General features: G+C 52.1%; 14 protein-coding genes across 14 annotated transcripts; 5 read left to right on the top strand and 9 right to left on the bottom strand.

Moving 5' to 3' along the window:
• Window positions 1-2247: 2247 nt before the first annotated feature.
• On the bottom strand, window positions 2248-7132 carry BCR38DRAFT_481117 (uncharacterized protein; the record flags this gene model as incomplete). Its single annotated transcript, XM_040863347.1, has 3 exons — window positions 2248-2359; window positions 2415-6460; window positions 6524-7132. The coding sequence occupies 3 exons, from the start codon at window positions 7130-7132 to the stop codon at window positions 2248-2250; spliced, it is 4767 nt and encodes a 1588-aa protein (XP_040719911.1).
• Window positions 7133-11767: 4635 nt separating this feature from the next.
• Window positions 11768-16183, bottom strand: BCR38DRAFT_481116 (uncharacterized protein; the record flags this gene model as incomplete). Its single annotated transcript, XM_040863346.1, has 2 exons — window positions 11768-12264; window positions 12328-16183. 2 exons carry the CDS (start codon window positions 16181-16183, stop codon window positions 11768-11770), a joined length of 4353 nt encoding a protein of 1450 aa, XP_040719910.1.
• Window positions 16184-16805: 622 nt separating this feature from the next.
• On the top strand, window positions 16806-20229 carry BCR38DRAFT_420559 (THO complex subunit 1 transcription elongation factor-domain-containing protein). The gene is made up of 3 exons (XM_040859388.1): window positions 16806-18704; window positions 18760-19186; window positions 19440-20229. Exons 1-3 carry the CDS (start codon window positions 16981-16983, stop codon window positions 19803-19805), a joined length of 2517 nt encoding a protein of 838 aa, XP_040719909.1. The 5' UTR covers window positions 16806-16980; the 3' UTR covers window positions 19806-20229.
• Window positions 20230-21339: 1110 nt separating this feature from the next.
• On the top strand, window positions 21340-23547 carry BCR38DRAFT_96370 (uncharacterized protein). Its single transcript, XM_040865808.1, has 2 exons — window positions 21340-21712; window positions 21769-23547. Exons 1-2 carry the CDS (start codon window positions 21458-21460, stop codon window positions 23470-23472), a joined length of 1959 nt encoding a protein of 652 aa, XP_040719908.1. The 5' UTR covers window positions 21340-21457; the 3' UTR covers window positions 23473-23547.
• A 611-nt stretch (window positions 23548-24158) lies between these two features.
• BCR38DRAFT_96363 (dihydropyrimidinase) lies at window positions 24159-25981 on the bottom strand. Its single transcript, XM_040865807.1, has 2 exons — window positions 25624-25981; window positions 24159-25559 (listed from the first exon to the last, which is right to left on the bottom strand). The coding sequence occupies exons 1-2, from the start codon at window positions 25795-25797 to the stop codon at window positions 24237-24239; spliced, it is 1497 nt and encodes a 498-aa protein (XP_040719907.1). The 5' UTR covers window positions 25798-25981; the 3' UTR covers window positions 24159-24236.
• A 1244-nt stretch (window positions 25982-27225) lies between these two features.
• On the bottom strand, window positions 27226-31920 carry BCR38DRAFT_502967 (uncharacterized protein; the record flags this gene model as incomplete). Its single annotated transcript, XM_040864868.1, has 3 exons — window positions 31003-31920; window positions 28477-30948; window positions 27226-28423 (listed from the first exon to the last, which is right to left on the bottom strand). The coding sequence occupies exons 1-3, from the start codon at window positions 31737-31739 to the stop codon at window positions 27226-27228; spliced, it is 4407 nt and encodes a 1468-aa protein (XP_040719906.1). The 5' UTR covers window positions 31740-31920.
• A 164-nt stretch (window positions 31921-32084) lies between these two features.
• Window positions 32085-34306, bottom strand: BCR38DRAFT_420554 (S-adenosyl-L-methionine-dependent methyltransferase). The gene is made up of 4 exons (XM_040859387.1): window positions 34053-34306; window positions 33482-33968; window positions 32674-33425; window positions 32085-32615 (listed from the first exon to the last, which is right to left on the bottom strand). The coding sequence occupies exons 1-4, from the start codon at window positions 34167-34169 to the stop codon at window positions 32391-32393; spliced, it is 1581 nt and encodes a 526-aa protein (XP_040719905.1). The 5' UTR covers window positions 34170-34306; the 3' UTR covers window positions 32085-32390.
• An 859-nt stretch (window positions 34307-35165) lies between these two features.
• BCR38DRAFT_471354 (uncharacterized protein) lies at window positions 35166-36050 on the bottom strand (the record flags this gene model as incomplete). The annotated part of the gene is made up of 2 exons (XM_040862859.1): window positions 35166-35756; window positions 35805-36050. The coding sequence occupies 2 exons, from the start codon at window positions 36048-36050 to the stop codon at window positions 35166-35168; spliced, it is 837 nt and encodes a 278-aa protein (XP_040719904.1).
• A 1653-nt stretch (window positions 36051-37703) lies between these two features.
• Window positions 37704-38723, bottom strand: BCR38DRAFT_96318 (uncharacterized protein). Its single transcript, XM_040865805.1, has one exon. It carries the CDS (start codon window positions 38391-38393, stop codon window positions 37848-37850), a length of 546 nt encoding a protein of 181 aa, XP_040719903.1. The 5' UTR covers window positions 38394-38723; the 3' UTR covers window positions 37704-37847.
• A 428-nt stretch (window positions 38724-39151) lies between these two features.
• Window positions 39152-41007, top strand: BCR38DRAFT_333310 (general substrate transporter; the record flags this gene model as incomplete). Its single annotated transcript, XM_040855214.1, has 4 exons — window positions 39152-39358; window positions 39419-40438; window positions 40512-40641; window positions 40697-41007. 4 exons carry the CDS (start codon window positions 39152-39154, stop codon window positions 41005-41007), a joined length of 1668 nt encoding a protein of 555 aa, XP_040719902.1.
• Window positions 41008-41157: 150 nt separating this feature from the next.
• BCR38DRAFT_96335 (DExH-box splicing factor binding site-domain-containing protein) lies at window positions 41158-42610 on the bottom strand. The gene is made up of 2 exons (XM_040865806.1): window positions 41265-42610; window positions 41158-41206 (listed from the first exon to the last, which is right to left on the bottom strand). Exon 1 carries the CDS (start codon window positions 42453-42455, stop codon window positions 41367-41369), a length of 1089 nt encoding a protein of 362 aa, XP_040719901.1. The 5' UTR covers window positions 42456-42610; the 3' UTR covers window positions 41158-41206; window positions 41265-41366.
• Window positions 42611-43980: 1370 nt separating this feature from the next.
• BCR38DRAFT_481107 (uncharacterized protein) lies at window positions 43981-48559 on the top strand (the record flags this gene model as incomplete). Its single annotated transcript, XM_040863345.1, has 3 exons — window positions 43981-44033; window positions 44111-44263; window positions 44338-48559. The coding sequence occupies 3 exons, from the start codon at window positions 43981-43983 to the stop codon at window positions 48557-48559; spliced, it is 4428 nt and encodes a 1475-aa protein (XP_040719900.1).
• Window positions 48560-49183: 624 nt separating this feature from the next.
• BCR38DRAFT_481106 (insulin-induced protein-domain-containing protein) lies at window positions 49184-53276 on the top strand (the record flags this gene model as incomplete). The annotated part of the gene is made up of 3 exons (XM_040863344.1): window positions 49184-50604; window positions 51931-52789; window positions 52857-53276. The coding sequence occupies 3 exons, from the start codon at window positions 49184-49186 to the stop codon at window positions 53274-53276; spliced, it is 2700 nt and encodes an 899-aa protein (XP_040719899.1).
• A 1622-nt stretch (window positions 53277-54898) lies between these two features.
• On the bottom strand, window positions 54899-56632 carry BCR38DRAFT_332472 (ATP-dependent protease La domain-containing protein; the record flags this gene model as incomplete). The annotated part of the gene is made up of 1 exon (XM_040855150.1): window positions 54899-56632. One exon carries the CDS (start codon window positions 56630-56632, stop codon window positions 54899-54901), a length of 1734 nt encoding a protein of 577 aa, XP_040719898.1.
• Window positions 56633-58333: the final 1701 nt, after the last annotated feature.

Below are 58333 nucleotides of genomic sequence, written 5' to 3'. Positions count from 1 at the left end.
ATTTCTGGTAATTCAAGGGAACTATCACCTTGCTAATTGGTATACTGAGGGGGACCTACCAGCCGATTGGGTAGTCAAACCGACCGAAAACGGGTGGACGAACAATGAGACTGGTCTAGACTGGATCAAACATTTCAACAAGCACACTATCTCGACCAAAAGAGGCGTGTATCGGCTGTTAGTATTGGATGGGCATGAGAGTCATACATCGGCCGATTTCGAGTCTTATTGCAAGTCTAACGGCATTATTACTATCAGTCTGCCCCCGCACTCGTCTCATCTAACCCAGCCACTTGATGTCGGGTGCTTTGGGGTCTTGAAACGTATATACGGTCGAGAGATTGATATATTTATCAAGTCCCATATTAACCACATTACTAAGGTCGAGTTCTTTATCGCCTTTAAGGAGGCTTATTTAAAGACAATAACCGACAAAATCAAGGCAGGGTTTCGAGGGGCCGGCCTAGTCCCCCACGACCCTGAAGCCGTTATCTCGAAGCTGGATGTTAGGATTCGGTCGCCTACACCCGTTAGCCCCTCTCTTCTAGATGCTGACCCTTGGGTTTCGCAAACGCCAAATAACCCGACAGAGGCTCTCTCGCAGTCCGATTTTGTCAATCGCCGAATCGCCAGACATCAGGGAAGCTCTCCGACCCCAATTTTTGATGCTGTTGGCCACCTTGCGAAGGGTATAACTCGATTAGCCCATGAGAATACCCTCTTGAAGGCTGAGTGCTCCACCCTTCGCAAGGCAAATGAGGCACTAAGCAAGCGTCGGAGGGCAAAAAATCGCGTGTCCGGCAAGGAGGTGCACTTACTGTCGAGGATGCCCTGGACATTTTGGCCCGGAAGGACGCGGAGGCCCAGGTAAAGGAGGACAAGCGCTCTAGGGGGGTAAAGAAAAGGCTGGTCCGTCGACTGTACGACGATGTAGTAAGTGTAAGAAGACCGGACATAATGTAAAGACTTGTCAGATCGAACTATAATTGTCAGATGTATATAGCTCTGAATAAATTTCAATAAACTTTAGTCTGTTGTGGCTTTTTGATTGAACTTGAAATTATAGTGTGGTAAAAAGTGCGCGACTCGGTGTTAAACCATGTTAGCGTTAAAGTGTTTCAGTAATAACCCATCGGTAGATACTGAAATCCGACGCGACGGTATGTTAACTTTGTTCTAGCTTTAACCTAGTAATTAGGGCTGTATGCTGAGCTGGAGTGAGCTTAGTGCTCTTTTAATAGCCTGCCATCAACTCTCTAACAAATTCGGTTCACGTCCATTTTGATATATTTGTGCGAGGATGAAGTGATGTGGTGATTGTACGCTGTTCCGCGAATTTTCGTGTTGGCGTAAAGTGGTCCCCACGCTTATGGAGCCTGTCTGTACGTATGGGGTATTGAGAACATCTCGAGTTTGCTATTTGTCACTCCCTCTCACAACGTCAGAGCAAAATACAAGCCAGGTAAGTCATATATCGTTCAGTGTATCAATTCATGCTGCTGCTACTGGCTGGCGGAAGTCTAAATATTATGATGGTGTACGTGTACAGGCCGCATGAATTCGCTTCCCAATCCATTACCTCATTCATCCCCCCGTATTCCCCTGCCGTGTCCACATGCCATTTCCACCAACCTGTCAGTTGCTGTTGTCCCAACCGACTGGCTATGTGAGCTGCAATACCTTGATATTTAGTGAAAAATAGCGCCAGCAAAACCAGCCAGCAGCAAGCAGACTCAAAATGCAATCGAAATTTACACAACCATTCCTTTGGTTGGCTTTTCCGCTTGCATCATCTTTCACATCAACGCATTGTGTCATGTAACATATCGCGTTATGCAACCTCTCATTCATGCTCTTCCTCTATAGAGCACCCTTGATTGGCCATTTGCACTTCTCCTTGATCTTTGCCGATGATGTCAAGAAGTGCCACAAGCCACAAGCCATGAACGGTTCAGGCACGAAAAGGAAATGACATCCTTTACACATGACCTTTGACCGATGTCGTAAGAAAATGTAGTGAAACACAGTTTGGTGAAGTGAAGAACGTGTCAGGGTAAACATGGCCGTGAAGAGGCAGGTCGTGGGAGTGTGTAACTCTATCGGAAATGTGAGGTATCATAAAGCAGCCTGTAACTTTTGAGACACATTTTGAGAACCCCGTAAATGCAGTACAGTCCCAAGTCTATGCACAGATATGCTGCAACCGCAAAATGCAAGACACGTCTATGACGGAAAGCGAACACTCAACTACTCTCCTTTCCCAGCCGCAGCCGCAGTGTCCGGTGCGACCTTGGACAACGCTGGTGAAGCTGCAGTGGATGGAGGAGAAGCTGGGTTGTCTTCCATGTTAGCCAGGAGACTAGTTGCAGTTAGTAACACATTTTCCAACACTGTCAAACGGGGGTTGTGCAAACCTGAAAGCATTGGTGCTCTGTGGTTCCCTTGTGGGAGGTGTCCCAGTTCTCGATGATGCTCCGGAGTCTTCGGGACCGCGGCTGAGTGAACCACCAGGGCCAAGACGCCTGCCACTGTTACTTCTCGAGGAGAACATGGACGTGGGGCCCAGGCCCAAGGAGAGGTTTTGACTGGACATCCGGTTGGCGCCACCTTTGAGACGACGCAAGTCGTCCATGCCAACTTGATTTTGCGCAGCCTGAGGGAACCCAGATGAAAACTGTCTCGCATCACCACGGCCCATCTGTGCTCGTGCACCTCCACCACGTTGATTGCCTCTGGCATTCTCTGCCGCCTTCTGAGCTGCCGCCGCCTCGGCTTCGACGCGAACTTCTTCCAAGGTCTTGGGACCCTTGTTTGCTTCCTTTGAAGCCCAGTTAACCCTTCGCAGGTCAATAACATCCATGAGCATGAACTTGAGACGGCTGTTGATCTCAGGATGGTCGGTCATGCCCCGTATGCGCGTGAAGTAGGCATCCATCATAAGTTTACCCTTCTCGGTAGCATCCAGATTACCACCAATCGTTCGCAGTAATTTCGAAAGCGACTCAACCTCTGCTTCGTCGGGCGCACCTTGGTAATCCACAAGCTTCCTAACGCATTCGTGCATGATTCTCTCGGTCAACATGCCCAGCTTGTAGAGTTCACCAATGAACTGAACGAGACCCAGTCCACGTCGCTTGGCCGCAGCAGCGATGTAGTATTCATCAGATAGCATCACAGCTTCCATAGACTTCTTGTCACCATCTTTGGCCTCGGGCAGTTGGGTCTTCCAGCCACGTTCAAACTCCTCTTGACATCGGTTCAAGAGGTACTTCCTGAACAGAGCACCACCACTGACAACCTGGCCGTTCTTGTCCAAAATGTTTTCATCACGGATTTCTGGACTCATAGTCGTCAGCATCCGCTGGCAGAACTTGGCATACATGGATGCCCAGTGAGCCTCATCAGTGGCCTTCTCGAATGTCAGTTGGATTACTTGTCGGAGCGTCCTTCCATCTGATTCATCCTTGGACTGGCCGGCAATGTCCAGAATGGACTGGGAGATTCTGTCAAAGTTCTCTGGCGTCATCTTGTTCAGAGCTGCCTTGACCTTTCTCTGTACCATGGCAGGATCCATGAGGCCGTTTGGCGCAGTTGCAGCCGCACTTGGTCTTTGCCCAATGCTTGTCGGCTTCCAGCCAGAGGAAGATACACTGAGCGTCTCTATCTTCATGCCGGCGGTAAGAGGCATGGTCTTAGCTGCCTGTCCTTCCGACTTGCCGAAGGTATCGCGCTTGCTGGTGTTGCGTGTAGAGCGGCTGCTCTGTCTCGGGGAGTTGGGACCCATATTGGAGCTGGACGGGTTTCTCGACATGGAGCTGCCACCGAAGGAAGGACCTCCAGGCCGTGCGAAGCTTGCCATTGGATTTCCAATCGGAGGGCGAGATATGGCACCCTCAGACATTTTGAAGCGGTCAGCGGAAGTAGTGCCCGGAGGCAGTGTCCTTGTTGCACCAGGAGGCGCGCCAAAGTTACCCATGGCAAAGGCGCCGGGGGCACCGGTTCTAGAGTTCTGGCGGCCGGAACCTGGGCCTGGAGTTCTAGCAGATGCAGACCGACCTCCGTCGTTATCGCCAATCAAGGTCTTGACTTGCTGGTGGAATTCCATTGAAGGCTGCTCGGTGAAAACAGTTTTGAATTGCAGCAAGAAGTTCGGGTCGTATTTGAAAGAAGTACCCTTCTTTGAGACGGCAGCATTCAACGCGGGGTTAGGTGAGCTCATGCCATTGATGCCAGCAGGGTACGAAAGACTGAGCAATTGTTCCGGTCTGAGCAATCTAGCCGTCTTCAAGGACTGGAGGGCAGCACTGGGCTGGGGTGGCTCGACGGCTTTCGTGTTGAGGTTTAGAGGAGGCGGTTTGGTACCACGCTTCTCCCCGGGACTGACCTTTGAACCGGCAACAGCACTCAACTTGTCGTTGATGGTCAAATTAGCAGGTTTGCTAACAGTCTCGGTGGGCGTTGACATGGTGCTCTCTTTGCCGGCGCGGATTTCGGCCATAGCCTGGGCAACGGTCTTCGGCTTGGCTTCACTTTCTTGGCGGCGACGCTCCTTCTCTTCCTCAAGACGCTCTGCCTCTGCCTCGGCTTCGCGCATCTTGCGGTCGTTCTCGGCGATGCTAATCTTCTTTGCTTCTTCATCAACCTTCTTCTTGGCTTCACGTTCAATCGCCTTCTTCTTCTCATACTCTTCCTGCTCCTTCTCACGTTGGGCCTCAAGCTCTTCCATCTCGCGAATGGCGCGCTCCATCTCGTCTTCCTCATCAACGACAGGCTCATCTTTCTTCTCGGATTCCTTGACAGCTGCGGCTGCGGCCGCGGCCTCGGCTTCAGCTTCAGCGTCGGCCTTTGCCTTCGCATCCGCTTCTTCCTTCGCTTTGGCTTCCGCGGCAGCCTTGGCTTCCTCTGCCGCCTCCTGCTCTGCCTTGAGTTTGTCCTCGATAGCTTTCCGTTCAGCAGCAGCCTTGGCCATCTCCTCGGCGACTCTGGCTTCCTCAGCCGCCTTGTCGGAAGCGGCCTTGGCAACAATGGCGGCAGCTTCATCTTCCTTGGACTTGCCGCCGTCGGCGATTTGTTTGGCAATCTTCTCCCTCAACTCATTTTGGACTTCTTCGCGGGTCTTGGTGGCGGTTGCGCTATCAGTACGAGTATGCGCGGGCGCAACTATTTTCGGAGTAGAGGGCTTGGGTGGGGGTGTGGGAGTGGAAGCAATGACTGGGGGCGTTTTGGACTGTACGCTGGGCGCCGGCGATGCAGGTGCTTTGAGTTTTTGCAGATCCACCACAGCACCGTCAGATGGATTCTTGATAGTGATTGCAGCACTAACCCTCTTGTTAGGGCGTGTGAACTGTGGTGAAGAGACAACAGCGGGCTTGACTTGAGCTAAATGAGGTTGCGGTGTACCCTGGGGCGGTTGATTTTGACCAGTGCTGGATGCCGGTCGCTGTTCGGAAACCTGTGATGAGTTACGTGACATGGGCTGTCCGCCCTGAGGATTGTACTGCCCAGGTGCGGGATACGGGGCCTGGAAGCCGGGCGAAGGGGAATGAGGCTGGCCATGCACCATGGGGCCGTACATGTTGTAATTGGGCATGGGGCCGCGCATAGGGTCGAACTGTGGGTTGTACGGATACTGCTGTACTTTGGTCAGCAACCTTTCAAAGTTACCAGTCTCTGGCCGCAGGTCGAGACGCGGCCCTGAAGGCGGGTATAGGATAGGAGGAGGCGCAAGAGGCAACGCCGGAGGATGTTGTGGAAGCGGTGCCATGTCTTTCCGCTCCTCCCGCTCGAGGGGAGCAAGAAAGCCTTGGGTTCCACAGCATCTCGAATCCGCCCGCTCGTGAAAGCTACGCGGTTCCATTCGCTTGCTATTGCGTCTGGCCCTTTGTGAGCGTTCCTGCGAGCCAGCATTGAACGAGGCCGAGCGTTGGTGATTCTGAGGAAACTTCTCCCCTTCACGACTTCGCTGGCCTTTTCTCTTGCCTTGCTTGAATGTATTGTGATCAAAGAAAGATGGCTGGGGGTTGGGGGTAGGTACTTGTGGCATTGGTTGGCCCATGTTCGGGGGCGGGTAGTAGTATTGCGGCGCGTTATGACCGGTCATGCCCGGAGTCATTGGCATAGCCGACTGTAGAGCAGGGCTGGCGCGGCTTTGCGGAGGCGTGCCTTGGTATTGTGCACGCGGCGTGAAGTTCGGAGCCATGCCGCCACGGCCGTGAGGGGGACCGTTGCGGAACTGGTTGTTATTGTTGGGCGGGTAGCCTCCTATCTGCTGTGTGTGGCCACCGAAATTTCCACCGTATCCTCCACGACCGCCACGGTTTGCTTGGTAGCCGCCACGTCCAGGTCCTCCAACTTGCGGAGGTCCACCTTGGTTGCTCGGGTCGCTAACCATGGACTGGGAAGACTCGTTGCGGATGTGGACGGGCGGGTTCTGAGAATTAGAAGGCCGTCGCATGTGGCTCTGCACAGAGAGATCAGTTATCAGCACGTCTATGTTTCCATGGTCAGGCGTGATATATCTTACATCGCCACCAAAACTGCCGAATGTCACGGTGCTGCCTGGCTGAGCATTAGAGGGGGGTCGACCACCACCGCTGGCCGAGGGCTGCGGAATGGGCGACGGCGAATGCTGAGGCGAAGTGACGCGCGGGTTGCCACCGGGAATAGGGATGGGTGCTGAGATGCCCTGAGGGGTGCTGTGAGAGACAGCTGGCGAGCTTTGATATCCGAATTGGATGTTGCCTTTGGCGCCGCCGACAGTGCTGCCGTTGGCGGAGTAGCTGTTGAGGCCGTTCGGGTTCATAGTGACGGAAGGCTTTCGGCTGTGTGAATCACTGGCGCCATTTGTGCTGGACGTGCCATGCACGACTGCCGGAGCAACCACAGTGGGAACAGCAGGCATGATGGGCGGGTTGGACCGGCCGTTTACTGGCGACACCGAGTTCGACTTAGCATGTTGTGCCGCCGGCACCGATGATCCAGCCGCAACAAGAGGCGAGTTGGAGCTTCCCGTCGCAACCAGCGTCGAAGCCTTCTTCGCTGCGCCGGCTGCAGAAGCGTAGGACGTAGCGGAAGCGTTGGCAGAAGCGTTCGGCGCGGGAATCGGGGCTTGTTGACTTGCGGGAGAAGTCATAAGGGGAGAGTGTTGGGTTTCTTCTTAACGTTGTCGTGAGCTGATTGTGACGATGGTTGTGTGTACCTTGGGGGGTCTTTCTCAGAGAAGTGTCGCTCTAAGAAAAGAATGTCGACCAAGGAGTCTTGCTGCAAATACTAAAGACGAAGACGACGAATGTCAAATTCGTGTCTTGCTTGAAAAGTATTCGTAGGTAGAAGTGAATGTCAAATCTCTTTTCGGAGATGGGTCGTCAATTAAATTAGCGTTTTCGCCTTCCACGGGCGGGCAACAAGGCGATTTGATCGTGGGATGCGATCAAAAAGCTCGACCTTGATGCAAAGACGATGGAGGGGAAAATGGGGTATCAGTCGCAGGTAAGAAAAAAGAGTGGTGTCGCTACAAGTGAATGCGCAAGAAGTGGGCGATCTGATTTCGGATGCCTTGAGAGATATCGTCGTCTCTAGCTTACGGACGGGAGTCCTGAGGTGAGAGATGCGCGTTGGGCTGCTTCTGCGTCTCGACGTGCGAGGTGGGCAAGAAGACAGTGACCGGGAGCGGAGAGGTGGTTCTCTGTGAAAAGATACAGAGAGACCTGATGGATTCCTTCCTCGATTCAAATGGAGGAAGAGGAAAAAAGTGACCTTGAGAGGGGATGCTGTTCCTCAGGTCAAGTCACTCAGAGTGATGTCGTGGTGAGAAAGAGGGAACTTTTTTTTGCCAGACAGAATTTTTGCTCGAAGGGGTGGAGGGCAGCGACTGGTTGCTGCGCTCTGTGTGTCGTCTGGCGTGGTCGCCGTGGTGTGTGGTGTGTGGTCCGCTCGCAGCTGGGGCCAGTCAGTTTAGTCGGGGTTTGGTAAAGTTGCAAGGGTGGGTTCCAAGGTTGGCACAAGGCGAAATAAATCAAAAAAGTACCGTGGACGCGCAAATTCACTGCAAATTCTATTGTCGAGGTACTTTGCCATTCACTTATCTCCCAATCTCCCTGCAACCACTATCGCCCTGTAGTATCGCCCTCAACCCTTGCCCCAAAATTATTGCCCGGATCACATTATTCACGGTTACTCAGGACAAGGCCCGGTTTTCTTTTTGATGTTGGGCACCTACGATTACCTATGGTCACATCACCAGAGTTTTTGATTTCTTGTGTCTATTTTTTCACTGGTGTGGCTCATCGTCAACGACGATCACCACCCGGAGTGCTCTGCAATCATCTACACTGCAAGGTGGTCAGGTACTACCTACACAATGAGCAGACTCTTTACATTCAGGACAAGCCGTTCCAACATGGCTTGTCATCATCTTGTTTTATTCTGTCAATCCGTCAATCCGGGCTGACCACACGAGCCTTGATGGTCAATTCTGCCCGGACTTGGCTGCTAATCTCCGGGTTGCCTTCTGAACCATTATGTGCATTGCATAACCGTGTCTCTCAAATACTACTGCGCTTGCACATTAAGGTAGGAGAAGGAGGGGGCGGAAAGTCGCAAATCGAGTGAGCCATTTCCTTTTTTTTCTTCCAATATATTTTTTTCTTCTAGTATTTTTTTTTCTTCCAGTCTTTTTTTCTTTCTTTTTTTTGTATCTTGCTAGACTTGGTAGGGTTGACACACATCATCTCTTTTTGAACGCTAGAGCAGCAACATTAATATTCAAGTGCATAAGTATGTTGGGCACTTGAGTCTATGGTATTGCCAACTTCACCTGAGCTATTCAACTAAAGCCTGGTCTGTCTGCTAAAAGCTATCGCACCCTGATGAGGCAGAGTTTCTCCATCCTGAGTACACATGCCTGCGAGAGACTTAACACATGCAAAGTATAAGTTGCTCAAGGTCTAAGTTCACCACCTCCTTCCGCCATACCTAATCCAAGGCACAGAAGCCGAATTGCCGATTTCGAGAATAATTAACGAGACCTCCTGATCCTTAGGTGACCAGCACAGAATAATAAGTCCGCGAATCCTGCAAATTTGGACAATTTCGTCGGATCTCAGGGTAGTGCAATGTCTCAAAACACTCTCTGTGGTTGCAAGAAGCGTGCTTCGTACTTCAGTTCAGTAAAGTTCAATATCTGGTTGGAAATACGAAAACAATACACGTATCCTTGTGCAGCTCAGACACAGCACCCTCGGAAGTCTCGTCCGAACTTCCATCCATCCATGACCATCCGCCCCAAATTTCAGCACCGTGACGCATTATAACAATGACAATCTACGTAGATAACTGACTTGCTCGGCCTTGCTGATAGCAATCATCGATGCCACCTTGCTTGGGGACAACTTGCTGTTTCAAATATCCCAACTTATGGCGCGGCGTCCGAGTCAAGAATGTGCATCAAGTTGGGTGAGATGCTAACCTTGAGAGCTCAGACCTCCTTATCCGTCGCACCTGCGTTTTCTCCAACGACTTGATGCAGCAGGGACAGACAGGCAGGAGTGCCCACGGAGAGTATAGCCCAGTGACGATGATTCCCACTCGACACCTCTCTATGTCAGCTGCCAAAGACGGGAATGCTACTTAAGACCCACGGAATTCAAAGTTGGGACCTCGAACAAGGTTTCCATGATTTCTGCAGTTTAAGGCTGTGTAACATTTGCCAACAATCTGCATCTGGTCCGGTAGTGCTACTACCGATGCCTCCTTTTTGAACTCCTTTGGGATTCCCCAACATCGCCTCTTCGAAAATTACTTTGGGAGAATCTAGATTGACCACGAATATGCAACTTGTTTTTCCTTCCCCATTTTCTCGAATGTATGCGGTTAAATATCGACCGGCCCCTAGTGGATGGAGATGAGGTCCAAGATGGCTGCAAGGTTTTATGTACACTTTTCTGTCAAGCTGTGCAAGACTTTTCTCATTTCATTGGGCCCCCAAAGCCCCAAGGCAACCAACCTTAAGTACCTTACATGCCATTCGTCCTGGGCATCCTTTCAAGGACCAACATAGATATTATTATCGCAGAACAGCTGGATTGGCGGTTGTATTATGGGCTGGACAACGCAGCGGAGCTACCGGTCACAGCAGCGCTTCGTCACTCGACGGCAAACTGCTGACTCCTTGAACTCCCCTTTCACGATGCATCATACTACTGTGGTAATTTGACTCATTCAAACTCGCCCGTCGCCGTACAGCTCGTAATGCTACTTCCGTCTACCGCAACTAGGTCGGAGTTTGGCTTACAAACGACGGTTACAGCCGGATTCAAGGACGCTAGTTGTGCTTCAAATCATCAACCCGATTCCCAAGTGCTCATGGTAGTCTATACCCGAAAAGGCAACCTGGCAGATCTACTCAGCTTCAATTTGACCAAGCGCTGTTGTGTTGCAGAGCCGCTCACAGGCGCCAGTCATTATCGATTGGAGACCACCGAACTATGCATGCAGAATGACCTCAGCATCATTCGTCTAATGTAGTTCGAACTTCTCACATGCAGAAAGGCTCGATACCATGCCTCGGTATCCACGGCCATAACAAGCGACAGAGACCGCAGTGACCGAGTGGGACGGACTACAAGGAGCAGGTCTCGCTACTAGCGTTGATACATATATCGACAGCACGCACTAGGCAACAACTACCGCTGGCTGTATCTTAGTTCGTTCAGGAACATTTGGGCGAAACGTGGCCAGCATATGTCAGCACAGCACGTAAAATATCCCGCGGTGTTCGCACTGCAGAATTGCGGCGGTGCACTGCTGCTATCGAGGGGGGGAGGGGGAAGGGGGCTTGCATATACATCTGGAATGCCGTCGCGTCGACTCACTTGACGGGAGACGGTTATCTGTGGTCCGGTGTGCGAGTTTGTAGCCAATTTGACTGCGGCCGATTGCTTTCAATTTTAGTATACTAGAGCATGATGACTCTATAGGCAACTCGTGATAAAGTGGCAAACGGCATATGCAGAATGAAGCTGCGTGCTCATAACGGGATGAAGGATGCGTTCGTATTCCTTCCTTCTCCGAGCCCCGGTAAGCTGCAAGGTAGGCATTTAAATGGCGTAATGCTCTCCTAGTGTAGTGCTGATATTACTTTAGAGGTATAGCGGATGGGAATTCACAACATAGTATGTACGGGATATTTCCCTGCTTACGCATATGCAACTTGATAATGTCAGCTGTTCTTCCTGCCTATAATTGGGACATACACTATAGAATCCTTCTAATCATTTACCGAGAATTTACAAGTAGCTAGTCATCTAACTACGTTACGGTATGCGCATAGGGAAGAAAGCCACAATACACAGGATAATACACTGCTCCCTCAGCATTCAGTTAATCAAAGGCCATAGAAATACTCATCTCACATAATGATTAGTATTGCTTACTTCTACCGGAAACCTAAGGTTTAGGAAGAATGCAGGAAAGACTGTATTAGAAAAATTACTGATTTTATTAGGAGGTAGGGTAGTAATGTGAGATCCTAGGATAACCAACGCTCACCTTGTGAACACGAAAGGATTGGAAGCAAATCGCAAGCACAAGTATCGTGAAGTGTATGGTTCAATGCTTAATTGATCTTGCGGTTGTGTATCGGCCATAGCCCTTTGCTCTGGAAGCCAACCCCAGCCCATCTCAGTATACTGTTCCCCTTGGCAATCTACAATAATCCTGATATACATTTATCGCCAGTGCCATTTTGGTATCTAAACAGGGCGACGCGTTATGCATCTCCAGCCTCTAAGCTCTCGACTTTTGTGTCCTCGGGTACCTCCGCATCCGCCTCGCCATCCTCTTCCTCGCCATTCTCCTCGTAAACATCTGCATCGTCCTCATTGACGGGTTCGAGCACTTCTACCACTTCTGTCTCAGGCAGACCCCGCTCAGCTCTCAATTGCTTGACCTTGGCATTCGTCATCTCAAAGACATACTGTCCCAAGTGCTCTACACCTTCCATGACGGCCTCGCCGGCCACGGTGCTGCCTTGCTCCTCTGTCTGCAGTCGCTCCGAAGGCCACAGCTCACCAGTAGCTAGAGCCAACTTGTCCGGCCGCTGAAGCAGTAGTTCGAATGCCGGCTTGAGTTCGTAGCACGCCTCAAACACGGAGCGGCGTCCAAGAATATACAGGCCAAGGCGAGCGCGGGACAACGCCACGGTCAACCGGCGGATGTCCCGGAGGTAGCCAACCCGCGATGTACGCGTTAGAGAGAGGATGATGTCTACACGTGTATTAGATCCAAGTTTTAGCGAGCGAGGGGTGGTCACAATGGAGTATCACTTACAGTCGTTCTGTTCGCCTTGGTATTTGTCGACTGTTGTGACAATCTTAGGCAAACCGAAGATGGGGTTCTTGGCGCATCGGTGGTTGAGGACGTCCCTGATGAGCGCGCGTTGACCTGCATACATAGCGAGTATGCTGATCTTGGCTGCTGGGTAGCCCAGTAAACGCATGTACTGGTAGATGGCTACCGCGTACTCGGCTTCACCTAGGTTCTGGATAAAATGGGGAGTTGGCTCCACCTCACCGTGGCCCTTGTAATCAGGCACATCAATGAACTGGTAATCGTATTTGAAGCCGGCGTTGGCCGTTTGGAACTCCTTAAGTGCCTCTACGTGTGGCAAGTTACCCAAATTCGGATACCGCCATTGGTAGAGCGTAGCGATGGAGGGACGGGCACGACCTTGCTGATCGAGGTGGATCACTGGGCTCCCCAGGCGGACTAGGCGGGAGAAGAGGGATTGCTCTAGGTTCGCGTAGTGCCTGAAAGCGAGGTTCTGGATGACTGGGGAATTCTGGTAATGATCACCGACCAGGACCACTCTCTGCAATGCCATCTGCCCGCCTTTGGGCTTCTGCATGGCTAGCGGTATGAAGTTTTCGACTTCGGTAATCTGCGCAGCTTCCTCCATTATTACATTGTCGTAGTGGAAACCAAGTTTTGCGATCTCGCTTCGGCGCATGGCGGCATGGGTGGATGTCATGGCAATAATCCGAGCCTCGTTGGTCAGCAGATAATTGGCCTTGTCTCGATCCCGCCGCAGAATCTCGAACGGCAGGACATCGTCGAGTTCGGAAAAAATCTTGGAAATGTGGAAATAGCAACCATTGGCGATGTCCAAAACAGCAGCGCGGTCTGCCTCAACTGGGAAAAGTGGCTGAGGTGCATCAGAGAAGTAATAGTGAAAGGGGAACGCTTGGACAATATCTGTCGTGGAAACATCTTCTGACTGAGATATCTCCTTGAACTTAGCCCATGCGGGTTGAATGTAGACTGAGTTGAAGTATCCCGCAGTCTCAGCAGAATTGCCATGAGCACCAGGGGCACCAACGCTTGTGGCCAAACGGTTCACCTCCTGCAGGTATCGATCACGGTTTTTGAGGAACGACTCCACCCGACCAAGTTTGCTGAAGTTACCTTCCGTATCCAGCTCTTCCTCGCCGTGGCCAAGACGAAGTAGATGGCGTTCGTCGATGTCCAGAGCCACAATCTTCGCAAACAGCTGATTCAACGCCTGGTTGGAGTGTGCAATGAGAAGTGTGCGCTGCTCAGGAAAATTATGGTAGATGTTGTTGATAATTTGGGTGGCCACATCAGTTTTCCCAGTGCCGGGAGGCCCGACAATAACTGTCAACCCAGGCTGGGTGCCAGATACGATCGCATCGATCTGAGCCGGAGTAAATCGTACCATGTTCAGTTTCGGCGCGTCCATAGGATATGGCCCAGTGTTTGGTGGTTTGTATGTAGACACCTTATAGGTCTCTACTTCAGCAAGTAGTGCAGGTTCTGCATCTCTCCTTCTTTTCTTAGAAAGTTTCGTCTTGGGTTCTTCTGCTGCCTTGACCCCTAATTCAAGCACATAAGGCGGTCCAAAGCTGCTGGAAACATCATCACCCGGTTCGATGGTCTTTCCTGGCATGCTCTCGACCAGGTGTTGCCAGTCCAGAAATGTGTCTCTGAAGTCTACTTTGCCCGCTCTGTTGGGCAGATTCTTATACGTAGCGCCAGCTGGATCTCCATAACCTAGAAACACCTCATGTAGCCATGATGCCAGCGGCACCTCAGAGAGTGTTAAGCTGCGAATCGACTCCAACACCGGCTTGAAGTTGTTTTCCTTGCCACTTCTTCGAACGACCAAGTTGATTTGCTCATAGGGGTCTGGGCTACCCTTTAATACCCGGTCAGTGTCCCGCTTATAGGTCTCCGCATCCAGTCTCAGTTGCACTCTGCGTGTGGAAGAACGACCACCTCCATTCAAGTACTCTCCTGGATCCCTGATTGAACGACCCTTATCGTCCATAATTTGAATAATCTCAGCAGCCCGCACTGAGACAACACCCAACTTCTGTGCTTCGGATATGGGAGCTGTTCCGTCTGCGAGGGGTGGCGGCGCAGCTGCGTCGACCGCGACCAAAAACACCACATCGTCCGGTCGCAGTGAGTCCCAGTCACGGCGAATGGTGTCTGCCAAGCGACGAAAATCGAGTGTTATTTCAGCTCGGACGGCCGATGGTTTGTCTTCGCCAACTAGTGGTGGCACAACCTCCAAGATGGAAGGTCTCGAAATGGGCAACGCCATTCTGGAGAATCCTGCGAAGCCAGTATCGCCAGACTTCCTCGTGTCAGGGCGTAAACGTTTCACGGCATCCTCGATATCTTTTCTGATCCCGTAGAATGTTTCAGACCGATAGAGCGTCAACGCTCTCCAAAGGAAATCACCTACAGAGAGGTATTGGAGATTGAGCTTCGGAATGGCCAACGGATGAGAACCATCGTAGCCGTCTGTCCTTACTAGGTCCTGGTCGAACAATTCTAGTTCTGTCGGGGCAATACTAGGCAGATTCTCCTGAAAGGTGGGTCGCCGTTCAAATGTGTTGACAAGCATCTCCATCAAGAAGTTGCGGTCAATAGATACTACCTTGGACAACGCTGGAAATTCAGTCCGCAACTCCAAGTGGCGAGCCAACTGTACGAGCTCATCTTCAGTCAGTGGTTCAAGAAGGCTCATAAGCTCATTTCTCTTGTCGATTGACCCATAGTTGGACAAGGCCAGAACTGTCAGCTTTTCTTTGAAATGACGCAATGCCACACGCTGTAATTTTGCCAGTGCTTGACAGTGGTGGTCATATGCCTCGTTCCGGCTGAGCTGGGCACCCGTCTGGTCGTTGATATTGAAGTAGGTATAATGGCATAACAGCTTCCACTGTTTCCTTAGCAAACCATTATCCTCATCAATAAACATGGGAGACATGGAGATTGCCGTCACCAGATGCAGGTCTTGAAGTAATGTGTTGACATATCGCCGCGTGGGTAGTTGGCTCTGCAAATCAGTGATAAACTCGACAAAGCGCTCGACGTAGATGGTGTGTTCGGAATTCCTCTGGGGCTCATAGATCATGCCAAGGAACTCGAGCGTCAGCGTGTAAAGCCATGCTCTGTCGAACCGTAAGCGAGCCTTAGTGTCTTCGTCTGCCGAGTCGTATCGCTTTGACGCGGCTCTCCATGTTTTCCGTAGGTGTGGCGTGCTCTCGAGCTTGGTGTCGCGTTTCAACTCGGTTGATAAGTTGTGCCAAATAGAAATGGAGACGAGCGGGGCGCATTCTTTCCTGACGATTCCGCAGTCCAGACTCTGGAAGGCGTAGATCATGAAGGAGAGGAGATGGGTGCGTATCGGTAACGATAGAGTCAGGTCCAGCGTCATGGACAGTATGCGACGGAACAAGGCTGAGAAGTCGGCAGGGCGGTCCTCAAATATAGACCATGTCTCCAGGCGTTCGCGGGCCTTGATGTTGGTGATGAGGGCCACCAGTAATACGTGGAGGTTGGATGAATCTTCTGAGTAGCCAGGCCACAGATAGCTCTCCAAGATCTGGAGCCCTTCAAGCACCAACAGCGACTTGTATTGGAAGCCCTCCTTCTCCAAAGCGTTCCATATCTCGCGCTTCAAAACATCGTTCTTGACCTTAACTTTAGCAGTCCGTTTGGTGGTCGTCTTCAGCCAATGCTGCTTTGCAAGCTGTGCGAACTCGCTTTGCCCCTCAATCTCAGCAGCTGTGGGTCGGGCGGTTTCCGTTTTCTTCAACGACTTGGACTCGCTGCCGCCCTTTCCGCCCTTCTTGAGTCGCTTGGCTGTCGGCATTGTCGTCTGGATGCCGTTCTGGCAGTGGGAGTTGGAATGGTGGCGAGGCGCCGAGGATGCTACCCGACCCGAAATCCAAAGGTTCGCAGCTCCAGTTCGCCTATTTGGATAGCTCTGCCCGTTGCACTTCAATATGACTTGGAAGCTCGAGATTTTAGCTTGGATGTGCCGCAGGCTGCCAAAATGTACGGAGACATCAAGTCGACCTTCCCCAGCCTTGTCGCGCGTCGCAAACTACCTGCGTCAATGCAGCTTTTATTAGCGCGCTTTCTGTTGATTTACTTGGCGCTGCTACTTGCACTGGGGGTAGAGGACTACTTGCAAATGACATTAGCATTCTGAAAACAGTTGCAACTCTGCCACGTATATTTGCCTCTATCAACTTATTAGAGCCATATTAGACCCATGAAATCATTAAAAAGCGTTAATATGAAAGGAATGACAAATAACTGCTGAAATCACTGTTTTTACATTACTATTAGTCCTCAGAAGTCGTAGCCCAGTTGTACTGATTGCCTGCCAGGATCCCCAAAGTGGCTGGCGGTAAGAGAGGGCAGAATTGAATCAAAAGCGAATTGGTGGCCGCCCAAGCCGTCGAGAGCCTTGCTTTCATTCGTGACTTACCCACCCTTCCTCCATGCTGCGTGCTTTCAACACCACTAGGTTTGACCCAAGAACAAAGAAGGATTTCCCGGCTCAACCGTCGTGTCAACTGCTCAATTTTGAATAATGATAGCGCAGATGTTCGCGAAAGCATACTCGGTGTCACCTTGACTTGCGCATCTCGGGGAGCCAACATGGACTTCCAAGTTCCCCAGGTCGCTGCATTCTCCGACGCCCTCAAGGGAGCTCTTGAACATGCTCAGACTGTCAAGCCCGCTTCAATCGAGCCAGAACTGACCAAAGCCGACTTTGAGCAGCTCTTTTCTGAGGTACACAGCATTTTCCCGACTTCGCAATTGTCTCCCCAGCCAGACAATGCGCAGGCTGCCGACGAGAAAACGACAGAGGAGCAGAAAGGCCGTCAAAATGGTGTCATTGAAACCGTCGCGCGCGATCTTTTTAGCAGTCTGATCGCCACCACATCCATTGAGTCGCCCGAGTTCGTCCAGGTTTGGAACCTCTTCGATATCCTGGCAGCTTTGTCCGACAACGAGCAATGCGAACCAGCCCTATTATTCTGGCTCATCGAGGAACTACTCGACAGTCAGACCATCAGTGGTTGCAGCACAACCTTCGATTTTCTCGAGTCGCGACGCGAGCGCATAACCGCAAAACATTGGAAGCAGAAGCAGCTGGTCATTCTGAGAACGTGCAACGAGCTTCTCAGGCGTCTCTCCAGAGCTGAGGATACCGGTTTCTGTGGACGCGTCTTCATTTTCATGTTCCAGAGTTTCCCGCTGGGCGACAAGAGTTCCGTTAATCTTCGGGGCGAGTACCACACCGAGAATGTCACTGCTTTTAAGGAGACACCGATCAAACCCGAAGATGCGGCTGATAAGATGGACGTGGACGGTGTGACCAGTACGCCTAAAGAAGAAAAGGACTCGAACTCAAAGTCGGTCGGCGCGAAAGCTGTTTCATTTGACTCCAAGGACAAGTCGGCATCAGAAAAGTCGCTCGATACGGATGCACTGTATCCGGTTTTCTGGTCACTGCAGCAGTACTTCAGTCAGCCAACGAAGCTGTTTGAGCCCCAGACCCTGAACAAGTTCAAATATTCTCTGGATGCTACTCTAGCAGCGTTTGAAACGGTTGCCCAAAGTCAGAGAAGCTCCAAATCTTCCGACGATACTAAGGATTCATCGAAGAAAAGAAAGGCCCTCGAGGTCGACGCCTCAGATGACAACTTCAACCCGAAGTATCTTACTAGCAGAGATCTCTTCGAATTGGAGATCAGCGATCTGTTCTTCAGGCGGCATATTCTCATCCAAGCCGCCATCATTCTGGACTTCCTGCGATCCCTGACGGACACCGCCAAGGTCAGGCACCGCAATATCAAGCAGCCAAATCGATCAGTCATGTACAGCGATCAATTCCTGGGAGAGGACGATGACAAATGGGCCGAATCTATGCGAGAAAGGATCAATCACTACATTTTAGCCGGACCGGATGGGCCGCATGTCAACCGGATCATAGCAGCTGTTACTTCGCGAGATAAAGGCTGGGCGCGTTGGAAAATGGAAAGCTGTCCCCAGTTCGAGCGACCATCCATTTCCCCCGCCGAGTTCAATACGGCCAGAGCATCAGCTAAACGACTGGCTACAAGCAAGAGACTAAGACCAACTCCGATGGGTTCACTGAACCTTGATTTTCTGAAGGACGAAGATGAAGAGATTGCCATGGAGAAGTTTAAGGATCCGGCCAGATACAGGCTTCCAGACCTGGCAACCTTCAAGGACAAGATCGCTGAAGATGACCTCGAGCTCGATTTCGCGAAGACGGATACGGACCGGGCGCAAATTGTTGAGGCCAAGGCCAGCAAGACCTGGAGAGCTCTAAGAATCGCCAGCAGGATAAGGTATTACCCGATGGACTAAATCTTCTAGATGGAGAGATGATTAACTTTCCAACAGACTGGCTGCGTTTGACAGAATCGACGATTGGCAGAACATTGAGGCCGTGTTTCAAGAACCCAAACATGCCGACGACGAACCTCAAGAAGAGGAGGGAGAAGCCGGACGCCACCCTGACGACAAACGGCCAATCATCGTCTCAGGCCCCAGCGGCGTCGGAAAGTCGGCTTTGGTCGACTTGCTCTTAGAACGACAGCCGGGGGTATTCAGCAAGCTGATTCAGCATACGACCCGGAAGCCGAAAGCGGGTGAAGTCGACGGTCAGGACTACCACTTTGTCGACTCGGCGGCATTCAACGTAATGCTAGATGGCGACCAACTTCTGGAGTTCACCACTAGAGATGGTTTCGATTATGGTTCCAGCAGAAAGATGGCTGATCTTGCCATTGAATCCGGCAAGATCCCCTTGATGCAACTGGATCGTGAAGTAAGTCAAGATCGCACTTGGGTTTACCAACCATGAGCCGAGTATACGAAAGAGCTGGGCTCTCGCCCTTCCCCACAGCTAGTTCTCAATGTGGCACTGCACATAATGGTTCACTTCAGTGCTGTGCAGTGGGATATGGAGATTTAGCTGTGGGCAGGTGATGACTTTCCCTGTATACCCCAGACTGTTTTCGATCACTTATTCGAACCCCCTTGCTCCACATCCTGTTCAGGCCGATTAACAATGATAATAGGCCGTCCAAAGTGCAAAGGAGAATCTCTACGTAGCCCGCGTCATTTTCATCTCGCCACCCAGCCGAGAGGAGCTAGAATCGCGGCTCAAGAAAGCCGGTTCTTGCCCCGACGATAAGCTCCCAGACCTGCTTAAGGCCGCGCAAGAAGAAGTTGATCAGTCCAAATCTGACGGATTGTATGATACGGTGTTGGTGAACGAAGAATTGGAGGCTGCTTATAAGTCTTTAGAGGAGTTTATCTATGGCTGTGCCCCCACGACTAATGGAGCGAATGAGAAGAATGGGGCATCTGCCGATGGAGACATTACCATGCAGGATACGACGAACCGACAGATAGAGCAGTCATCGGAAACTAACGGTTGCTAGAAAGTAGATGTTTGTGAGTGTATCAGTAGCAAAGAGTCAACGGACACGGAGCAAACTTGTGGCCGAGAGGGTGAGGACAAGATACCACGCTGAAGCCGTCTCTCAAGAGCCAACCGATTGCAAACTTGATATCTGCTAAGGATAACGAACGAGAGAAAAAAGACAGGAACAAGCAGTGCCGATACAGTGCGCGGAAGGGGAAACAGCAAGCGATCTGATTGAGAACGGTGCTTCTTGTCTTGAGCCACCGCAGCGACGACTTGGCTTTCTCTGTGGGAAGAGGCGCTTGTGGAAGAGGCGCGACGCATATATCTGACGAACACAATAGGTTGCATTAGACTGCGCATGGCCAACATGGTAGGCAATTTAGCAATCATGGAGATACCCGAATGCAATGTGAAGCACACTAGCGAAGAACTTGGGCAAACATGGTTTTACTGCTTGGATTTGTGCATACACGTAAGTTGGCATCACAATCCTCGCCCCGAACTATAACAATTCGGCGAAGGCCAGGCGGCGCAGGCTAGGCGGCGCGGTACTAGCCGGCCACATTCTGCTTGATGCCAAGGTGCCCACGAGAGCTGACGCGATTATGACAAAGAGTAAGAGAGTGGAGGCTGCATCCTAGTAGGCAAGACCCTGACCCATTCAGTCCCGCCCTATGCATTACGTTCCACCATTAGGGCGGATTAGGGGGAAGCTGCGTAGGTGTTCCTCAGGTGCCGAAACTACTTTTATGACGTGCAGGCCATGGTTTTTAGTTTGGAACAATTGATCCCTTCGAGATTCTTGCGCGCCTGGTAGGTCAATTTACGTGTCGATCCAATCTGGTTGTTGTCCTATTCCCAATGGAAGAGGCAATCATATGTGTTGCTTGTTTTTGGTGATCCATCTGTTAAGCGAGCAAAGACCGTGGCCCTCATTGGTCAGCTATGATGACGCTCACCTAATTTGGCCTGCATCACGACAATCTTGTTTGTAAGTCACAGGACAGAACTAGACAAAGCAACATGAGGCTGCGTCGTAGGTAAACGTCTCCAAGCCTTGGAAAACGCAGAGATGACGATTCATGAAGCCTTGGGTCTCTGTTGCGTATGGATCGCTGCAATGGTCTAGAAACTGGGCAGGAAACAACGCAAACTGGGGGCACCTCGTAGCGTTTTGCCACTTGGGATAGCAACTTGCGAGTCATTGAACATTTGCATCTGTGTTTCATCCCAAGTTGGACCCCTCTGTGCACCGCCGCCGGCTATTTCCTTTATGGCCGGCGTTTGGCGTTTGGCATTTGGTGTTTGGTGTTTGCGTGGATCGGCGTGTCTCGGCGTGTCCGGTTTTTTTTTCTCTCCTTATTGGCGTGAGGCCGAAGCTCGGGGTGAACACATCGTCTTTGTTTCGATTTTCTCCCATCATTTGCATAATTTCGAGGCAGTCGCTCCGCTACCCACTTGCACGAGTCCGCCCTGGGACTGCCACGCCGAAAGTTTGGACTTGGCTACTGGTCATCGTTTCCGGCACCGCTTCTCATCTTGTTCCATTCGTAAGATTGACGTTGAAGGTTTTCCGCGAATCTACTCTTTTAGTGGTTCCAATTGAGAGTTTCAAGGTCCCCTTGGTAACGTCAAATTCTAAAGCTCTAGTTTTCTTCGTTTTCCATGTGCAATCAAACATCATCCTCGCTTCACCCAGCACTCCGTCCGTCTCGCACGTCGACGAACGGCTCTTCCATCGTTTCCAATCAATCACCTCTTTCCCACATGTCGTTGTGCACGGCGGCGGCCATGGCGGCAACGGCTTCATCTGATGTGACCACGACATTGTCGTACTGTGGCGGGCGACCAGACCACCCAACTGCCTTGGTAACTGACAGGAACACCGCTCTCAGTCTGCTCCTGCGGCTTCCGCTAGAGGTAAATGCGCTCCAGATGATGCAATCGCGTGCAAGTCGGCTTACACATGTCACCAGCTGCGGCTCATGATATATGAGTATGCCACCTACGCTGGCAAACCCATTTGGCCAGAGCAAGTAGCGCCTGGCTCAAACAAATTCACCTGGGGAGAAAATGAGGTCCAGCCAGCCTACAACCACCCTGGATGGAGTATGGACGTGAAAGTTCCCAAGGAGGGGGATCGACTGGTGTTTCCCAAACTCGCCATAGTCTGCCGCCAAATCTATCTCGAACTGGAGACATGGCCAGTGTTCTACCGGGTCAACCAATTCTGCTTTCGAGTGCCCAACTCAGGCCTGGTGCGTTCCTCGACGTGCGTGGACAAGATAGGGCTGCATCGTTTCCTGGCTGCACTCACACCAGCCCGACGGAATATGATCCGCCACATCAAGGTTTCATCCTTTCAATGCCTGGAACAGATCGACAACATACTCAACCCGCGTCCCGGAGTACATCTCATTCCTGACCAGCTCATGCCCGACGACCTCTTCATATCTCGCCAGTTCTCGACCGTGCAGAGAATGTCTGACACGTTCGTTCTCCTAACCCAGTGCACCCAGCTTCGAGAGCTCCAGCTCACTTCCAAATTTGAGCCCAATGGGAAGTGGACGAAACAGCCCTCCTCCCCCAACCCGCCGTGGGACTATCTCAGCAACATTCTTCAATTATGTCGTGAGGTGATCCGATTTCAAGGCGTTGGTTGGTCCTACTTCAGTCTGCCGGGTTTTCAATACGTTGTGGCACTACCAGGCCTTGATCTCGATCTCTTCGACGGCCAGCACATTCACAAGATCCCAAAGGGGACGGAGGACTGGCTTAAGAGTACCGACCACCTGGACGAAATCAACCAAGTCAAGGACATCTTTACCTCTTACAAAAAGCGTGTCGCATCAGAACCTGAGGCTCTGAAAAACCTCGTCAGTGACTTAATGCTTCAGGACTCTGTACGAGCTTCCAAGCTTGACTTCCCGGGTGAGGCACGCAAGGCTCCAGATCTCCATGCTATCCCCGGCCCGATTTCCAAACGGACCCGGGGCCAGGCCAAAGGGCTGAGAGGTATATCCCGGTGGGGAACGCTTAACGATGGCAAACAACAAAAATATGACCTCGAAGGTCGACTCGTGTGGAACATATCCAAAGTTTGCAATGCGAGATGGCGCGAGGACTGGGAGACCATTGAGGTGGAGGTAGAATGGCTGCAGCCTGGAAACGGTCCCGCGACCTCTTGGGAGGAGCTCTACACGATCTCCACACGCTGGGGTCTCTTTACTCTCGAGAACTTTTACCGACACGTATGGGGCATGAACAGGATCAACATTGCAGAGGTTCTGCGAATATTACAAAGTCTTCCGACGCCCAAGGACGTCATCGATGCGGTCCAGACCATTGGCTTTGGCGAGGACGAGTACACGCACTCCAAAAATTGGAAGCAGACGATCCGGCGCTGGAGAGATTGGGACGTCAGGTGGAAAAGAGACATCGATAAATTTGAAAAACTGGCGGCCAAGATCAACCAGCAGCAACACCAAGTTGCGGCAAAGAAGGGCAGGCCGGCCAAGAGGCGCAGATTGGCAAAATGCGCGAAGACGGTCAAGTGCGCTTTGAGTACGGAGACCCTGCCGACGATTGAAGTGAAGACACTCCCGACTAGAAGTACAAGCCTTGGGGTTGCATACAACGCCTCGACTTATCGCAACTGTCGACAATCGCTGAAGGTTTGAAGATGGCTCAAATATCCCAGTGACTAGCCTATATTCGAGGATGATCGGCCACGACGCGACGTGACATAGAGCGAGTTGCTCGACAGGCCATTGCTCATTGGGAAAAAAGTCAAGTCTTCACCCGGACGCATGTCTTTTATGCTCAGTATCTCAAACTGTGACACTCCGCTGCTGGGTCATACACTGGGACGGGGGAGGAAGTTGACGGTATGTGAAAGACAACATCAAATGGCGTTTGGAAACGGCAAATGAGCTGGTGGATACAAGGTATGGTTCAGCATAAATGATTAGTGCTGCTGACGCGAATGCCATCCGTGATGATCTACGAGCATCAGTACAATGAGGAAATACTATATAATCATATCAAACTCACAGATCAAGCAGGACGTCCATGATGCGTAACTGCGTCATAAGACAGGCAACTCGTGAGTAGAAAAGTGATTTGCCAAAGTATGGGCTCGAAATATTATCATGCAGCACCTGGACAGGAACTATGCGACAAGTTGCTTGAATGGAGAGTTTGGTACAGAAAATAGAAGGATCGAGCGGTCGATTATAGTTTGGGAATGGGCTGTGGTGATATGACATGCGCCAAACAGGCATGTTACACAAGTAGGGAGAGGTGTACCATGGACAGGAGTTGTGATACGGAGAGACGGGGGTGGGGGCGTTGGAGATAGAATATGGTTGATTGTACCTTCAAATCTAAGCAATCAATTGCTCGCAAACAGCTTTGGGCATACATTTCTGTTGACCGGGCCGATTTATAAACTCTCTAAATCAAAGCTCCCCTCCTCATCAACGGTCTTCCACATATCATCCAAGCAACTTGCCGCCCTCTTAACGAACCGCCCGTACCCCTTCTCTCCCACTACCCCGCCATGGTCCCGATTCCAGACCACCTTGCCTCTAATAATGGTATACCGCGGCCAATTCCGCATCCTCCTGCCCGCATACGGCGTGTAATCCACATCGTGGTGCAACATGTCGTTCGTGAGCCCAAACTCATTCAGTTTGCCGTCGGGATACCAAATACACAAATCGGCGTCCGCGCCCGGCATCAAACTCCCCTTGCGCGGATACAGCCCATACAGCTTAGCCGCATTGGTACTACTCACCTCGACGAATTTCGTCAACGACAGCTTTTTCGCGGAGAAAGCAAGAGGCAGCCGCGTCTCGATCCCCGGCAGCCCATTGGGGATATACCTAAACCTCCCCACCGGGTGCTCCTCCGTGACGCATGTCTTCTTCCCCTTCTCGGCGTCGTCAAAGCGAAACGGGCAGTGATCCGAGCTAAGCACGGAAAAGGTGCCGTTTTTTAACCCTGTCCAGATTTGGCCCTGGTCTTCTGCGTTACGCGGCGGCGGCGAGCACACGCACTTCGCCCCCTCGAAACCCGGCTTGTCGAGGTCGTCCCGTGTGAGGAACAGATACTGCGGACACGTCTCGGCGTACACGGGCTGGCCCTTCTGCCGAGCCAGGCTGATGCGTTCCGCCGCGGCCGGGTCCGACACGTGGACCAGCAGAATAGGGGTGTCTCTGATCAGCCCCGCAAGCGCGATGGCACGGTTGGTGGCCTCGGATTCCAGAATGGGAGGACGCGAGTTAGAGTGGTACTTGGGCGCAAAGAGCTTCTGTTTCTCAAGCTGGTCCGACAGCCACTCGAGCACATCGCCATTTTCGGCGTGGATCATAGTCAGAATGTGGTTCTGCCTCGCGGTCAAAAGAACGGACAGGATCTCGTTGTCGCGAAGTTGGAGTGCCGTGTAAGTCATGTAGATCTTAAGCGAGGTGACGCCCTCGGTGTTGGCCAGCTGGGCGAACTCGGACAGTGCCAGGGGCGACGGGTTGGAGACGAGCAGGTGGAAGCCGTAGTCGCAGTAGCAGTTGTCCCTGGCAAGCTGGTGCGTGGCTTCCAGGGCGCCTAGAACCGAGTCAAGGTGCTTTTGTTGCGGGGCGAAAGAGACGATGGTAGTGTTGCCGCCTGCGATGGCGGAGCGGGTGCCTGTCTCGTAGCTGTCTGCTGAGGAGCCCTCGCCGAACATACTGGGCTCTTCGAGATGGACGTGACAATCGATGCCTCCGGGCTGCGTGATACGGTTAGAAGGCAGGATTGGTACCGCGGCACTCCCGGGATAATTCTTTGCCTACCATAACGTAGCCTCCTTCGGCATCAATCAATTTCTTGGTCTTGGCCTGGGCTAGCGAGCCTGACGGCGCCAGGAGGACGATCTTCTCATCTTTTACTCCGACATCGAGGGTCGCCACATCCGACGCCGTCACGCAGACACCGTTGGTGACGATGAGATCGTATTCTTCCGTCATAGTGAGCGACTCATCCCGGCTAAGATCGAGTTGAAGTCAGGGAAAAGAGGCCGTCGTGAAATCCAACACCGCGACTTATAACGCACCGTGCTAATATAGCATTTGACCTATCACAACCCGAATTGTGGATACCCGCAAGCATCGTCGTGCGTTCTCCCGCTCGGGCTGAAGCGCAGTACTTCAATCAAACATAGTTGGAGAGAGATAAGAGATTGGGTTCGGCACCGTCGGTTGAGCCTCCGAGATAAGCAGCCGGCCACTAGTGAGGGAGCAGCCCCTGTGCAACTTGCCCTTTTGGGTATAGGCCACAAACGGCTCTGATTGGTTGACAGTATATCTTGAGCTGTGGTAAGCCAGTAATTACTCAAACCGCTGCATACAGAAAACAGCCTGTGGCCTATAAACTACTGCAGTGTTCATCGGCAAAACCAAGTATGCAGTTCTTCTCAAGGGCGAACTTGACTTCAAGGCGCACGTTCGCTAGCCCTCATACGGCCCGGCAGGCATTGGTCGACTAGAGTAGCTTGTGTCCATTCCAAGGTAAACAAAGGTTGGGGGCTTCGTCTACAAGTCGAACTGACAATCTGGCTGGTATCAGTGATAGTGATTCCTTGGTGTCGGATCAGCTACCCGCTCCATATACAACGTGCTTGAACCACCCAACCCGAAACCCCTGGGGGCAAATGGTGTACTACAGCAGCTCCTTCATCCAACGCCTTGACTACTTTCACACACGCAACTGGTACCATGGTAATTCAAGATCATATAACAAGCACAAAACTTCTTCATCCCATATAATACGGCGGATACTCTGCCCATCCGGCAATGCAATCCCCGTCTCCCATACCGCAAGTGTTTCCCCTTCCCCAAGAACCGCCGTATCAGGATTCCTCTCAAACACCACCACGGTCCCCGGAACCGTATATTGATTCCCATGTGTATTCGACAGATGCGAATCGCTTGGAGAAGAAGTCTCAGCTTGCATGTCTTGGCGCTGACCGCATTGCGTCGCGCACTAATCAATACAACCCAAAAGTGCCTCCAGTTTTGATGCGAGTTACTGTTATGCATCAATAGACAACAATACGCATTTGAGCAGCAGATGGGCCATCTCAATGGAGTTTGATGCCACGTCTCTAGAAAACTGAGAGATAATCCCCGAAGGATACGGGTAGAAAAAATAGTAATATTCACCAAACTAAACCTTGAATGCCGCTCGTCTACCGTAGGAATCGAAGACTTGCTAAAGATGATCCAAGGCCGTAGTCAAGGTACCTCGCGAACAATTTACATACATACATAGATACAAACACTAGCCGTTCGCCGGCACCGAAATCTCGCGTCATCCGTCCATCCGTCCCCATCCCAGGCCGCCATGTAAGAGGGTTGGCCTTACCGCTCGGCAAAAGCCCGTTTGCATCGACCTATCTAATCCAATACCCGTCCCGCAACGGCTGCGGTGCTCTTGTCTTTGGTGATCGTCTTCTTCAATGCCCTACCCATCTGAATCTCGCCCAGGAGTCCCGAAGGTCTTCCACCGGGCGGGGCGGCTGGCAGCGCACCCGTAGCTGGAGGCGGAGGCGGTGGGGGAGGCACCATACCAGGAGGGGGTGGAGGTGGTGGTGGAGCCGCAGGGGCAGCGTTATCAGCACTCGCAAGCATAGGAGGCGGTGGGGGCGGAGCAGACGGCGACGACTCGGGCATTGGCGGAGGTGGCGGAGGCGGGGCAGGTGGTGCAGCTGGCGAATCTACTGGCGCCTCTCCTTCAAACGCGAATGGGGCAGACGGTATTTGTGGACTAGCAGCGGCTGGAGGCGGAGGAGAGGCAAAAGCTGGTGGAGTTGCCTCGGACTTCGTGCCAGTGGCAGACAGGGGCCGAGGCGGACCCATAGACCCAAAGAGCAGCGAAGCAAGTTGGGCGGCGCCGGCAGCTGGACGATCATCATCCGAGTCATCGTCCGAATCTTCGTTGCCTGAACCCCATTCGTCATCCGTGTCATCAGGGCGCTTTCGGGAAATGGGTCCCGTGGGCTGAGGCACAATTGGTGCAGCCGCCTTGGGCTCTTGTGTCATTCGGTGGAATGGATTCGTAGACACCTCAGCTGGTGCTGGCGCTGGAGGAGCCGGAGGGGCAGGGGCTGAAGGTGCCGAGGTTGAGGACGCTGCTGGTGACTCTGAAGATGACATCATGCGGAAGTAGGGGTTCCGGCTCTCCGTATCTGACGGAGGACTAGTCACAACTGTGGTAGGAGCAGGCGCCGGAGGGGGCGTGGACTTGCGGTCCAGTTCCTGACTCCCTAGTTGGCTGCCACCGTGAGTCGGCGTCGATGCCTGTGGTGTAATTTGTGACGGGCCTTCGTCGTCGTCCGATGAAGAGTCATCGTCCATGGCTTCGAGTTGTCGCTGCAGTTCAAGTTCACGCTGGCGCGCCGCTTCAATCTCGGCTCGCTGGGCCGCAAGCTTGGCTTCCTTCTCCCGAGCTTCAGCCATGGCCGCTTTCTTTCTCTTCTTCTCCTCTTCCTTCTTAAGTTTACCTTGCTTGACTTGGTCTTCAAGCGCCTTCAGTCGGGCGGTAGCTGCCTCGCGCTCCTTAGCCAGCTCATCCTCTTGTTGACGGGCGCTTTCCCTGTTCTTATTAGCCGTCTGCACACGGAATGTTAACGAAGATGGTGAGCTTACTCTAACTCCCGCGTTTCGTGCTGTAGTTCCTCGTGTTCCTTGGCAACGCGCTCTTCTGAAGCCTTCTTGGCTGAGTCGTCATGCTTCACCGTCTTTCTGGAGGGTGGAGGTGGCGGCTTCTTGTGTTCAGACTTCGGGGCAGGAGCAGGGATGCCTTGCTCTTCAGCTATCCTTGCTTGTCGCTCAGCTTCACGCCGAGCATCTTCCTCTTCGGCTTGGCGTAACTTGGCCGCCCGCTCTGCCCTCTCACGTTCCATTCGTTGGGCGGTAGACTCGCCAGGCTTCGTTGGCGCCTTAATTCCCAGAGCTGCGAGACGCTCCGCCATACGCTGTTCCGCTTGCTGCTTGATGAAGGCGGCACGCTCCTCTGGCGTCTTGTACGACGCATAAGAGCCACCGCCGGAGGCCGCAGGAGCCGGAGGAGTGGCAGTACGAGAGGTCGATGCTGGACCGTCGGATCGCGGTGGCGCTTCTGCCTTGACAGGCTCAGTCGTTGCCTTGTGGCCACCGCTACGATCTTGAGCTCGCATTCGTGCAGACCTACTGGACCGCTGCAGGTCAAAGATGAAGTCCCGAACTTCATCCTCGACACCGAGGGCATCTTCCCAACGGCGCTTCTCATGCTCATTGGTAGAAGTCTGCGCACCATCCTTGAGATTATCCTCGATGCCTTGTGCAAAGTCACGAACACTATCTTCAACATCACGAACCATGCGTTCGTTGTTTTCCTTCTCAGTTCTGATCTTGATGTTCTCTTCTTCCAGACGCTTAGGTACGTCGAAATCATCACCACCCACGTCAATCTTCTTGCCGGTGAGGGCCGCTGTTCGCTGCTGCATCATGGCCTTGGCTCTCGCCTTGAGGCGGTCAGACTCGGTGATGGACCCGCCAGGGCCAGTTCCAACAATGGTTGAGGCGCTGCCAGGGTGAGCTTTGGCATCTTTCAAGCGGAACAATTCAAGTCTGGCATCCGCAATCGCCTTCTCAGTCTTGCGAACCTGCGATGCCAGCTCAGGGATCTTGTCGGTGAGGTTTTGCAGTTGGCGCTTAAGAGCTCTTCTCTCCGCATCCGAGTTGCCGCCGGCTAGAGCAGCGTCAGGATGCGCGTCGAGGTCGTCTTGGATGCGCCTGATGCGCCGGTAGAGCTCTTCGGCCTCGCGCCGATCACGTCTATCAAGAATGCCATCCTCTTCGGCAGCAGCTTCGTCTTTGAAGTCCATGGCGTCCAAGAGAACTTGCTTCTCACGGATCTTCTTTCTCAGCTGATCTAGCGTAAGATCGTCATTGGATGTCACGGACGAGGCAGGAGACTCTGGCCGAGGTGAGCCTGCGCCAATTCGTCGGCGGGCGCTCGACTTATAACCAATGTCATCATCATTGTTCTTGAAGACGGTCGCGTCTTTACGTCCACCACCAAAGCCACTAGTATTACCCCGGAGTGAATGGCTCTTCAAGTAACTAACTCCAGTCTTCTGAGGAAGCAATGCAGCGCCCGAGTTCTTGCGGTAATCAGATTCCTGACTCAGCATGGACTTGATAGTCCCCAAAGATTCATTGAAGTTACGGGTAGAGGGAGGAACCAACTCAGGTGGAAGTTGGTTCGGGACAGGGTATCCATTGAGTTTTCGGTAGATAAGATGCATTGCCACGGCGAACTCGTCGAGGTCGAGTCGTCCTTTGTTACCGTGGTCGGCAAGGGTCCAGACGCGCTCGAGGTCTGTCTTCTCGAGTCCACTCTGGCCCATGATCTCGATAGCTTGGTCGCCGCCGATGTAACCCTTGCCGAGACCATCCCATGCCCGGAACAAGTCATCGTACCGCCGCTTTTCGTCTTTGGTGATGGCCCACGGAATGACGGCATTTCCCGACAGACCAGCCGTGGTGTAGCTCTGTTGCTCGCGGCCTTGTTGCGGCATCATCCGAGCTTGCAAAGCATCAATGTTTGGAAGACCACTAGCAGGCGTGTTAACCAGGCCCCATTGGCCGGGCATGCCAGTTGGCTGTGCATTCAAGGGAGCCGCGCTCGGCGCTGACAAGCCACCGGGAAATCCGGTTGGCATAGGGGGCATGGGAGGCATTGGCCCGCTGTAACCCGTAGGCTGGGGATTATTCATACCGGGGAACCCCGTTTGTTGCGGTTGCATGCCCTGAGGCTGGCCTGGATAGCCCGTCATCTGAGACTGAAGAATCTGGGAGTTTGACGCCTGCGGCTGTGGTTGCTGTATGGTCGGCATAGGTGCCGTGTTCTGACCGATGAAATCAGGCGCATTGGTAGCTCCAGCTCCGGAACCACCAGCTTCCTCGGCAATACTAAAGTTGATTATATCTACCATACTTGATACCTCGTTCTTGATGTTGTCTGGGAGGCTGGGCGGGAGTGTCTTGCCGACCATCTTCAAATTGCAAAGATACATAGCCAACGCAAATTCGGGGAAGTGTAGCTCTCCAGCGCGTGTCGTATCAGCGAGGGTCCTGTAATTTAGGAGTTAGAGAGCCGCCTGTCAAGTAGATGAAGAGGCATCATACCAAATGTGCGACAAGGAGTCCCCGTCCAGCCGAGACCTAAGCAGGAGATCCCGTGCCTTCTCTCCGGACATAGTTGTCTGACCGTCGCCAACCGCCGACGTGAAGAGGGTCTCAAACTTTGCCTGATCCTGTGCAGTGATGAAAGATAAGCGTATGTTAGGGATCTTGTTCGCTTTCTTGCCAGCTCTTCGGCCCGTGGGTTGGCTCTGCGCACCGCCGGTTCTGAACGAAGCTGCCATGGCACTGAAGCCCGTTGGCTGGGCCGTCATCGGTTTGGCTGGGGGAGGCGGCGGGATGGTGGGGGGGGTTTGAGTCGCGGTCGGCAGAGAGAAGGAGTTCTGCTGTGGTTGCTGTTGTTGCTGCTGCTGATTGAACTGCTGCTGGAACTGCTGGGGAATCTGCGGCATGGGCGGAGCGCCAGTCTGGAAGCTCTGCTGCTGTGGAGGCTGGCCCGGAAACCCGGTGAATTGCGGTTGTAGACCCTGCTGCTGTTGAGGCATTCCGGTCGGTTGCTGTTGCATCATGCCTTGGCCGCCTGGGAAGCCCGTGTACTGTTGATTCAGTGGCGCTTGTCCGAAGCCTGTGGGCTGCGGTGCAAATGGACTCGGCTGCTGCTGCTGCTGCTGCTGCTGTTGACCTGGACCTCCGGGCCCCATGCCGAACGAATTGCCATACTGTTGAGCACCGGGTCGCAGGCTGTTGCCGCCGCCCATGAACGAGTTTGAATTAGAATACATGGTGTCGGAGGACGGAAAATTCACTGCGTGAAAAGTATAATAACGGAAATACGAGAGGAGCAACAAGGCTCCTCAATGGTGATAAAAACGCAGAAGGAATGGTGTATTGTGAGATGACGAAACTTTGGGTGAATCAGGAGGCTTGGGATCAATCTGGCGCACGCAGCACCGACCACCCCAGTTGGAACTTCTAATCTGGTCGTGAGACAATTGACCAGACCCAATAGCTTCTGGCCTAGGATTGCACGGTCCACCTCCCGTCTAAGGATATGGTAACTAACCTAATCCATTGAGGTGTATCAATGACGGGCATCAAATCAAGACACGTTGAATCATTCTGGATTGCATATACTTGCTATAAGCCCATTATTTCAAGAAGCAAGTTGGTTTTTTAATTTATCTAGCATAAGGCTATCATTATTAACCACACTTTCCGCTGCCCCCTGGCATCGCAGCTGCTTGCCATTCATCAGCCCCACGCCACTATCCCGCCCCCTATATCTTCTGGTAAGCATATTATGAGAAATATGGTCTCGGATTGCTACCAAATAAACACGAGGTCAGTGGTGCATTTTGACAACTGCCTGGACTCTGGTACACGGGCCTGCACAGCCCAGCCCCGACCACTCAACACCGACTTTTGAGACCTGCTTAAGCAGTGCGGCTTGTGGGGAACTGATCAGCGTTCTTTTTGGCCCAAGCACTGAAGTCCATCTTCTTCTTCGCCGCAGCCAGAGCTCCAGACAGTCCAAATTGGCTTGCGATCCCCTCAACACGGTGAGTCGAGTTGATGTTCTTGACCAGCACAATTTGGTAGCAGGTGGCACTGCCTTGACGCGAGGCAATGGTGGAGGAGGCAAGGAAGTATTCCCAGATCTAGATACGCAGTTAGTCTCTGGCTTGAAGTACTGGCTCAAGAGCATTGTCAACTTACGCGGAACCAGCGACTTCCGTACTTGGCTTCCACCTTTTCACGGTTGGCCAGCCAGTTTCTGTACCAACGCCACAGCGTAGCAGAGTAGTGGACGCCAATGGTGTCAATGCCCTTGATTTCCCAGCCAGCAGACTCAAGCTTGTCGACGAAAAACCCGAGGGGAGTCGAAGCATCAGCACCAGGGAACACGTACTTGTTCATGAACAAGCCCCAGATCAGATCCTCATACTGCCACGGCTTGCGCAAACCAGCAATTTGCAGGAAGAAGACACCATCATCGTCCGTCATGTCGTAGACCTGCTTTAGGAAGCCCTGGAACTTGCGGACACCAACGTGCTCAGCCATCTCGAGACAGGTGATCTTCTTGTAACCTCCCTCGGGAACCGGGATGTCACGGTAGTCCATACACAGGATGTTGCTCTGCTCCTCGGGAATGCCAGCATTTCGTAAGGCCTTGTTGCCCCAGGCAGTCTGGTTTCGTCCAAGAGTGACACCAGTGGCATGAGCGCCAAAGTTCACGCTAGCGAATCGAGCGAGGGTGCCCCATCCGCAGCCAATGTCCAGAAGTGTCTCACCCTCCTGGAGACCAATCTTTTCGCAAACAATGGCCAACTTGTTGTCCTGAAGCTGCTCCAAGGTCTCTTCCTTGTTGATATCACTGATTACGCCGGAAGTGTAGATCATTCTAGGGCCCAGGAACCAGCTGTAAAAGTCATCGCCACGGTCGTAATGGTCACGGACTTGTTCCTCGTCTGGATCAGGGGCGGTTAGTGGTCGTCGCAGGAGATGTGATGAGAGCAAAGCTGACCTTGAGAGCGCGAGTGCATGATGACCTCTGGGATCATGCTAAATAGGAAGTAGCTGCAAAGGCCCCAGGTGAAGCGGAAATTGGCCCAGTCGTGCCGGTATTCCAGGACCTCAAGACAGTCGCCGTTGAATTCGACGTCGCCGTCAAAGTACATCTCGTAGAAGGTCTCTAGAGGGATCTTGTTCTTGCCATGGTATTTAGCACGGTCGGATTCCTTCTTGAACGTAAGGTAGTGCTCGACGGGACGGCCAGGGTATTTGGCTTTTTCATTCTTTCGAGGCGACATGGCCGAGACCACAATCCAGAAGGCAGCGAGGATGGGAATGCTGGTGAAGAGGCCGAAGAAGATGGCCGTCTTCAAACCGCCTCCGACTTTCCAGGACATCCATAGTGGCACACCACAGATTAAACCCAAGAGGCCGAGGACGGAGAAGTGATCGTTGCTAGCCGAGTCGGCAGGCAGAGGGGCATTCTTGATGGATGCATACTGTCGAAAACAAAGTTAGCAATCAGCAACCATGGCTGGTCCAATAGCCTACGGCTCGCCCTGAATCCGGACGAAGCAACTTACAGATGTCGTTCTCACACCGCAGTCCTCAGGCTTCGCAAAAGTTGGCGAGGCTGCCTTTGGGGTCTCCACGAACTCAAACTCCGACTCGCTCCCGTTGGTACTGACGGGCTTCGACATGGTGAGAATCTTGCCTCTCTGAGGTCGCAAAGAAACCAGCCAAGATGAGATTCCTCACTGCAAGCTGTTGAGGAAAAATTCTGAGGTTGTGGGCACGATGTAGCTTCCCCAAGTACTAAGCGACCCTCTTGACCGCCTGCTCCGCAAGCGTTTCAACTTCTCCAATTGATGCGTGGCTGGGGGCCTGTGGGTACCTGTGAGTGGAGTCGCCGGCCGCAATTGTCCAATGAGATCACTCCTACTAGGACTCAATGAAGAGTCCACTTTGGGAAACTACCACGCCCACCCCACTGATTCATCCTACCAGAGATCTGTTCTGATAGAAGGTAAAGCCATCGAGAAATCCATGAAAGGATTGGTAATGCCAGGTTGAAATCGGATTTCTCACAAGATATTTGTGTGTATGATTGGAAGTGCCGAGGCTCTGTTCAAGTATCCGTACTGATCAGCATGATGCTCTTCCCATGTAGAACAGTTGTCATATACCGAAAAACTTGAGAGCCAGCGTCACCGTAAAATCTTCAAGATGTCACATCACCATCAGTCCAGTCCGTGCTCTGAACAAGGATCCATAGAATGATATACATCGCACCTCCCAATAGGGGTCCAAATAGGGGTCCAAAGTTGACGGCAAGTTGACAACACAATAAACGGAGCACTGAGGGTCGAATAATATGGGATAGCCCGATATATTGGTGTAGTAGACCGACATGACCTAGTTTTTTTTTGCCATCTGGATACACCGCTTATTCTGTCATCTGCTCGAGTGTTCAATGGTTTAATCACTGTGACACTATTGAGAGTCAGCTGTTTTGGCTACAAGTCGTGAAGTACTTCGTGGTACGTCAGGTTTCTCAAATCCGCTATACTTACGTAATGTCTTTCGGCGTAAGTCCATAAGAGCAGAAATGTAACTATCAAGTTATGCTAGGGAGTGTTTTTTTCTGTTGAGATTATTATGCATTCATCGATGTATTACATAACCAGCACCATAGTTTAATCGTGACCTGAGCGACCAGGAAATGCAAGTTCCATCGTGGTGACAGGTGTTTGTCCCAATCTCTCCTTCAGCCAGTCGTCAAATGACATGGTATGGACCTTGGTCTTCAGCCGATGTAGCTCGATAACACCATCATAGCCAGCATAGGCCAACCCGTCCAGGAACTCCCACGGCAGGCCTATCTTCTCATGAAGTTCCTCGATGATAGTGGGTACATAGACTGTGTCCTTCCCACAGGCCTTGGACCACCTTTCCACGGCCTCAGCAAAGCTGAGGTAGCTATGGCTGTTGTAAGCAAGCAACTTCATGCCACGGGGCTCCCTCCGTGACCAAAGCACGAACAAAGAAAGCCTTGGCTTCCTCGGGTTGCGAAAGGGCATTCTGAAGTCAACCTTAATGGGTGTGGCAAGGATGTCTTTGTCGCTTTTCAGGTCGAAGCGCGGGGTGCAAAAGATGTTTTCTAGATAGGTGTCGGGGATAATCAGGGGCCTCTTCTTGACGAGGGCAGACTGTTCGTCCTCGATGTGGTTAACGATTGGCAGCCTTGGCGTTTGAGTGCATGGAGCGTGTATACTTCCCCTGGGATCCTTTGGCAATGGGGCTCAGGGCCGAAAAGACGAAACGCTCAAGGGTACCGCAGCCGCCGAGTCGACGGTATTTTTGCAGTTAGGGTCAAGAATGATGGTGTTGGCACCCTCAAAGACGTTCACCAGAGAGGCGATTTCAGCTAGGTCCGCGTAGATGACCTCTTTGCCTTGCGCGGTTAGTGATTTGGACGTCTCCGAGAACGGATCGCGGGTCGAGGCTCGAACATGCCAGTACGACAGCTTCAACGAGGTATTGACAACTGAGCTGCCTTGATTTCCCGTTGTGCCAACCATAACAATAATTTTCTTGGCCGCAGCTGTCTACATGGGACCTACGCGTGGAAGCTAAAGTAGCTGAATGTCGTTAGTCAAGTAGACTAAGGATACGTCTTGGCTTCTGTCCCCCCCAAAAAAGGTCTCTACGAATCCTTTCGCTTTAAGGAATTAACCGAATTTTCGGTAGTAACGCAACCATGTTGGGGATATGGGCGTTGTCGGTAGTAGTGCACGTCTTGTACTAGGCTTCGTTCATCAAAGCAGGCTAACGAGTGTATCGGCAATATCGGTACTAATATTGAGCTTGCACCTCGATGATTCGTTCTAATGGAAGAAAACGAGGCATGACACGAGTAAGGAGAAGCCGGTAGAGAATGTGAGAGCTATTCATAAGAGAAGAGGGACTATATGTCTATATCATGTTGGTTTGTAGCTTTGTGTGTGCTATCGATGAAACAGGCTCGCCGGGCATGATTCGCGGTGAGATTGCCAGCATTCTTGAGCGAAGTTATCAACATTACCGATTTGAGCACGCATCAGTTGATCGCGAACTAAAGGTCATTATTTCGGCGCTGGAGTGTTGCTTTTCATAGATGCATTTATCGAATAAGGTGGTTGTGGTACCGCGGTAATTTGCGACTTCTTGCTTTCTTGTCTCTTTTCAGAGTATCTGGTACAGTATGTGCTCTATTAGTAACCTACAAAAGTCTTCTTCCTTCTGATTACGTTTCAGACTCAATTCGGCATCTCCAAACTAGGACAGACTCGATACAAGCACGAATGTGTCCAATACCCGTTGCTAGGCCGACGAAAAGACAGCCGTTTATTTGAACTAGGATGCTCTAGCACTTGAAACTCCCATCCAGCACATGTTGGCGCAATTAGGTTATGTTCCGTTCACGGCTAGATATTTGAAATCTTGTCGTACTCGTCATGATGCTAATCCCAGACCTATCCTGACGGCCAGAAACGACTCCATCCTAAACCTGGGTTGTCAACCTGGCCTGAAAGGCGGAAAGGGTCCTTAAAACACTGTAAGCACCTGAATCAAGTCAACTAAGAGGTATCTCTCCCTATTAACAATTGTAGGAATATAATCCATACTATCCCTATTGAAATCCCGAAACTGATTGTATAGATCTGGTATGTAACTACATACTGTCAGGTAACCCTGGGGGTGGCCGGAGAGGGAGCCATCACCTATTCACACGCATCCTACAGGAAAACTAGCTATTTGATGTCTATATGTTCGTCTATTTCACTGGAAGACTAAAATGGCGTGTCCGAACAGAAGTAGACGTAGGCTTGCATTCAGGCAGCCGTTGAGCATGGTAGAATAATACGCAACAACATACCATTAATAAGTGTAGGTAAACCGCAAATATCGAATTGAGTCTACTCCGGTACTTTCAGGAGGAAGGGATTAGCTACTCTGACGCTCTCTTTTACTCCGCCCACCCTTTTAACCGCCCTTGCAATCCATTTTATCTCTGTGCGGATGGGGTGGCCCTGGTATTAGCTTTCTAGGCCCCACGGTATTGACTCTTTTGCGCCATAGGCCACAGCGTCACACATATCTCCACAGTAATCTTTCAGGCTGTTGTCGTATAGTTCTGTCTAAGCAATGTTGTGACTCTAAATTGTCCCGGGCTTCGTTCTCTTCCTAGCTGTTGCCGACGACCGCTTGTCAGATTACAGCATCAACATCTCTAGCCACTCGTCAAGTTCCACCGGGGACTTTTTATACGATAACCTTTTGAAATAAACTCGAAAGTATTCGCACGCCAACGAGGAGTAAGTGAGCGCATTATAGCTTCATCCAGCACCCGCCGTGAGTCGCTCACTTGCTCTCGGCTTGCCCCATCCGCATAGTTGCCACAAGAATCGATGACTGCAACAATGGAAACTGCATGCACCACAGGCGCAGGGCAGCGCGGCTAGATGTGGCGTATGGGGCGTGTTCGAGATGCCGTACTTCCCGCGCAGGCCTCCATTGGCCGTACCGCTTCCTCTGAGCTTATATGTGATCATCTGGATGATGAAACCTATGTAAGACGTTTGGCTCACACAACGCAGATGGAGAAAGAAGTTGACCATGTTGACTCCGTTTCCACCAATTGTGATCCGCTTAGGGAAAGACTCTGTTGAGTAATAGGTAACCTCATTGCTGCGCCACTGATCGTCAACTGCTGACAAAATTTCTTGTTCATATTGTGTACAAGCAGTACGTCTCAAACTGGTTGCGGAGAGTGCTTTCGTAAGTATCATGCCATCCCACGCATATAGCCTTGATTTCCCCGGCCTGAGGCCAGGTGAGAACTCAGTATTCATCATAATTCCAAGAAGCCTCCGCAACCACATATTATCGCTGCATAAAAGAGCTGTCTTGCCAATTTGATGTTAAGGTAAGAGCTATCCCAGACTAGTTATATCGGGTACGACGTGACGGCAACTGAGCGAGTAATTTGAGTACGATGGATATTTGGTTCACCCGAAACCTTGTTGTGTTGACCTGGGGGCCAGGCCATCATCGATCGGCTTTATTTGGATTGCAGGAGGGACCACTAGAACGACGTTATAAGTCCCTAGAATAAGAAGCGGTTGAGTCAACAGAGACGATGTTCTGGATGATATTGAGGCGATAGCTGACGACCATTCTAGAGCAGGTCCGGAGCCACACCCAGAAACTTGGGAAGCCCCCTAAGACTTATCATTTCCGGTCGTGTTCTCTACTTCCATGTAGAGTAGCCCGTCTTTGAACCAACTGCGTATTTGGCATTGAAATAGACTCCTGTCATCTTTTCTGTTAGATCATTAGCCTCCAATAAAGTTTGACTGAGCACTTGTTTTCTAGGACCCTGATGACCACTCAACGGCTGTCAGAGGCCCCGGGCGATGTCTTCAGCCAAAAAGACTGTGCCTACTTAGAACAGAGGGCATTGTATTGACAAAGAGGTTCCTAGCTTTCATCGTGTCCATGTCAATGTCACAGTGAATGCGTCTTGTGTATAAAAGCAGCCATGGCAAACGAAAAGCCAGCTCCAACTAGCCCTCTTGAGTGGCACGACGAGGAGACAGGCGATAAAATCCTAAGGATGCCAGACAGGCAACTAACAGAGATGTCCAATGACGACCCCACGCAACTGCAAGCCATCACAGACGGCGCTCGAAAGGCAGCCGAGGAAGAGAAGGATATGACCTTCAAGCGAGGGTGTGTCACTCACTGCAAAGCTCTGGTCTGGTCTGTACTCTTCACAAGCGCCATCATCATGGAAGGCTTTGACCTGGCATTGATTGCCGGCTTCTATGCTTTCCCAGAATTTCAGGTACGAGACTTGCTCGAGTTTGGATTATGGACCAAACCGGCTAACACAGTTGCTTACCAGGTGGAATTTGGAGAATTATCGCCCAAGTCAAAAAATTGGCCCCACAGAGAAGTACCGCCGGCATGGCAAACGGCGCTCTCAGCGGGTGCCCAAATTGGCCAGATCACCGGCCTCTTGATGGCCGGCCTGATTGCTCAGAAGATCGGTTACAAGAGGACGATGCTCGGCGCCTTGGCACTCATGATCGTTTTCATTTTGATCCCGTTCTTCGCCGAGAACAAGCCGGTACTTCTCATTGGAGAGGTTATGCAAGGCATTCCCTGGGGCGTATTCGAGACCATGCCGATTGCCTACGCCTCGGACGTCTGCCCCCAGGTGATGAAGCCCTACGTGACAACCTATGCCAATGTTTGCTGGGTCTTCGGCCAGCTCATCGCGGCCCTCGTGCTCCGAGGCTTCCTGAACGTGCGCGGCGAGTGGGCATTCCGCATCCCCTTTGCCTTGCAATGGATATGGCCGTTGCCCATCCTCGTCATTGTGCTTCTTGCCCCTGAATCGCCATGGTGGCTTCAGCGATATGGCCACACGGAGGCCGCTCGGTTGTCTCTGCAGAGGACAACCAACTACAACGAAGAGAAGATCAACAACAAGCTCGAGTGGATCAAGCATACCATCCTGCAGGAGGCCAATCGCAACGATTCAAAGGAAGACGCACGCACGCTGAGGAGCTATATCAAGTGCTTCCGCGGTGTGGATCGACGGAGAACCGAGATCACCTGTGGCATCTGGATGGCCCAGGCACTATGCGGATCCAACTTGATGGCTTTTGCCGCGTACTTTTTTACTCAGGCCGGCCTCCGCACTGATCAAGCCTTCAACGTGCAAATTATCGCGCTGGTCCTTGGTGTGGCAGGAACCCTGCTTGCTTGGGTGCTCATGAACCATACTGGTCGACGTACAATCTACATCTGGGGCCTATGGGTCCTTTTCCTAGTCCTGCTCGTCATCGGCCTGCTCAATGTCTTTATACCACAAGATGGAACAAAGAGATCAGGACACGAGTGGGCCACTGCAATCTTGGTAAGTATAAATTGTTTTTCTTCTTTCTTTCGTGTCGCCACCGAATCCAACCGGTTGCTGACATGTCTCGCAGCTGGCTGTCTACATCGTCATCTACGATACAAGCGTCGGACCCTGCTGCTATGCCATGGTGACAGACATATGCTCAGTCGCACTGAAGGCACCAACAGTGGCGTTGGCACGAATCTGCTACAACTTCTGCGGTAAGCGATGACACAAGGCTTGTTGAGCTCCAGGCACGTGGCTAACGGCAAACAGGAATTCTCAGCGTCGTACTGAACCCACAGATGTTGAACCCCGGTGGCTGGAATTGGGGTCCCAAAGCCACTTTGCTCTGGGCCGGCTCATGCTTCCTGTGCTGGATGTGGGCGTTCTGGCGACTGCCGGAACTCAAAGGCAGAACTCCTGGTGAACTGGACATCTTATTCCACGGCAAAGTCAAAGCCAGGAATTTCAAGTCGACTCCTGTTGACCAGTTCAGCTCTGCGCATCTCCATGTCAAGAGCTTGCCCAGCGAGCCGAGCAGTCAAGAGAAGCTCTGTGACTCCGGATCCATCAAGCGAGGCTAAGCCGGAGGGAATGGACTGTACTCGTTGGATCATCTCGTGGCTATAAGGGGGTTGGACCGCTATAGCATTGCGAGCGCGTCTGGCGTCTCTGGTGTATTGCTTGACGGTGGAGGGAGTGGAGGTTAAATAGCAACCTGGCGGGAATCAGTACAGCAATAGAGGGATAGCAGGGCGAGGGCGCCATGTACAACCATCGTCACTTTGCACACGTATGTATCAGTAACTGGAGATGATGTTTAGATAGCAAATTTACCTACCAGATATCACTAAGGATCAGTCTTTGCGAAACGGCTAATGCAAGTGAATTGGTATTTCGTTCTGGCTTCACTGCCTTCATTTCAATCCGCGGTCTGTCGGTTTCATGGGTGTGTTGCCCTAGACTTTGGTGTCACCTCCGTGTTGATTAGTCTTTGCTGCGTGTTTGGCCTGCTCAATGTCGAGTCTCTGTCACGATGGCGATCGCTGCCACGAGGATGGTCTCGATCCCTCTCGTCGTGCCTTCGGCTACGTCTCTCACGTTCGCGCTCGTTCCTGTAGCTGTTCGAGTGCTTCTCCTCGCGCCTCTGTCGCCGAAGTTCCTCGTCCTTGCGATATTCGTCCAGTCGCGGACGCCGCTCGCGGTGTCCATGTTTCTTGGCTAGCTCGAGCTTCTTAATCTCCTCGTCCTCCTTTGCCCCAAGACCCAGCAGGTTTTGTCTTCGCTTGACTTCCTTGCGCTTAGTCACGACTGGTTTTCCATCCCAACCCATGCCACGTAGCATTGCGGCTCCGAACTCGCCATCGGGTATCTGGTCATACTCATCTGTCGTAGAAATCTCTCCAGCAGTCTGTACACCGCGCTTCAGTGCATCATCCTCCGTGATGACCAATTTCTGCTTCTTTCGCTTGTCCTTGCCGAGGAGCGCGTTCATCGCATTTTTTTCCATGTTGTCGTCGGTTTCATCATCGCTGTTGTTATCTTCCGCAAGTCGGTTGTCCGCCTCAGTCTTGCGATCGGCTGCCGCAGGTGGTTGCTTTGAAACGGACTTATCGGCAACATTCAAGCCCCATTCAATGTCCTTGTCCGCGTCTGCGACGTCCGTTTCCTTCAATGATAGAGATTTTACCTCGTTTCGAGGTCTCCGAGATTTCATGACGTTATCCCACTGCGAAGTCTGACAGGCGATGACGGGGGTTTCGCTAGTCCGTGATGCTTTCGCTTCTCTTCTTCTGCCCTCATTCTCGGCTCCGTTGGTGCCGAACTCGGTTACAGCCTCATGTCTTCCAGTGAATTCGTCTTCTCCTGAGTCGGAGTCGGGCTCAAAAGCATGGGATCGGGGGCGTTTGCCCAACGACGAGGATGACTGCGGTTGCCGAGGAGGCTTTGCGCCGTTTGCAGGCTTTGGTGAGCGGGATGAAGCTCCACCAAGCTTGAAGCCTATGCGCGAGGGCTCTTTGGAGTCTGACATGATATTTGACCTCTTTCGCAGCGTACGTGATGTTCAGTTGGTCTTGTTAGCGGTGAAAGATCGGGCTTTGGTGACTGCAACGAAGCCTAGAGGTAGAGGCCTGAGCGCGATAATAATAATGCAGGCCTACTTGTACTTTTAGAGGCGGAAAGTGTGGCTCATTGAGTGCATAGACCAAATGCTCAAGGGCAGCTTCAAATAATGCAAATTTGACTTGGAAGGATCCGAGGTTGTGGCTGTGTATGTCTCAATCTCTGCAACCAATGAAGAACCAGATCTTGACCTTCGCACTTAGTTTCATCAACCTGAAATCGACTTCACTGTACAAAACCTGTTTCCCCCAACAAATACCTTGGGGTGCTTAATTTTCTGCTTTTCTAAGTTATCATGCACTTTCCATTCAAATGACTCCGGCCGGAGGCTTCTTGCGCTGCAAAGCGTCCTAGCCTCCCCCTTTCAGCAGCTTACAATGGGAGTCACTGCCAATATGTACATTGGTTCCTCGTCAGAGGCAAGATCGACTATCTTAGCAAACACAACAAGGCTAGGGTAGGTAATATCTAATTCTGCTTAGCATTTTTCTTCATTCCTCCGAATCTGATAGGAAACCCCTCGCAACCTCGAAGGTTGTCATACTTTGTTGTTTTGTGAGGTCTATTCGGCCCAGACTTTCAGTAGCTACCGTAAGTACTAGCCTGACTTTATTCAAAGAGAAGAACTGTTAAGGAACACAACGGTCACATTGGGTAGTTCTATACATATCCTTTATGGTAACGTCATTTTCTCCCTAGATCTCTATCCTGTACAATCTTCTCGTCTTCTAATAGTTTATCAACGAAATCAGCGCGTCTATCGATTTTCGCATCAATCGCAGGCTCTGGAGTTCGTTATTATTGAGTTCTGATTTGACTGGTCCCCGCCACCAACCACGCCTTAATCTGACTTCCAAGCATGCTCATGTGTTGACTCTAGGAAGGCACCACCCAATGGCTGATGTGTTTTCATGAAGCGCATTGCAAGAACATGTACTATGCGTACTTAGCTTGCATTTTGGTGCCTGCCAACGAGCACAGTAAACACGCTATTGCATTGCTAAAAGTTGCTCTGGAAGGCGCATTATGTATCAACTTGCCAGCTGTCAAGAGACAAGTGAGGAGCTGTGCTAACCGAACCCCAGTCCATTCGGATTTGGGGTAATCCCACTCCAAAGCATAGTACAGAGTGCCTACCTTTGCCTACGTACCTGCCAGCTGCCTTACCCGTTCACCGTGCCTGTTGTCCTTGACCAACATTTGGCCCGCCAAAATTGAACACAATCGCGCCTCCAGCAACTGTCACAGCGGAACTTGTGCTAACGTGAGGTGCTGCGAAAAATCAGATCAATCACGACTTTCATTGCCTACGACCCAACGCCATTCATTCCATCCCTAAAACTGCGCATATCATCACGCAAAGTTTTATTGAGCTCAGAAAAGGTGTCCGTTTTTTATTAAACGGATGTCGCGGTCGCTGATGGCCGCTGGCCATGGCATCTAGCACTCACCTCCAGATCTTAAATGAGAAGCGCGAAAGATGCAGGTAAGTGCCGCATCATAAAATAGAGCTCAATCTCCCGATGCCAGCGATATAATTTTCGGGGTGCTGATGGACTCTAGTTCAATTGCACGATCACGAAAACGCAAGTTGCGATCGTTATATGCGGTCGCAACTAATGAGGATGGCATCCCCAACATCAGTTTTCAGGACCCCGACGCAACGCCCATCAACGCAGCCGAGTCACGATTTCTTGAAGGGTGCGACATCTTGCAGTATGTGTCATATGCTTTTTTTTCGCTCGCGAATCTGCTTTGGCGCTCAATCCACCTTATTGACAAACTCCCAGAGGACGCAAACTCGACGAACTGAACATCCCACCGCGACCCAGGCGTCGATATGAGATTCCCCGCCAGCCGACTCCGAGTGGACCATATGTCTTGAACGAGAACGCGCCCTCGCAAGTAGTAGCTAAACTGCCAGTCGTCGATGGACCGAGTGTTGCAAACCAGGCGGCATCCACGCCAGAACGTATGGGACCCACGGAGGTGCAGAACAAGACAGTCTTACTTCAGAAGCCCCAGGTCAATGTGATTCCTGCCACAGAAGCGAGCAAAACAAGCTTTGGGCCTACCGCAAAAACCATACACTCACAATCAGATCCAGCTAAAGCCGGAAGTTCCAGTGCAAGGCCAAACCAGCTGTCGTCCCACAAGCAGATTTCTGCTATCCAAACTCAGCCTCTTGGGCAGGATGGATTGCTGAAAGGAAACAAGACGGATAATGGCAGTCGTGATGCGCCACAACCGCTGAAGCCTCAAGAACACCCTCCCCGTACTGCACTAACAAGCCCCGACGCACCCCAGCCAGGACAATCGAACCTTGATCGCAGTGACACGGCATCACGGGAAGGCTCCGAACGTAAAGAGGATGAGCAGAGCGAAATGGAAGTGGACGAACCAGTGGAACGAGCGGCTACAGAGGTTGCACCTTTGTTTCTTCACATTTCACAGCAGGACGCTCGGCCTCTGGATGTTCTCTCATCGCCTGGATCGACAGCGCAGACAGCGACCACCCCGGCCGTTCTTGATACTTCCACAAACACGAGTCCCGACCACGATGGTATGCAGTATATGGAGAGGGCTGAGGATGCTGTTGAAGCTGGGAAACCTCGAGATATCAACACGCCGACGCCTCCCAATCTAGATGCGGCCGAACAGAATGGGACATTTGTAGGTTCTTCGAGGGAAGTTGAGGCGCAGCTTCTTCGTGATTCTGCAGACGCTGCAAAAACGACGGCTAGTAAAACCACCGACGCGACAATTTCCGAGTCGCATGGTAAAGCGTCCGAACCAGTCCTTGCCGAACCTCCGGTACCCCCGGAAACTGAACCGACAGCAGCCGAAGCGGCCGGCTCACTTACGAAGGACGATGTTGATACGATTATGACTGAAGTTCCCAACCAACCAGCAAGCGAAGAGAGGCCAGACAAGTGCAAGGACCTTGAGACACCAGAGGGTATGAAGGAACAGTCAAAGCCCCGAATACCCCAGGCTTCATCTTCCATTCCGCAACACGCAGATCGTGCCGTTACTCGAGTCTCTACTGGTGCTATCAGACAAAAGTCTGTCTCGGAGATCCTTTCTGGCGACCATCCCAAGGGTGTAGCCGCATCGCGCTCGTCTGATTCAGAACCCCACATTCATGCCCCCATTACGCCCACATCACAGTCACCTAGACCTCGGTCTCGAAGCCTCATTGAGAAGGCAAGATCCAAAGATAAAAGCAAGCTCTCCACGGTGGTGTTTGGGAAGCAACCGCGGAAATCATCTGATGGAGCCAAGTCCGTAGTTCAGACTCACCCAACGCCCAGTCAGCAACTCAGCGACGACTACTTTACGCCACTCTTTGTACAAGGATATTCGAACGGACAGAAATGGATGAAACCGCTGGAACAAATTCTCCATCACGCTCATAAAACCGTTTCGACCCCTGATTCGTATACACAAATACTCGACAACCAAGCCTGCAAAGTTCTACGACGTGTCTACCAACTGCAGCATGCTGATAAGTGGTCATTAAGGCAGCCTAAACGTTGTCCAGAGCCTTCGCGTCAAGAGTCTCACTGGGACGTCGTATTGAGGGAAATGAAGTGGATGAGGACAGATTTTCGTGAGGAAGGCAAGTGGAAAAGGGCTGTGGCACGCAACCTCGCCTCGGCTTGTGCAGATTGGGTCGCACTGAAGGATTACCCCGAGGAGCAAAGGGAGCTGCAAGTCAACGCTGCTTTCCCTCGTTATCCTCCAAGGCCAACCTGGATTGATGGTGATCTCGAGTGGGACAAGCATTTCACCGACCCAAATGACGGGGAGGAGCAAGATGTGGAGAATCACCCTAATCCTCCAGACCTCGTCCCCTCTGCCGGTATTGACTCACCCCTGGAGCAGGATGACGAACCCCACGAGAATATCCTGGATACCGTCGCACCCTCAGCCATTTTCGCATTGGAGAGCGATGATGTGGTATTTGGTCTTCATCACTCACCTAATACCGATCGACTGCTGGACGAGTTACCTATGTACGGATCTCCCCTGAAAGTCCCAAACACGGACATGACTGCCCTTGGTCGAGATCCCGATTCCCGCTGGAAGCGTGACGTATTGCCAATCAGCAAGTACGTTGAAGGTCGCATCGAGTTGGTTTCTAAAGAGCCTCCGCGGAAAAAGTCGCGGTATCAGTATGCCCAAGAAGATGATGATGAAGAGGTGCTCTTCAGCCAGCAATCGAGCACGCCTGCTCCATTGGAGCCGCAGAATCCCCATGTGGCTCTCTTCCAACCAGCAAACAAGGCTATAAGAGACAGACTGCACGCAGGTCACCAGTTCCGTCCACCTAATGAGCACACAATGCCGCTTCAAGCATTCTACGAGTCGCGGAGTTGCTCTCAATGGACGGTAAGCGAAGACGACGAGCTCAAAGGCTTGGTTCGTGAATACTCCTACAACTGGTCTCTCATATCAAGTATGCTCTCCACCAAATCATCATTCACTTCTGGGGCTGAGAGGCGAACACCATGGGAATGCTTTGAACGCTGGGTTATGCTCGAGGGACTACCCCACGACATGCAGAAGACACAGTACTTTAAGCTATGGCAGACTCGTATCGACGCGGCTCAGCAGGTCATTCGGCAGCAGAACCAAAATGCCCTTGCGCAGCAAGCACAACAGCAGCAGCAAGCCGGGCCCAACGGTCCCGTCACACCCGTCGTGCGGAGACGCCTATCTTTGCCACTGAAGGTGGAACGACGCAGGAACCAAAAGCACCTTACAATGATAGACGCGATGCGTAAACTCGCGAAAAAGCGTGAAACCGCTATCCAGAAGCAGCAACACGCTGCCGGTTTGGCTGCCATGCGGAAGGCTCAGGAGCAACCCCAACCCAGAACAGGGCCTACGAAGACTCCGCGCGAATATAGCATCATGCGCTGGGAGCGGGATCAAGCGATGGCCGAGAGGTTGGCAGAGAGGATGGCACAACAACAGCAACGCGCCGAAGCACAGCGCAGAGTACGACCTACCGCTGACAGTTCGTCGAGCAATGCTAACTCTAAAGCGCAGGCCACGATGCAAGCCAGAGCGCAGCAGGGTCACACTTCGCAACTGGCCGCGGGGCAGAACGCGCAGATGCCGCAAAATCCAGCGCAGATAGGTGCTACTCATCCTCTCGCCAATATGGCTCGTGCTGGCGTGCCCAATCAGATGGCAGTCAACGGTCAAGCTCGGCCTAGGATGCCAGGACAAGCAGCCCCCAATGGCAATATGGCCCAGGGACACATTGCCGGTACTCTTGTACCGCCTATGCAGATGAACGGGAATGGACAAGTGCAGATGCCCGTCGTCAACGGCCAAAACCGCGTGTCAATACTTACACAACCAGACCTCGGTCTAGTTTTGCAGGCCCAACGTATCTCGGAACAGCAGCGTCACGCAGTGCAGATGCGGCAAGCTCAACAGCAAACCCATGGCATGCAACAAGCCAACGCAACTCTACAAAACTCGCCACCAGCTATGCGAGCCGCTATGGCGAACGGTGTCAACCAGAAGAACTACATGAGTAACAATGCGCACGCCATGATTGCATCCTTCAGCAACGGAAACGGTTCGGGAATGTCGACGCCTCCGGCGTCGGGTCTGAATATGCCGGCTGGTCAGTCAGGATCCCCGCGACCGCCTGCTGCCATGCCCCAGCAGATCCATCAGACCTATGTCTCACAACTTCAACACATTGAGAGTCAGATCCGGCAGTCAAATCCTAACACACCTCAAGACATGGTGCGGGAAATGGCAAAACAATTGCTGCAGAACCGCCACAACAATCTCGCACAGTCGGCGATGAATGCCGCTGCGGGCTCACCAGGGCAGACGGCAATTGCTAACGGCCCTCATCAATATGCTCAGCTGCTGAGGGCGCAGCAACAGGCCCAGGCCGCTCAAGCTCAGCAGCAAGTAGCGCAGCATCAGCGAAACTCTAGTGGTAGTGCCACCCCGCCTGTTCCTAGTGTGCCAAAGTAAATCCGCTCTCTCGCACGATATGCTGGGGGAGTCAAGGGTGTCTAGTCTGGACCTGAAGGCATGCATTGGGCATAACGACACATTGAGTGTCTAAGAAGCTGGGTGTTGTGTATGCCTGTGACCTGGTTGCGTCCTTTTGCAGGTAGTGTCGGACGGTCCAACAAGTCAAGGTTATGTCTCAGGTCCAAGAATAGCAAGCATTGTCGTTTAAGCAGTAGTCCCTGCTCTGGGCTCTAACAGATATGAGCCTGTTTGCACATATACCCACCACGGGGACGAGGAGTTCAAAGTAGCTTCGCGACCCGAGGCGCGTAATGAATTAAAAAATAAGACGATTGTATCACAACTTGCGTGAAGACTGCTTGTGAAAATCAGCGTCGGGGAGGGGGCGGGGATGTCGACGGTGGGGTCGACATTGACCTCCACGGCCATGTAGCTCGCTCTATCAGATGGGGGCCCTCGTTGATAAGAAGCGATAAGCTGCGATAAGCGGGAAAACAGCGGCCCTTACAACTTTTTTTCTTCTTGTGATGCTGGCTTGCTTGCATACCAACTCGATATCTTGGTTCATCTGTCTCGACAAGCATCCAGTTTCTTCAAGAACTTGACGAAATATTCGCCAATATGAGCAAGAGAAAGCGAGGGAACGCCTCGAATGGCACTACTACCGAGGAGCCCGTTATCACGAAAAAGCCCAAGACTTCGGATCCCATCACAATCCAAATTGTCGCGGGATCCTATGATCGCGTCCTCCACGGTGTCACCGCCACCATATCCACCGACGACGAGGTCGAATTTGCCGACACGTTTCTCTTCAATGCTCATAACTCGGCGGTTCGATGTCTCGCCATCTCTCCGCCGTCGGAACCAGAGCCCAACAAGGCCCAGAAAGTCATGCTTGCCACGGGTAGCACTGACGAACGAATAAATGTCTACAACATCTCAGCCCATCCGCCGAGCCGGAAATCCCAAGACATGCTGTCCGCAGTTGCGCCACGCAAGATTCTCGAGAACCACAAGAACCGTGAAATAGGCACACTTTTGCATCATTCATCTACCGTCACGCAACTGTCGTTTCCTACAAAGTCCAAACTCATATCCTCGTCCGAGGACTCAACGATAGCCGTCACGAGGACACGAGACTGGTCACTGCTCTCGAGTATCAAAGTTCCCAAACCCAAACCCCAAGGCCGGCCGAGTGGTGACACGGCGGCCTTGGACGGGACGCCAGCCGGCGTCAATGACTTCGCCATTCACCCGAGCATGAAGCTTATGATCAGTGTCAGCAAAGGCGAACACAGTATGAGGTTATGGAATCTGATGACAGCGAAAAAGGCAGGCGTGTTGAATTTCGGCAGGGATACACTTCAAGATATTGGTGAAGGAAGACACTTGTCGGGAGAAGGCAGAAACATCATCTGGGACACTACTGGAGAGGAGTTCTGCGTGGGCTTCGATAGGAACCTCTTGGTATTTGGCATGGATGGCACGCCCAAGTGCAAAGTCATGTCGGAGCCGAAAACCAAAATTCACAAAATCTGCTATATTGCCACAGACACAGGCGAGGATGATGGGTCGCTTCTGGCAGTATCGACAGAGGACGGAAGGATTATGTTCTTCTCTACGAAAGCTGAGGACTTGACCTCAAATAAAGCGACCGAAGACAAGAAAACACCCCAACTATCCGTTGCCAAGCTAGTTGCGCAGCTGGGAGGAAAAGAAGCGGGTGTGTCTGGTCGAATCAAGGACTTTGCGGTCCTACGGACATCAGACGAAAAAGGAGATGGTTTACATTTCGCATGCGGAAGCAGCGACGGCAAGCTCCGCGTGTTCAAACTGAGCATCGGCGACTTGAACAAGGCAAGGAAATCCAAAAAAGCAGTGCAGATGGGCAAGTTGCTGGGAAGCTACGACACACAAAACAGGATTACGTGCGTGGAGGCATTTGTGATGATACCCCGCCCTGATGGTGTCGAGGATAGCGACGAGGAATTTGAAGACATCTCTAGCGAGGATGAAGCGGAAGAGGAGGAGGAGGAGGAACAGTAGATCGAGAATAATAATGTACCTATCGTCAACTGTATGCAACTTACGACTGAAGCGGTGTATGTAGAGGGGGCTGAGGCGCTACTGGACAGACTGCGAGTAGACTTGGCATGAGATTAGATCCGGCTAGCATGCATATATGTACTCTTTCTGGCCGCCGACATGCGGACGAGGCACCCGACTCGGGATAGATGCGTAAGCCGGCCCGCTACATCATGTCTCACCGCAGGGTAGTTCTGCAAAGTTGTTGGATTGCGCTATCACGTATGTATTCATCTCAACGAATATAAGGCATAAATACACGATCTGCAAGGCAGGACTTGACGGACAGCAACGAAACATGGTGTGATGCAGCGCTTCACGAAGTACGAGGACTCCATAGAATGTGTGGGGTAGCGGCAAATCAACCTTCTCACCCCCGGAAAAACATCATGGATGCTGCAGAGAAAGAGAGAATGACGGCAGATGACTCGCCAGATCGGGTGCTCATCTGTAGCATGTGATTGTATCACCGGTTGGGACAGGCTCCACTGCCCTCCATTTCGCTCCATTCCGACCAGGGGCAAGATGCTATGGACCAGTGATGGAGCAGCTCTTTCAAACGCTTGCTCGCCTTTTTCCCGGCCGCTACTCCACCCTGCGTCGATACAAGCAACGTCGGGAAAAGAGAAGGCGGCATGACTTGGCCGTGGCAGGCCGTGTGTGGCCTGCGACTGGATTGTATCTAACCCGGGGCAAACGGCTTCGCGCCGAGATCTATGGTGGTGGATGCATACTTTGCACAAATGCAACCACTCTCGCAATTGCCAATTCTTTTTGTCTACCACATGGTTCGTTGACCGTCATTTGGTTCACACTCGATTCGCTTTTTTTTCGTCACTCAGACCGCTCGCTCGATCCAGCTGCATCTACCCGAGCGCGCACAATCCTCCCATTGCAAAACCCGTGGCGTTGGGTAAAGTTTGACACCTTTTAAGGTTACGGTACTTACCTGAGGGCTTCTCATAATCGCCTGGCCTTATTCCTGCTCGTGGGACAAGGTGTCTGTCTGTACTTCAGCTCCAGCTCTCAGCTCGAGCCTCGACGCGCCTCCAGTTCAAACATTGCCGTGCCCTCGTGTGATGTGCTGACTGACGGTCTGGACGGAACATACTCGCTTCGTTTCTCGACGGGGTCTACCTTGCATTCTGCTAGATTCATGCGACGATAGAGCGCGGCAAGGATACTCGACTACCCCCTACTAGTGGTTCAACAATCGCTTCCTGAGGACCAGCTGTCCTGCGACAAAATTACATATTTGGGCATCAACGGAATACAATTAGCAGCCATCCAGCATACCAAATGGCCAAGTCTCATGAAGGCGCCCCGATCCTCCGGCCGATCCCCCGCCGTCCCTTCGACGTCAACTTCATAGGACCGATACCTACAGACGACGACGACGACGAGTCGCTGCCGCCGACTCCCCAACGAGACCCGAACGCCCTCAACCTTGAGTCACTCAACTCTCGTCTTCTCGGCACCAAACGCAATGGCGACTTCGACTCTGCCCCTGCCTCGGGCTCCCTCAGCCGCGCCCAGTCCATCATGAACCTCACCAGCTCGACGCTGTTCGGTATCTACTCGCCGACTACCTCGGGCCAAAACAAGTTCTTTGCAGAACAGGATGAGCCGAGCACACCCTGGGGAACTGGGGCCGAAACACCGGCCCGGAGGATCAACCCCGACGAAGGAATCTACGAGGTACAGAAGGAGCGTGGACACGTACTGCGGAGAAGGTCGTCCCTCCACCCGCCGCCACGCATGATGCCGCCGTCGAAGCCGGCCGCCGCTCTCTACATTGGCCTGCGAGCACTTCTGCTGTTTGGTCTGGGCACGCTGTATGGCGCTCTGGTCGCACGGTTCCAGGACGGGCGCAAGTTCTCGGCATTACAGATGGAGGACATGGTGCAACCACAAATGTACGACTGGAAGTACCTGACCTTCTGGGGTGTTTCTGGCGTTGTGTTAGGCAGCTTGCTGCCATGGTTCGACGGCGTATGGGAAGATGTTTTCGGTAACGATGATGCAGTCGAGTCGGCTGCCGAACACACCATGGGCTGTGATTCCACGGAATCCGAGCCCGATACCGACTGGGCCCTGGTCGTGCGTGGCATCGGCGCTTTTGTCGGCATTGTTTTCGCCATCGTACGTTGTGCATCCAACTTCCTCTCTTCTTCCGAAGCCCCATCAGGGCGGAACTGACATTCCGTAGCGCAAACTGCCCTGGGCGTCGACCCTCCAAGTCTCCCTAACGTTGGCCTTAGCAAACCCCTGCCTATGGTACCTGATCGACCGGTCGAAGCCGGGCTTTCTGTTTTCCGCAGCGGTCGGCCTGGCCGGGACGGCACTCCTTATGGGCCTCAATCCGGACATGGTACCCACGCCCGCGAGTCAGTCGTCCTTTGGCGCCTCCATTGCTGGCAGCAATGTTTCTAGTAGCGACAGTACTTTGGAATCGCCCCCTCCTACGATGATGCTCGGCGGGCTGGCGAGCCAAGAAACCATCGAGTCGAGCATATGGACTCTCAGCGTGCTGTTCTGCTGTTGTGTCTGTTTCGGCAACATTGGGCGAAGATTGGCGCTCAATCGGTCCGCTTCGGCCAAAGGAAGGTGGGCGGAGCGGAAACCGTGATGATGTGAAAACTGTAACTTTTCTTTCATGCAATTCAATTATATGAGGATCAAATCAGCTCGTGTGCCTATTTAATTCGAGACGGAACGGAGATCAGTCAGTTAGTCAGGGAACCATCTCAATACCGGAAAGGTCGGGCGGGCTCTGGAAAGGGAAAGGGAACGGAAAGGGTTCAAACGGACGACCAACGACCATATGCACTCAGAATTTATGTGGATGAATACCTCGGGACGGGGACAGCATCGATAAATGTAATTCGTATCTTAACTACGTACTTCGGGCGATGTTTAGATATTGAGAGGCATAGGTCGGCTCGGGTCCAGGCACAGTTCAGTTTATGGCGGTACCACAACACAACACTCGGCGTTCAAGTTCATGTTTCCAAATATGGGGGGGATTGTCTATCCTGATGAAAAGCATGACGAAATGGCTAAAGATTGAACCAACGACCATATATATATGCGAAGCTATTTACAAAACCGCAGGGGTTTCTTGGATAGGTAACTGTTCATCATTCCAGTCAAGTGCTTCTGAGGATCATTGTCTTACGTGAGTGGGACCCCAGCCACTGGAGGGGCTTTGAAGAACTGAGCGTCATCGAAAGCACTGCAATGAATTCTCTCAGACAGATACTAATTACGAAGCCCGGATTTCGGTTTTAGAAAGGAAGTGGACCGGTTTCTGATGCAATTCGACTTTATGCGAAATGGGTGTCGAGGCCGGCTCCTGAAATCCCCCTCTAGTCGCCCAGGAAAGAGTGTTGTTTCCCTACTGCGTGCTTTACACGTATTCAAAGCCGGGAGAACACAGACCGGCAATTTCGTCACCCTGGGTTTGCCTAGAGCTGCTAAAGGTATGCTAAACCGCAACTCGTAAGGTTAGATATTATAAGAGATGTCTGTCTGTACTGGCACCGTTTGAGGGCCATGTATAGCCCCAAAAGCTTCTTTACCACACGAACCGAGGCAGCTGAATCTCCGGACAATGAAGCATCGTCTCACACACCAAATTCCTATCACCCCGAGCCTCACGGTCTTCGTCATAAGACATGTGAGAAATTCCATGGATGAAAACACACAATTTTACCAAGTTGTCTTATAATGCAGCTAGCTATACACAACAATGACGACATCATCCACACTGATGAGCATGTTGTTGACCCAAACAATTCTAGGGCGAAAACAACCAACACAAACTCCGCCCATGTGTGGTATCACTAATATGATAACGCTGAAGGGATATGACTGTACTGAATGAAGATGATGACACACTGTTCAAGCAATATGGTGATAGGTTTAAATCGCAGGCAGGGTAAACCTCCCCAGCATAATGCCACCACACCACCAAACTGAATACAATGGGTCAGATGCTGCCGTCGGCCACGACCACCATACCAATAACCAGAAACAAGAGGCCGCCCGTGGTGGCTAGTCATAAGACGAGACAGTGGGAAATGGTCCTGGAATCGTACACACACTCGGGTCAACAAATATATTCCATGGAGATGCTATTACGAATTCAGTCAGGCTACATTCGCAACGCCGACTTGGTCGCAAAAAGGTGCCGCGGGGAAAAACGACGATGGACAACCAATAAGGTTTGCCAAGAAAATGGCGAGTAGCTTACCATCTGCTAGACTCCCATTCCACAATCCACCGGCAACAGATCTTCATGCGTTCGCGGACACTGGACGTTCCAAGAAGACGGTACTTCTCCTCGTCAACGACGGGCAAGACGCTCGCAAGCCACCAGGGGAAGATGGCTGGGTCGGTAGGACATTCGCCATAAATTGCTAGTACTCGAGTCGTGAGCCAAGCCACGCTCTGGGCTCGCATCCTCCTCACGAAGTCGACGCTCAGGTCAAGTAGTTGGCGAGTGGACATGTGCTCAAGGTCTTCCACGTGGGGCATGGAAGCCGAAGACAACCGCCTCCCCGTTGTTCTCGTCACACTGGTCTGCGAAGTCGTGGATGAAGTCATCGGCGTGGTGAAGTCTTGCACCCCCTGACCGCGCATCGTTTCGACTATTTCCATTTCCTCCTCCTCGGCCAGGCTGATGTCGTCAATTTTGTCGATGTTACCCACAATGTAGCCGTCAAGTTGTCCATGGCGCGTGACTCTGAACCGCGACACGCCGACGGTCTCTAACAAGCTCCGCCCATCGGGAAAATATTCAATGTTTACAATGCGCAGCAACGTGCCGATTGCGTGGAAATGGGGGTTTGCATCCTGACCTTGCTTATGGAGCACCATGCCGAAAGTTCGATCAGCCTCCATCGCCCGCCGAATCATGAGTCTATAACGTGGTTCGAAAACATGCAGGAATGTCGGCATGGCGGGAAACGATAAGGTGCAGACGAAGAGGGGGATATCGAAATCCCCAATGTTCGACTGCTGTTCGATGCGAACAGCTTGGGAGCGGAGTGCCACGATATCTGCCCAGAAGCCATTGATAATTTGGCAAAGCCGCTGATTCGAGGGAAAGGAGTTCGAATTGAGTTGAGGCTGTATGGTTAGCGCCCTGCGGCAAATCGGACAGTATATCGAGTGGTCGAGCACCCGCTGCAGGCAATTCCGACAGAATGTATGACCACAGGATGTGGTCAAGGGATCGAGGTACAGCGCATAGCAGACCTGGCAGTCCATCTCAGTGCGCACCGACTCTTTCAACCTCAGAAATAAGGCGGCATCGACCTTGGAGACCTCAGCCTCTGGAGCGCCGACAGAGGTATACAACACCTCCGTTCCGTATTCTAGCACGCCGTTGTTGACGAGGGTGTAAGTCGCCAGGATGCGCCCTCCTTTCAACAACTTGGTCGTTTCATCTTTCTCCTCCAAGCTGGGCAGTCCAGCCACTTTCCAGCGGTCGTGAATGGTTACAGATGTCGCCAGCTTAGACAAGTCACTGACATCTCGATCCTGGTCCAGCGCCGCCCGGAACAGAGCCAGCACCTTGTTCACTGTCACATCGATGCTGCAGTCGCCGACAGCATGTTCCTTCCCGCAGCTCGTAAAGGGGCACTTGAATGCCTGCAGCCGCCCCGCCGTCGCCGGCCACGATATGTTGGTGCGCACATACGTCTGCGGGATGCACTGCTTGCACAAGCTCTCGCCGCAGGGCAGCGTCGTCGGCTCCTGGACTATGCGGGAGCACACGCAGCACTGCGCCAGTCTGATAATCTGGCGCACATCCTTGACGGCGTCCAGCAGCTGCGACGAAGCCGTACTACTGGCCGCGGCAGCGGTAGTCGACAGGTCATCCTTCTCGAACCGGCTCTGGGACGTTGGGGTGTTCGGGGTTGGAGGAGTAGACGGCGGGGGTATCGTCGGGCTGGTATTGGCCTGTATTGAGGACATGAACGCATCTGTGTCGTCCAGCTCTGTGCTGGGAACACAGCAGTGGGTTTAATATTTTGCGGAAAGGAAGCGAGATAATACTAATTAAATAATAACAGGGTGAGATAAAGTCACGGAGGGTGTTGCGGTGGCCGATGACGGCAACGGCACCGGGAAAGGGAAATGGGCCAACCGGGACTTTCAGCCAAGTTCATATATGCCGCTGGTTCATAGGTGACGATGGTGTCTCGACGCAAGTGGGATCAGGCCAGACCTTCGCAACATGATACTTTTTGTCGGATGACCCAAATATGTAAAAAAAAAAAAAAAAAAAAATACGCCTAAAAGCGGGGCAATGGCAAATCTCTAGAACACTAGAATCAGCGATATATAGTGGTAACAGCCGTTGTGTCTGCCTTCGCGTCCAAGAAGATGGTAGAGGTCATCATACATGTCTTTCCGGCCAAGTGGGTGGGAGGTGTGGAGGGTTTTAGGAGCCGCCCCTCAAACAAGCCCGACCGAGTAGCGGAACCGTACAGGTACTTCAACGGCTCATGTCATGCGGTGCCAGCCAATCATAGCCGTCAATGCTACAGCGCATCTCGATGAGATACAAATATGATGGTACAAAGTGCACACACTCGGAGCGGGCTTGCACTTACTTACAACGCAGTAACGCCAAGCGATGTAGATTCTGAACTAGGAAGGGGGCAGCGTGCAGGACCCTGGGAAATCACTTGGGAAGTCGCGAACGTTCCGACAGTCGGGAAACATCCAACCCGTTGAAACGGGGAATCTCATCGCATTCGGTAAAAATTCACCTGCTGCAGCAATTCAATGCGCGCGGGGTCTAGTCTGTTCTCTCTCTTTCCCGAACTCTCGGCCATAATACACCAGCGAAGGCGTGTTTGTCAGCCACGTTATAGCGTTGTTTTCTCGGTAGCTTGGTGCCTCGACTGAAGCTAAGCTGTGACGTAGTGGCTCGTTGGATTGAGGTTGGCGGCATCGAATCTATTGCTTTGGGTTGCTTTGGGCCCGGCGAGACGGGCACACTATTAGAGCCATTCCTTCCAGCCTCAGATTCCAAAGCCTGCTTGACCAACCATACGATTGTGCCCAGGAGATCTAGATGCACCAGCAAGAAACGCTCGACAGCGCGTTAGAGGCTCGGGTTTCGTAGGAGTGCAGCTAGAAAGCGGCAAGCAGTACGACAGGCAAGCTAGACGCGAGTCAGGGCGAAACTCAGCGCAATCGATTACTCGTCGACTTGTCTGCCCCTGCAACTCCCGACTTGCTCTATTGTAAGATCTGCATTGCAGCCTCCAGTCCAGCCTCCATTCGACCATGGTATGGTTCTGTCACGCCAGGTACGAGCTGAAGAAGCTGCGAACAATGGTGGCCTGGAGTGTCTTCAATGTAAACACACATAGTACCTCTACCTCTCGCAACCTACCCAGCCCAGGACGTATTCCTCGTTGCTAGCGGCCAAGCCAGTGCACCAAAGAGGAACGATCCCCGCGTTGTCGTTCGATTGACACGAACCGGTTCTTCCACCACAATCGCTTTTAGCTGTGCAATGTTGACTTCATAGATCTTGGGGAATCTAGCCCTCCGATTCTAGCAACCCCAACTGCCAGCCATATGAAAGTAATTGCCCCAAATGCCCTTCCTCTCACTTCTGGCCACGCGGAATCCTCCTCTGTGCGCGTGTTCCAGCTGAAT

This window comes from Pseudomassariella vexata (assembly GCF_002105095.1).
Source record: "Pseudomassariella vexata strain CBS 129021 chromosome Unknown BCR38scaffold_2, whole genome shotgun sequence".
In the NCBI taxonomy this organism is placed as follows: Eukaryota; Fungi; Ascomycota; class Sordariomycetes; order Amphisphaeriales; family Pseudomassariaceae; genus Pseudomassariella; species Pseudomassariella vexata.
The sequence above is the reverse complement of the archived record's forward strand: the minus strand, read 5'-3'. Positions and strand labels throughout refer to the sequence as shown.

Excerpts from the sequence above, each read along its gene's own strand:
- BCR38DRAFT_96370 (XM_040865808.1), top strand. The coding sequence starts at position 21,458 with ATGTGCAATCAAACATCATCCTCGCTTCACCCAGCACTCCGTCCGTCT. Across the intron at positions 21,713-21,768 it reads TCCTGCGGCTTCCGCTAGAG|CTGCGGCTCATGATATATGA; the intron begins GTAAATGCGCTC and ends ACATGTCACCAG.
- BCR38DRAFT_96363 (XM_040865807.1), bottom strand. The coding sequence starts at position 25,797 with ATGACGGAAGAATACGATCTCATCGTCACCAACGGTGTCTGCGTGACG. Across the intron at positions 25,560-25,623 it reads CCGAAGGAGGCTACGTTATG|CCCGGAGGCATCGATTGTCA; the intron begins GTAGGCAAAGAA and ends CGTATCACGCAG.
- BCR38DRAFT_420554 (XM_040859387.1), bottom strand. The coding sequence starts at position 34,169 with ATGTCGAAGCCCGTCAGTACCAACGGGAGCGAGTCGGAGTTTGAGTTC. Across the intron at positions 33,426-33,481 it reads CATGCACTCGCGCTCTCAAG|ACGAGGAACAAGTCCGTGAC; the intron begins GTCAGCTTTGCT and ends CCCCTGATCCAG. Across the intron at positions 32,616-32,673 it reads ACGGAAGTCGCTGGTTCCGC|ATCTGGGAATACTTCCTTGC; the intron begins GTAAGTTGACAA and ends CTGCGTATCTAG.
- BCR38DRAFT_96335 (XM_040865806.1), bottom strand. The coding sequence starts at position 42,455 with ATGTCAGACTCCAAAGAGCCCTCGCGCATAGGCTTCAAGCTTGGTGGA.
- BCR38DRAFT_96318 (XM_040865805.1), bottom strand. The coding sequence starts at position 38,393 with ATGTGGTTGCGGAGGCTTCTTGGAATTATGATGAATACTGAGTTCTCA.
- BCR38DRAFT_420559 (XM_040859388.1), top strand. The coding sequence starts at position 16,981 with ATGGACTTCCAAGTTCCCCAGGTCGCTGCATTCTCCGACGCCCTCAAG. Across the intron at positions 18,705-18,759 it reads AGAATCGCCAGCAGGATAAG|ACTGGCTGCGTTTGACAGAA; the intron begins GTATTACCCGAT and ends ACTTTCCAACAG. Across the intron at positions 19,187-19,439 it reads TGATGCAACTGGATCGTGAA|GCCGTCCAAAGTGCAAAGGA; the intron begins GTAAGTCAAGAT and ends CAATGATAATAG.